The sequence below is a fragment of the Borostomias antarcticus genome (assembly GCF_949987555.1).
Source record: "Borostomias antarcticus genome assembly, chromosome: 7".
Lineage (NCBI taxonomy): Eukaryota > Metazoa > Chordata > Actinopteri > Stomiiformes > Stomiidae > Borostomias > Borostomias antarcticus.
Window position 1 is genome coordinate 11,432,666 of NC_140240.1, and position 72,089 is coordinate 11,504,754.

Genomic DNA, 72,089 nt, shown 5'->3' on the forward strand with positions numbered 1-72,089 from the left:
TTTTGATCACAAAGGTCTTAAGATGAAGCTGACCCGATATGAAGTTGATCGGATGAAATCTGTAGGAGGAGTTCGTCGAAGTACGAGGCATGGAAATGGTCAAAACAAGGACAAAATGGCACATTAAGAGCAAAATGGCGGACTTCCTGTTGCATGTTGGGTATAGCTCCAAGAGACATTTAAGTGTGGCTCGATGAAATACATATGCCCACCGAATTTCGTTAGCCTACATCAAACTGAAAGGTGGGGCTCGCCATTTTAAACTTTCCAGGGGGCGCTCTTGAGCCGTTTTGCCACGCCCATTTCCGTCACCCATGAATTATCAAATTTTTCACCGGGACTGACGTATCTGCAAAGTTTCATCCGTTTTCATCGATGTTCAGGCCGCCTAAAAGGCATTTGTTTGGAGTAAAGGAGAAGAAGGAGAATAATAATCCTTCGAGTTTCAATAGGGCCTCGCACCGCCAGTGCTCGGGCCCTAATAATCCTTCGAGTTTCAATAGGGCCTCGCACCGCCAGTGCTCGGGCCCTAATAATCCTTCGAGTTTCAATAGGGCCTCGCACCGCCAGTGCTCGGGCCCTAATTAACCAAAACTTAGGTTTTCTCAGCTTCAGGGGTCACATCCTTGGGTCCTGAGCAATACACCTCTCACATATCAATTTCATACAGGGTCCCGGTTGTGGAGTTGTGGACATGGGCGATTTTATAGGGGGGGCAAGTGCCCCCCCTGATTGGCCAGCCCAACTCTGCTCAAATTCCTTTTTTTTTTTCTTTTTTTTTTACTAATAAACACAATTATTAAATACATAATTGTGATTTGTACCAGTTTGTGTGAGGTCATCATTCATTTTTAAAGTGTATTTATTACTTAAACTAGGCTACCTTTAAAAATATATATATATATTCATAATCCACCAATGGCACAACTCGTCCGTCGACCTCAACTATTTTCTGTTTGATCTGTTACCGCAAAAAAATGAGATCTGACTGTACTGCTCAGTGCTCAACAAGCTACAACTAGCCAACCTGCTCACAAGGGCGAAAAGAGCTATAAAAACAAATGACCACTTCTTAATAAAAATAAATAAAACTGGCAATGCTAATGAAGAAGCTACCACTCGAAATGACACTGCAGCAGTTGCAATCGAATGCAGAAGTGCTCCAGAGGCTATCGAAGCTAGCACTAGCACTAGCAGCAACACCATCGGCGAGGAAGCTAGCACCAGCAGGCAGTTGCAGTTTGATGTTGGGTATGGCCTAGTAGTGCTCTGTCATAAAGTCATATTGACATGCTCGTGGTGTCTAGATTAAGTTTGATGCGTTGTGCATATTGAATTGTCATACGGATATCTTATTAGCATACTGTTCACAACTGCCATTCTTTGTAAATAGATGGGACGGGACGGTAGAACTGTTTTTTTTTCTCACGTCAAAATGTTGCCCCCCCTACTCTCAGAGGGTAAAATCGCCTATGGTTGTGGATACATTCGGGATACAGAAAGACACAGTTGACAGACGGCCAACGACCATACTGTAGTCATAGGCGTAATTTTAGGTATGGACGCTATGGACATGTCCATACCAAAGCCACGGAAACACGAATTGTACCTACCAAAAATTATACAGTGAAAACTTGTTTTTAATTACCATTCACAACTTGCGAAAGCAAAACAGTTGGGAATTAAGGCCTGGTTGACAGCTGCGTTCAGCATGCTATCCAATCAACAACGTACAGTAGCCTACTTTTCCCCCCTCCCTCCCTCCCTCGCCTCTGTGACCCAGCGAGTGCCTGCCTCGCGAGCTCAGCGCGCAGCTCACAGCCAGTGAGCCAACTAAGCCACTTCATGAGAAGCGACTAGCGACAAAACTAGCTACTTTTTCTGGTCATTTGGGGAATTATCATGTTGACAAGGAAGCAAGCTCAGCTCACGAGGCACGACGAGAGAGAACTTTTTTTGCTGCCTTCACGTCCTCTCTCCCTCGCTCGCCCACACACACACCACACACGCTGGATCCATCCCGCAACAACCAATCATATTGTCAGAAACGGCTAGTTTACCTAGATACTGGTGACGTTAGGTTTTAATTAAGCCATGTAGGCTTTATTTTTTCCGTTATTCTTTAGGTTTACAGACCTACGTTGTTTAAAAGAAAAAGGTAATGTTATACAGCAACAAAAAAACAAGTTTGTAAATAAGTCAATAGTTTGATTGTTTGTTCCATGCTCCATGTTCCATCATCATCACATGGCTGATGTAGGCTACTAGGGTTGCTACGGTGGCCGACGCGTGCAAATCACAACGGCAAATCCGGAACACAACGGCAAGTTAAAAAAACACAACTGCAAAGTTCAAACACAACAACAAAGTTAAAAAACACAACAGCAAGTCAGAAAACACAACTGCAAGTCGGAAACACAAATGCAATACAAAATACACAACAGCAAGAGAGAAAACACAATCGCAAATTGGAAACCACGATTGCAACTCCCAAAAACACAACGACAATAACCAGAAATCACATTAGAAATCAATGTCAACCGGAAAGGGATTTACTACTTGTTGAATCTGATTGGGCAGCTATAGTGTCAATAACAGTGGGACATGTGCGGGAAGCGAATACTCAAATTAATTTAAAATGATACGTTTAATGACTGGGTTTAAGAATGGAACTATTTTTCTCTCACATGCAGGAGCCTATCTTGCCTCCTGCCAGTCTGTTATCTTGCCTCCTGCCAGGCTGTTGTTATAAATAAGAAGTTCTTAACTACTTGCCTGGATAAATAAAGGTTATTGATTGCTGATGAGCTAGCTAGCTAGCTCATTGATGTCATATCAAATATTGGACATTTTTAGCTATAGCTAGTGACCTTCATTAGGAGGCTAGTGGCCTCTAAGTAGTTTGCACAAAACAGCTGATCAGACCTTACGATGCATAGCCAGGCTCTTGGTTAGTCTATGTGACACCTAGATGGCAATAATAGCGAAAATAATGAAGATATGTTTTGAGTATATCTGTGGTGGTGTTAGGATAACATTCATATACAGAGAGAGGACGAGTAGTTGTTTTGTTGTACATTATTTCAATATACAACAGAGATCATCTACAAAATAAATTACATCCTAATTCGTAGCATCATCATTCATTCATTCTTGTCCTAGTGATTTTGATGTAAGCTGGTTGGCTGGAGTAAGGGCCGACTGCTTCATGTTGAAACGCAAAATGTCGCAGCCCAGCAAACACCCCAAGGAGGTTGGTTTGGTGCAAGCAGTAGCGCCAGTTGGGTGGAGTGTGCGGTTCACTGCACCCTGGTTTTCTCTCTTGCTGTTCTGTATTCTGTATTGCATTTGTGTTTCCGACTTGCAGTTGTGTTTTCTGACTTGCTGTTGTGTTTTTTAACTTTGTTGTTGTGTTTGAACTTTGCGGTTGTGTTTTTTGAACTTGCCGTTGTGTTCCGGATTTGCCGTTGTGATTTGCACGCGTCGGCCACCGTAGGTTGCACTGTAAAAAAAAAAAAAAACTAATGATATACAATATATCCCCCCGCCATCTAGCTACTTCTAGCGACTTCTGGGACAGCCAATAGCTACTTCCCTTACTGAACAGTTGGCAACACTGCTCACAGCACATCAAGCATCTACTGTCGAACAACAGCGGGAATTTTATTAGGCGGCAAGTAAGATTGAAGTTATTGAACAATAGGGAATACAATATGTTGACCGACAATTATTTTTCTGTACAGAGTTGTATCAATGATAATAGTTTAGTTTGCGTCCTACTAAATGCCTATGTAAACTGTAATGTTAGTGCTAGCTGGTGGTGCAGCTAGTCAGAGCTAGCTACTGTAGCTATTAGCTATAGCGTTAGGTCTCATAAAGTTTGCTGAGGCAGAGATAAGGTGCTGTAATGTTGTCATAACGGTTGTCTTTAGCTAGTAATAAATCAGTTTTGGTATAACCGTTGCAAACTCCTAGGTTTGAGCAATGACTAGCTAGGTTCACTCGCCCACTGAATTGCATAGTAGGCTAAACAAACGAGACGTAGACGTCTGGTTTGTTTATGCAATTCAGTTCAATAGTCCAAGTCCTGCGTAATTATGTTAATATTTCATATGCTACACAGAATAGGCTGTAGGCTACACGGAAAAGAAGTTTGATATTGTCAATAATTTCCCTTTTATGATAGGTGGTGAGTGGAGGGCAAAATGCCACCAGAAAAAAGAAAACCAAAAAGTGGACATTAGATTTTTGGGGGGTCAAAGCAGCAGAAAGGCAGGATTAGGAGAGACAGGAGATGCATCAGGGTTACAGGTGAGATTATAGTCTGACAGATGTAGGTTTTGTGGATAAACCTTGTCATTCGTTGTCACATTGCCCAATCAGTGGCGACGGAAATTAATCTGATTCAGCCACCACCCAGATTCAATCCAGACTACGTGAAACAACAACCCAGTGTGTCCCTACCAAAGCACAAATCAAACCTACGCCCCTGACTGTAGTTAACATAAAGTTATTTTGTCACGCCACAAATCATCCTTTTTTTTTTACAAAACTAGTTCTCATCACCCGTGATGGAGAGAATACCCAAGAGTACATATGCGTGTTCACAAGAAGATGAGTTTTAAAGTGTTATACTGTATTAGCATAAGCTTCCTGCCAAAATGGTCACATTTCCAATGCCTGTAATTTCCTTAGAATCCTGGCTCTTCCTGTCCACATATCGAAGTGTCCTTGGGCAAGACATGACCCCATTGCGCCCCAAAGAGCAGGCTAGCACCTTGAAGGGCAGCTGCTGCCATCGGTGTCTGAATGTATGTGTGAATAGACAACAGAACATCACAATGGATATGTGTCACACCACATGCTTCTGATTTCAGGTTAAAAAAAAAAAAGTATGCAATGTTCAGTGTAGAGGCGTACGGGCAGCTAGCATTGAGCAATTCCCCAGCGTGCCTATTGGAGATGTAGGTATAGTGGCTCTGATTGGTATTGAGGGTTTTCGACACTGTTCTAGCTACGGTTTTCAATAGAGATGTCTCCAGACGTTCGGATGCGGAGATCTCCAAAGTTTGGCATCACAAGACAAGTATCTCCCTGATGATTTATAGTATTAGTGGTTGTGGAGTTGTGGAGATATCCCGCAATTCACACCACTAAACCCCTCCTGCAATATTCGATCTGGAAACAGCCTGATTCTTCATTCCCCAGGACTAAGCTCTGCTCTATGGAGACCCTGCTTCTTCATACCCCAGGACTAAGTCTGCTCTATGGGAGGCCCTGCTTCTTCATACCCCAGGACTAAGCTCTGCTCTATGGAGACCCTGCTTCTTCATACCCCAGGACTAAGCTCTGCTCTATGGGAGGCCCTGCTTCTTCATACCCCAGGACTAAGATCTGCTCTATGGGAGGCCCTGCTTCTTCATACCCCAGGACTAAGCTCTGCTCTATGGGAGGCCCTGCTTCTTCATACCCCAGGACTAAGCTCTGCTCTATGGGAGGCCCTGCTTCTTCATACCCCAGGACTAAGCTCTGCTCTATGGAGACCCTGCTTCTTCATACCCCAGGACTAAGCTCTGCTCTACGACAGATCCGGCCTTTTGCTCAGCTGGCCCCCGCCTTCGGAATGCCCTTCCTAACAATATGAGGGCACCACATACTCTGGGTTCTTTTGAGGCTGGTCTAAAGACCTAGTTATTTAGAAAAACTTGTATGTACTGTAATATGTATATATTAATTTGTTAATCTTAGTTGTTTGTTTTCTTAATGACTTTGTGATTGTTTCAGCACTTTTTCATTGTCTCACAATGCAAAGTACTTTATAAATTAATTATTTTACAGACAGCTGGTACAGACAAAGAGACAGACACCATCTGTCCGTCCGCCTATCCGTCTGGCCTGTCATTATATAAATTATAATTCAATTATAAATTATAGAAATGGATAAAACAGTTTCCCGAAGGAACCCATACGCAGTTGCCAGTATGAAATAGCACATGATCACGTGCTTGTCTGCAAACAAATCTGTCACACGTGGAAGAGTTACTGTAGGCAGTGATCATCCCCGTAAGAATTTTCTGAATCTGAATCGTGTCCCCCTGTCTGACAGCACACTCTGCCCCCCCCCCCTCACTGGGGTTGCCATTTCATCCAAAAACATAAAGCCTGGGCAGACACTCTAACCAGGGAACATCTCGCAGCATCTCTGTCATTCCTAGAAGGGTTATGAGCCCACAGACCTGAGAGGGAGCATTCGAATATTAGACCAGGCTGCAGCAGCACCGCCAGATAAGATATCCACCGTGGGGCCTGAGGGTAAGTCCATCATCCACCCCATCCACAGCACTAGAGACTTAGTTAGCTACTTAGTGTGAGCTATAGAGCTATGGATAGTTGGCCATAGTCTGTTTCACAAAATATGCCTGTTTACTGTGAGCAGAAGGCCGTTTGAGTCATAAATGGTACTGCTATGAAATGATACTGCCATGAAATATGCCTGCAGATCTGTCTCTTTCTCTATCAAAAGCCTACTTGAAAGTAAGGTTATTAGTGCATTCTACTGTACATCCCAGAGCGTCCTGCATAATGACAATTTTCTCTACTTCTATGTTGATATTCTGGTAATGTACATTCACGGTAAAGAATGGTGTATCTCACAAAAGGGAAATGCTTTAGAATGATGATGTGCCATTCAGTTTTGTGGTCACACACACACACACACACTTTATTTTGACTAATTATGCTACTTAAGTGTAGTTTAAATGGATTACTGCTAGGGGTGTAGTGGTGAGTAAAGAGGTAGGTATACTCTATACTCTACAAAAGAAGTGGGTATACTGTAGCAGAAATGTTAGTTTTTACATTAGTTGTGTTTAATGAAGTGGTTATACTGTGGGTCCATGGATTAAGAAGTGGGTGTACTCTGTATACTTCCGTATACCCTCCACTACACCACTCCAGCATCGTTTCATATGCTTGTGCATACTCAGTAAAGAGTTTTCATAATCTTAGCTGAGCCACTTGGACAATACAAATACCACCTGACATTGATGACAACTTTTGTTTATCCAGTGCCAAACGTGTTGGCCTCTTTTAAGGTAATATCATCTTTTAACATAATATAATCTCCGTAATAAGATCACCGCACTCATGACTATTGAAGGGGTCAGAAAACCAAATAACAGTAAAAATGTTTCTGCACACTGGTCTATGGACGTTTGTTTTAATCAAACCCTGGCAATGAAGGTCTGATGACAGAAAGCTTATATTAAAATGACAGAAAGCTTATATTAAAATAAACTTGCATGGACCTACAGTAAGTGTTTTTTTCCCAAACCTTGAAGATAATAATAATAATAATAATAATAGTATTATTATTGTTATTACTATTATTATTAGTAGTAGTAGTAGTAGTAGTAGTATTGTTATTATTATTATTATACTATATTATATATTTTATTTGTAATGCACTTTACATTTGAAACAAGTGTCAAAGTGCTACAGAGAAAAAAAAAAGACCAAGACATGATAATATAAGAGAAGCATTTAAAATTTAAAAGCATCAAAAACGTATTTCAAATCCCCAAAAATATTAAAAAGGCTTTGCTAAAAGGAAGTTCAAAGCTTTGGATTCCTAAGTACTTCCTCCAGACACTCAGTGAGAATCTTTTATAATTTGCCAAAATCACCACAGATTCTATATTAGTCATTAAAGCTAGCCAGGTTTAGCCACACCTTAGCCTTCAGCTACTTCACATGCACAGAATAACACTACAGTCTTCCCATAGCCAACGATTTTTGAAATATTCCCCTGGCATACAGTATACCCTGCATTTAATAATTTTTAATGATGGGTAGGTGACACAACATTGCAGCACGGTACTAGCCTTGAGTACTGTGCCCCCACTGGTCACACAAGCAGGTGGCTGCATGAACGTTAGCATGCAGCGCAAACCCATAAAAACAGACTCACACTGGGCTGAAGATCTCTTCACTAAGTGTCCTGACAAGAGGCTCTCAGGCACACAAACCTAAGGTGTATCCAGATAAACACTTTTTAGACGCTAACTTAGAATAGGACACTGTATAGTTTATATTCAGATTTATGGTCAGTTGTTATTGTTTTCACTTTTATCGAAGGAAAAAGCTAATGATCAGAAATGTAGGGATGAATTAATCGAAGCAGCTGTTTTGGACAGGTTTTAGTATTTAGTATTATTTTGGGCAGGCATACTCATTGTGGCAGCAGTGATTTACTACCATATCATGGCATTCTGTGATAGGATGACTGGAGTTTTACAGTATGTGGCATGTGGCCTATCATATGATGAGGCAGCATACTCCTATTCCAACGGCCTTGCTGGGGAACCTTAGAATATCATGTACGAGTGGTGTTGGATTTCCTCAGATGCAAGGCTCATTACATCAGTCTTAATATATCTTTTATTAGTTGTAGTGCTGGTGTTCAAACTCACTGGTCAAACATACAGTATCAGAAGAGGTTGACAGTCCTTACTGTACTTTTCTCAGTATGAATATTCTACAATATAAATCTGTTATTTTACCTAATGCACTAACATCAAGCTATCATGCAAATAATGTTTCCATTTCAAATAAATACATAATTATTACATTAAACCACAGGTTAACCATAACATTTTCATAGTAATGCCATTATGCTAATAGCTACCAGCTCATTCAACTATTCAAGTGATGTCCTATTATTTTTACAATAATAGAACACATTGTTTTTGTATCATAGTAATGTAACATGAATACAATTCCAGACTAAGTTGTTCATTCCTTCTACAGTGAGCCAACAGTTCAAGTTCTGGCATTTCTTGTGTGCTTCTTGTTTTCCAACCCAAGATTTAGTGGTTGTGACACAATTCAACAGTGCTGACACAACTCAAATCATGTCATCATCACATTCCAATAGTAGACACATTGCTCTCAATCAAGAGGTTGCGGCCAAAAGATGAATGGCATAGTCACAGGCTCACAGAGAGAGGAACTGTGGGATAGGGTTTCATGCAGAAAGCCACCTGGCACCACCTAGAGCCACCAAATGCTGTCGTCTCGTCACTCTGTCTCTTTCACACGTCCTCCCCCATGTCTCACATATCCTGTTACATTCTTATTATGGTTTCACAGATATTTTGACAACAAAAGAAGCTATGGTATCCCTATTGTAAGCAACACCTAAAAGAGCTTAATAAAGGAAATATGGCATATATTATCCTTACATCCAATGAACAACTACATAATCTATTTTAGTAAAGTGATATTTTCAGTCTCAGATTAAAAAACTATCTGGGCAATGACAGACGTCAGGAGCATGCTATTTCTGTGCATTGAACTTAAATAAGATTACAAAATTCTTGAAAAGCGATATTCAGGTTTAAAACTGACGATCCCAGAAGTGTACATCTGATGCCAAATCCTTCCCAGGATCTGGCACAGTTCAGTTTCGTGACACTGCTCTATGAATATATCGCTCATCTACGGTAGAGAACAGTCAGCGAACAGGAATGACTTATTGCAGCATGACACACAAGTTACAGATGGTCATGTTTCAGTCATCACATGTGGAACTAAAAAAACTTGTGCAGTTAAATCAAAGTCAGTCAGTTGCCAGGGGCCATGAGCTAAAGTCAAATGTATATTATTTTCAGATGGTTTGAATGTACTGTGTATCAAGTAGAGCACATCAAGTACCATTCTCAATCGCCTTCCTATGACTATGTTTATTTGGCCCTACTGCCACCCTATGATCCTCAATTTGCCGTCTGTTTCTTGTTGTGTTGTGTATTGCTGTGTCGTTCTATGTTGTGCTGTGCCGTGAGCTATTAGATACATATAATTTCCCCAAGGGGATTAATAAAGTATCTATCTATCTATCTATCTATCTATCTGTCTGTCTGTCTGTCTGTCTGTCTGTCTATCTATCTATCTACTGTATTTATCTATCTCTCTTTCTTCATTCATTATAGCTGAAGAAACTGAAAGTGCTGAATTCATCCAGGGAGCAAAACTTCCAAGATGTTTAAAAAATCTCGAGTGTCGGACCAGACGGCCTCTGGCCAAGGTAAGATGACATCTGGTTTTCCAGGTCCAGGCCAAGGCAATGTGAAAATACAGCAGCACCCAGAAGAGGAACTGCACTATTTACTCTCAGTTGAGGCCTCAATCTTCATCACCAGTTTTGCTGTGATCAAAATCTTTGGTTGAATTTATTCCACCAATGGGTGTATGCTCGGTTTTGAATGTATCATAGTGTCTAGTAGTTTATTGTTTTTATTAGACGTATACTTCATCTTTGTATTGCACTGTCCTCTGTCCTGTCTAGTCCCTGCACCCTGTCTACTGTAGTCTTCCCATGTTTAATGATTAACTACCTTAAAGAAACAGCTTGACAATCAGTCAGCCACACATCCTATCCTTTGGATACTGCTATCCTACTGTTAGGTTATGATTTTGGAAAAAAAGGTAATCCAATGTCCAAGGGTAGGCTACACAATATTAAAACAATCAAAAGTAAGCGAACAATAACTACAACGTAATTAAATGACAAGGAAGGGCCCAGTATGTAGTAGGCTGCCTTCCAATGTCAATGGCTTCATAGAAGAAGGTAAATACTGCCAGACATCAAACATTGAGGATGACAGCAGAACATAGAAGAGAGAGACAGAACATGTCATAGAGGAATATGAAGAACTGTTTTTTCTCCCCAAAAAAGTATAAATTTACTGGTTGACTTGTCAGTTGGGAAATGAGGCATAACACAGCAACAAATCAATAACTATTCAATCACAGTGCCACAGTATCAAGGGTTTAGAGAAAGATAGATGCTGAAATCACTCAATCAAACATGATAAAAACAACACAACCAACACAAGATCCCTGTCCATGAACCATTATAGTATTTTCAACCTGCCTCAGCGTTGCCAAGGGGTTTGAATTCCAGTTCCGAACCACCTCTGCTACTGAACATCCACCCACCTGATCCCTTCCTTTACTGAGAGAATGGCCTTGTGGCACCCTTGTACCAGCAGAATCTTCCCCAGCTGCCGTGCATGCTAAGCCCAAGCATCTACAGTAAACAAAACAACTTTTATTGTCATACAGTGGTTGCACACAACACGCCGTTATGGGGCGTCAACACCGAAACACACACGGAGTGACAGAAGTGACTGATGAAATTCTTCAACATGCAAACTCCGCACAGAAAGGCCCAGAACCTTCTTGCTGTGAGATGACTGTACTAGGTACTGAGCTACCGTGCCGCACGTGAGCAATTTGGGGGGTTCAGCGTCTTGCTCAAGGACACTTCAGCACAGTCAGGTTGGGATCGAACCGGGGACCTTGCGATCCACAGCCGGCCGCTCTACCTCCTGAGCTACGTGGCCCTGGACATGCTCACTATATCTGCATAAATAGAAATTAATCAAATTGGGCCGCATACTTTGAAGAGAGATCCTACCCATTGTTTAGTTCCAACATCGGAAAATATGTAGCAAACAATACTGATGCATGCCTGTGTTTGTCAACAATGTGCTCATCGATGAGTATATTGATGATCAGTGTCTATTGACCCTCACTGTGTCTCCATGATCTTCAGCTTCAAATGTCAAGTATAGTTTTGGTGTCAGTCTGACTTTGGGTTGTTTTTCTGCTTTTGTGTCTAAACATGTGAGTTTATGTCTGTAGGCAGCTTCCTAAAGAATACTCTGTTCATTCAGTCAATTTTGCTATTTTAACGCCCTGCTGACCCCCTGCTGTGCTGTGTGTGTGCCCCCCAAAATGTTCCTATAGCAGGTCCTGTTGCAGAGAGTTCGGATGGTAAAGGTAGGTTGAGGGGGAAGAACCAGAGAGGTCTTGAGGGTTTTTTGTGTCACCCCTGAGGCATGAAGGGTAATTGTATGCCCAGCGGGTTGTTGCATATCATAGCGTACGTTTTCACATGTGTGGAGTTGTTTTACATGCATCTGTTCACACCATTAGCTGCCCAAAGTGTCGGCATGGATGCATGTGTTAAAGCGGTCCAAGAATTAAAGCTAAGAAGTAATTCAACATGTATAAGAAATAAATCACTCAATAACATGAAACATTTTAATATATATTAGAATGATAGTATTGTGTTAATGCATGATTGATGTGATTTATTAAAATAAAGATGAAAAAGAATGCCAGCATTTTAAAACTGAATAAAATAAAAACGGTTGCTGTTTCATTCAATCATTAAGACTGTCTAACAATCTGTAATCTACTGTTACCAGTGAGAATCAAGAAGCGATCTAAAGTCCCCGGGGTTATGATCACACAGTTTGTGGAGGAAATCCCAGAGGGAAAGAGCCATCCTGACTTCACCCGCAAGCCAATCTCTTTGACTATTCAAGAAGGTAAGTTGTTTATACAGGTCTACATGTCATATTTATCAACAGTCACACACCACACTTGCTGCTGGTAACTAATGGGGCTATAGGCATCATCATTTGCCTATACTGTATTTGCAAGCAATATATTGTCTGTGGACTCGGTGCTAGCTCATGTGTACAAATCATGTCATGAATTACCTGATATTCACTTGTTTTTTTGTAATATTTTCTTTAGGGAAATTAGCTTTCTTTAAGGCCATTGTTATAGGAGAACCACAGCCAACAGTGACATGGTCCAGAAACAACGGAGACGTGTCAGACACATCAAGATACCAATCAAAATATGACCCTCTTGCTAATGAACATACATTTGAGGCAAGTCCTGAAGCACATTATCACACATTATGACCAATGTCATAGCCTACTGTATAACATGTTCTATTTAGCATGCAGTACTGTAGGCCACTGTTAGTTACTATTAATGTTCCTCTAAATGCATTTTACAATGAAAAACAGTTGCATGGCAAACTTGTGTTGACCCTCCAGAAATCACCAGTATGCCTGCCATTGTTTTATTAGATGGCAAATGTTTCACCAGACCAAGCAGATACGTACAAATGCCATGCGAGAAATGAGTTTGGAAAAGCAATTGTCACTGTCGTCCTCAATGTCATTGAAGGTAAGGAGACTAGTTACAGATGAATGCAGTAGAGCAAGTGGATATGATCATTTACGATCATTGTCCATCCACGTTACACAATTAAGCAGTATTATCTGTAACCAATTTGATAAACAAGACAGGGTTTTCAATCTGTGTCCTAAACTGTGCACATGTTGTGTATGTTTGTTTATGATCCTCTGGGAATCAATAAAGTACTACCTACCTGCCTACAGTACCTACAATATAGGCAGACAAATATCTTCCTTTGTGTTCTCAGTTGGATACAAAAAGGCCAAGGCTAAGGCAGCATCAGGCGCTGAGGGAACAGACTTCAAGACTGCATTGAAGAGAAAAAGGTATTCCAGTCTTACGTTGTTACAGTATTATTTATGTTATGTATTTGTTTTCTTAGTAGAACTTTGTGTTTCATGAATGTTGAAATAGTTTACTTTCACACCAGTAAAATCCGACCCAAATCGGAGCAACCTCAGAGAAAAGATGGAGAGATAGATCCCAAGTTCTGGGAGATCTTGCTGAGCGCAGACAAGAAAGACTATGAGCGCATCTGTCTGGAATATGGAGTCACCAACTTCCGCTGGATGCTGAAGAAACTGAATGAGATAAAGAAGGAGAGGGAGGAAGAGCAAGCAAAGGTTCATTCATTTAAATGTGATGTTTTCATAAAACGTCCCTGTAAGATATGCATGAAACTTAAATATTCCAATTCACAGCATTATGAGAAGTTTCGTATAATACACAATATAAACTTGAATATATGTATGGCAATCTAAGGGATGTACTTTCCATTCATTGTCAATTCCATTCCATTCAAATGCAACTTCTTCATCCAGTTCGTCAGAAACCGGTCTAATCTGAAGCCTATTAAGGTCAACGCAGATGGCACTGCATCCTTTGAAATCGACCTGGACCTCATTGACCCTAGCAGCAGAATCTTCATATACAAGGTTAGACTAAAGGACGTCTAACCGGTCGACTGTACAATTCGGCTGCAGCGATTAACATTCATGTTTAATGGGGCTGCATGTATCTCGGGAGATAGAGTGGCAGGCTGGGGATCATAAGGTCCCCGGTTCGATCCCAACTTCCGGAGTGTGCCGTAGTGTCCTTGAGCAAGACCCTGAACCCCAAAATCGCTCACGTGCAGCATGGTGGCACAATAGCTAGTACTGTCGCCTCACAGCAAGAAGGTCTCCGGGCCTTTCTGTGAGGAGTTTGCATGTTCTCACCGTGTTCGCAACGGTTTCCTCCTGAAAGAGCCCAATATGAAAAACATGCAGAAGAACGGTTGCTCTTCAGTCCGGTCCCCGACCAAGACCTGGACTGCCATGAACGAAGGCTGCCCACTGCTCCTGGCTGCCCCTGGAGGATGGTTTTGGATGGGATAAATGCAGATAACCCTTTCCATCGGCGACCCCTGATTGCATGTGTGTGTTGTGTTATGCGTTACTTGCTGTGTGGTGAATTAAAGACCCCTCGAGGTCCAAGGTCTCCCTCAAGCGACATTTTCATTGTGTTTTTGACCCACAGGATGGAGTGATGATCCCATACAGCAAGGATATAGGAGATACAATGAAACACAAACTCAACCAAAGCGGAAGAAAATATGTTTTTAGCATCAAGGATCTCATGCCAGATGATGCTGGACTGTACCAATTGGATGTTGAGGATGTCAATATGTTCTCCACTGACTTCAAGAGTAAGATCTCTGCCGCTATCTTACATAGAGTATTTAGCTAACATCTCATTCAGTTTGATAGGTAATGCATTAGGTAACATACTTTTCTTTCATTCTTATTTAACTCAAGAAGGAAATATGAATTATACATATTCAGGTATCATTATGCGTTGTTGAACCACATCGTTGATGATGTTTTTCAGTTCCCGTGGTGGACTTCCTTGTCAAACTCCAGGAAGTGAAGGCGTTGGAGAGAGAGGATGCTGTCTTTGAGTGTGTCCTGTCAAACCCCTTCTTTAAGATCATGTGGGTGGGCAAGAATTTGCCACTGGAGCAAGGGGACAAGTATGACATCCAGGTGTCCGAGGACAAGCTGATCCACAGGCTTGTAGTGCAAGACTGCATGGTTGTGGACAAGGGTATCTACGCAGCCGTGGCCGGAATCAAATCTTGCAACGCTTGGCTCATTGTTGAACGTAAGCCTTTTCATACTGTGCCATTCATTCAAAAAGAAAATAAGGTGATTGTGATTTTTGATCATAATAGACAGCTACATGTTGAAAAAATTCTGAGAGATATGTTTCTCTTCTGTAACTGTCTTTCTTATTAATCCTTCTGTGATCCGACACCTTGTTTCTGTCTGCTGTGTCACTCGTGTCTTTGTTCAGCTGACAAAAGTGTCCAACAGGGGAAAAAGACAGCCAGGAAGGCAACGAAGGCCGGTGGGGCTGGACTTGACCTGGAGAAGATAGCCCAGGAGCAGCAGGAGAAGCTGGTGAAGGACAGGGCGGTGCGGCTGGAGCAGGTGAAAACAGCCGAGAAAGCACCAGAGAAAGCACCAGAACCCCAGCCTGAGTCTGCAGCTGCCTCCGCTTCTCCTCCTCCTCCTCCTCCTCCTCCTCCTCCTCAAGCCCCTACTGAGGTTGAAAAACCAGAAGACGCTCCTCCTCCACCCACACCAGGTAAAATAAGAGCAGTGGTACCACCAGACAAAGTATATGTTTAGGTAGCCATTCTAGACAAATGTCTATTACTGATGGTTTCGTCAATTAGAATTAATAGAACATTCATCAATTCTGGAGTCCTGAAACTAACATATACAATTATGTGTCACATACTTGTTGCTGATTATAATAATTTAAGTTAGGACAATCTTGCATAACCCACATTGGCTTTGGTTTTTCCCTTTTCCATGCAATACAGGGTATGGACTGTATCAGTCCTATATTCAACTTATGTCCTTTCAATGTTGCTTTATCCTGATATCACATGTGGCATGATATGATGCTGCTGCATTGTTTTATATGGCAGTCACTGATTGGTTGTGATGATCAATAGGACTGTCAGATGAAGTTGTCGTTTCGTCAGTGAGTATAGAGCTGGACCCACAGGTTGTTGAAGTAATCAATAAGATGGTTGGTAAGAGACGGCAAAGGATGTGCCTATCTTCGGCATGGATACCGCGTCAAATATGGAAGCCATTTGAAATCCAATGGCTTTGACGCTGTGTGTTTACTCACCACCGAACAGACAGATTTATATATATATATATATATATATATATATCCTTACATTTTGCATACTCTGCGCTGCTTGCTTATCAGCTTTTGCCAGTCATCACTGGGCTAACCAGTCACTTCAGCATGACAAGTGATTGGTTTTGAGCTTGAGGATTCTCAATTCTCATTTTACACTTCAAACAAACTCAGTGAAGGCAACACAGGCTTTTGTAGTCTGTATTTTGTAGCATATCAGTGTGTCGTGCTTTTAGCATCTTTTGTGTTGCAATCATTTTTTGCACAACATATGCAACAACAGCAGTGCCTTTAGTACTTAAAATGTGTGACTAAAATATTGCCTTTTATAATTATCTTTAACACAGCTTCACTGTGGAAAGTGGTCCAAATTGTTCATTTCACATTTCATTAGTTTCAATATTTTATGTCAATATATACACATAAGGAAAAGAGCTAAGATGATTATGAGGACTTGCAAATTACATTATGGGAAGGAGTCCTCCTTATATGCATGAATGGCCTCTACATTAACTGTAATTGATTACTGAGCAGATAATGAGAGAGCAAGACTGGAGGTTGGGGATTCAGGGAGTGGTAAGAGATTAAAAATGCCCCATTTTCAATAACAATACTGAAATAATACTGAGTGATTTAACAAGCAGTCAATAAAACAAACTAATACATTGAACTAGTAAATCAGTTAGTTTTGAAGTGTTTATTAAGCATCGTCAACATACTGCAACTTTTAGGAATTAGTGAAGTACTTACTGTATACTGTATCTGCAAACATATCTGAATAACGTTTTACTTATTTCTAACTAAACACCCATATATAGATTTACTCAGTTTAAAACTACCTTTAATATATTTGGTATGCATATTATTCATAACCCTGATAATGTATAATTCCCTGTGGGAAAACACACGGTGTAGTATGAGCATCTAAAATTCTAGACTTCACTGCTTGATCTGATCCAAATCTGAATGCTAACTAACAATCATAAATCACTATGTTCTTGTGTTGTTGTTATGTTGTTGTTGATATATTGTGTTATAACATGACAAATGTTCAAAACACATTTGTATAGGTCTATAAATGATGTGAAATTAATCAGTGGTATAAGGTTTTAAGAATGACAGGTACTTGATTGCTGTCACTGACAGGTCAGTCCAATAATGACCAGTCCAGTACTGATGGAACTGTTGTCATTCCCCCAAGTGGAGATGGTGGTAAGACATCAAGAATCAAATAACCATGGTGTTTTAGAGAAACACTCATTAGAAATGCCTCTCACTAAACAATTGAATTAATCTAAAGAGTCTAAGTTTTTAATAAGTGTGTTGTGGCATCTTCAACATAACTTCGGAATTACTGTAGTGAAGTGATACTGTATACTGTATCTGTACATGTATCTGTATAACCTTTCACTTATTTACTGTAACTAAATATACAAACATAGATGTACTACCTTTAACATATTTGGAATGCATATTCATAACCCTGATAACATATAATTCCCTGTGAGATAATATACTGGGTAGGATGAACATCAAAAATTCTAGACTCCATTGCTTGGTCTACTGTAATTTGAATCTGAGTCCTAACTATTGGTAATAAATCACAATGTTCTTATTTTGTGTAATAACATGACACATGTTGCTTAAAACATATTTGTATACAGTAGGTCTATAAATTATGTGAAATTCATCAGTGGTATAAGGTTTTAAGAATGACAGGTACTTGATTGCTGTCACTGACAGGTCAGTCCAATAATGACCAGTCCAGTACTGATGGAACTGTTGTCATTCCCCCAAGTGGAGATGGTGGTAACACAGATGTTAAGCATCAAATAACCATGGTGTTTTAGAGAAACACTCATTTGGAATGCCTCTAACTAAACAATTGAATAAATTTAACTAATTAATCAGTTGGTTTTGATAGTAAAGAGTCTAAGTGTTTCTTAAGTGTGTTGTGGCATCGACATAAGGAATTAGTGGAATACTTACTGTATCTGTATAACTTGTGATCTAAACATCCATACCTAGATTTACTCTGTTTAAAACTACCTTTAACATATTTGGTATGAATATTATTCATAATCCTGATAATGTATAATTCCTTGTGGGAAAACACACTGTGTAGTATGAGTATCTAAAATTCTAGACTTCACTGCTTGATCTAATCCAAATCTATTATTAATACAGTAAGTAAGGGATAATAAACCACAGTGTTCTTATTGTGTCATGTGTGTAATAACATGACAAATAAAATGTTCCTTAAATTCATCAGGTATAAGGTTTTAAGAATGACAGGTATTTGGTTGTCGTCACTGACAGGTCAGTCCAATAATGACTAGTCTAGTAATGATGAAACTGTCGTAATTCCCTCAGGTGGAGATAGTGGTAAGACAGATGGTAAATATCAAATAATAAAATGACCATGGTTGCTCATTCATTTGGAATGTCTCTAACTAAATTCTGTATGAAAGGAAGAATTGTCAAACGCTTTGTATTAAACTCTCATAACAAAATAAGGCTATGTCAGTGACATGTATGTAAAAGCTGGATCTAAATATGTGTCGGCCATTCGGTGTCCATGTTGCTGAACCCTTACTGGGGAACTGTTTATCATACAACACCTCATGAACAGATATACACTGACCCGATATTTGAACCATCCTAATTATCAGATACATGATGTGTTCATCATGATTTTACAGTAAAAGAATGTCATTATGTTTAAGATAATTAAGAGTGAATTATAAAGTAAGTTTAATATGTACAGTATAAGGCACCTAATACATTTTGCTTAACATGATGTACGTAGCTACATGGAGAGCACCAACTGTACCATGCATATGCAGTCATATGCATGTGGTCATGTGAGAGTGCCAATGTGTAATATCAGAAACAAATACAAAATGTTGAGTGTGTGTACAGAACATTCACTATCTGTTATCTGTTCTCACCTATAATGAGGTGTTAACGACGTGTATTGTGCTCTGTACAGTAGGTCCTCACATCACCAGTGGGCTCTCTGATATGTATGTTATTCGGGCCCAGCCAGCTGAGCTGGTGGTTAAGATGAGCAGCGACTGTGATGGGGCCTGGTTCAAAGATGGTGGGAAGGTATATATCAGTTATAATCATACTAAGATTGATACTTTATGGAAGCATGATATATATTGACCTAGTATCATGTATTTGTTTTTCCAGTTGTCATCCAGAGATGGCTTGTCTTTAACCAAGGATGGAACCAGTCACAATCTGATCATTCAGAAGAGCAGAGACGATGATACTGGACTGTACCATTTTGAAGCAGATGGATGCAAAACATCAGCAAACGTCACTGTTGGAGGTGTGTCTCGATTTCCTTCTCAATGATCAGTTTTTGTTGTGCGGGGTTAATGGTCAGATACATAGTTTTATATGCCCAACTCCAGAGCATTCATTTAACATGTCTGTATGTTTCTCCACATCTTAGATGTGCCTGAATTTGATCCTGATGACCTCCATAAGTTTTCAAAGCCGGTAATAGTGAAAGTGGGCCAGAATGCAATGTTCAAGATGCCTTACGCGCCCCAGGATTCCCTGGAGGTGAAGTGGTTCAGGGAGGGCTCCGAGCTGAAGGACGGTGGAGGGGTGAAGATAGTGAAGGAGGCGAACCACAGCCGACTGATGTTCAGGGACTGCCTGCGAACAGACTCTGGAGAAATCACTATCCAACTCAAAAACCCATTTGGGTCAGTGGAGGCTAAATCTCGCCTTATAGTCCTTGGTAAGATGGCAATTCTGTGACATTGGTCCCCTCTTCCTCCCCATACGATCGCGATCACAATTGCATTGATTGAACTAACTTGATTGAAAGAACAGTCATTTTGTGCTATTAAATACCTGGGTTTCAGACAAGCCGGGCCCACCAGAGGGTCCAGTAGAGCTGGTGGACAGCACCTCCTCAGTCATCGAGCTGAAGTGGAACCCTCCCAAGGATGACGGTGGCTCCCCAGTGACGCACTACATTATTGAACGCCAACAAATGGGTCAGAACCTGTGGCAGAAGCTGGGGGACATCACCGCCGACAAGACCATCTACAGGGACCGGAACGTGGTTCACGGCAAGAAGTACATCTACCGGATCTACGCTGAGAACCCTGAGGGACTAAGTGACGCTCTAGAGAGAGGGGACATTATGGCTGGAGCATTGGGTAAGGTTGATCAGAGGCCATCCTCCCGTTCCTCTATGTGAAATGAAGCTTCTAGGAAACTCATCCTCTGTAAATGAATGCCTCTCATCTCCTTGCATTACATTTGTCATCATCCATTAGTATTCCCTGGTCCACCTGGTGCCCCCAAAGTGGTTAGCGTCTCCAAGACCTGCATCAAGCTGACATGGACGCCACCAACTGAAACGTTTGGGACCATAGTCATTGGCTACCAGCTGGAGAAGCAAAAGAAGGACACTAATCAGTGGATTGCCTTGAACCCAGTCAATGAGCCCATTGAAGGTTTGCACATCACACTAAATGTGAAACAGAACTTATAACAGATCGTCTCGTACATAGAACAAAGTACCATGAGATGTTAAATGTCTTGAAATGTCTACAATGTTGACATTATCCGGTTTTCGCTCATTCCACTAAACATTCCACTGAAGACTTGGCACAAAGCCTGCTTGTTGTAATTCACTTCACCTTTAGGAGAGAAGTATGCAGTAAGAGATGTCAGTGAGGGGGGTGAGTATGAATTCAGGGTGTCTGCAATCAATGAATCAGGAGCTGGAGATCCAAGTCCACCCTCTGCCATGGTGTGTGCAAAGAATCCCAACAGTAAGTCTTCATGAGAAAACTACATTCTACCTCCTGTATACTGCAACACAAATAGACTCTGATGACATTCAAGTTCTCTCTGAGGACATTAATAAAAGTCCACTCACCTAAACGTTCTCCCTACAAGGTTGTAAGGAATGTGGACAATTCCTAAAAAGTTTCCAGTCTCAATGTTATTCTTTTGTGTGGGTTATCTAGTAAAGCCTCGTTTCAAAGATCCAGAGGACTTCATGGTGATCAGAGCAGGAAATTCACTGAGAATCAAAATCAGTTATGAGGTAAAATAACATCCATCCACAGAAGTAAGCACCTACCCGATTCCCCCAATAAGGATAATCACCCACTACCTTTATGAATCCTATCTCCAGGCTGAGCCCCCACCAAGCATCACTTGGCTGAAGGACGACACACCTGTATCTCCATGGATAAACATTATTAACACTGAGGGAATGTCCCAGCTGGTCATCCCCTCAACCAAACGCTTAGACTCAGGGATCTTCACAATCAAGGCCAAGAACTCAGTTGGCGAAGCAACTTTTGACATCGAGGTCAGGGTCACAGGTGAGGATATATCCTTGGCATGTGCATTTTCCATTTTCTACCTTTTGTCCTCTCATTGCAATGTAAGAATCGGTGGAAAAATACAGCAAGCTCTCCATCAACTGTCCTCTTACAATCTCCCCCCTTACCATGTGGTGGTTAGATGAACCGAAGAGCCCAGGCCCTGTGGAGCTGGAGCAGACTGTTCATGGTAAAGTGGTTGTCTCCTGGGCCCCCTCTCCAGACGAGGAGCTGGATGACCGGCTGCACTACATGGTGGCTGAGCACAACTCCAACACCAGGATGTGGCACACGGTGGCAGACCGCCTCTTCTGCAACGTATATACAGCCAATAACATCCTGTCGGGAAGAGAGTACCACTTCCGCGTCTTCGCCAAGAACGACATGGGACTCTCCGAGCCCTCCCAGTCCCCGACCTGGGGTATCAACAGCAACAGAGGTAAGATCGGACCAGGTCCAAGGGCTCAAGTCTGTTTTATATGTATGATAGTAACATTTAAAGGACAATGCTCGTTTTTGACAACCTGGACCTTATTTACGACATATTATAAGACGTTTGACTCACCGAGATCACTTTGATGTAGTTCGGAGGCATGTAGAAGAAATTTTAAATCCAGCGCGAGCCAGTATATCCATGTAATGGCAGTGGTCGGGGCACTTAGAATGCAGTTTCTAAAAATCTATTTTCTGCCGCGAAACGGTTGTTTTCATCAATCTGTCTTGATGAATCGCTAGTTGTGCTTACATAGAGCATAGGCCTGTTGTGTTGTTTTTCACATGCCTCTGTAATATGATGTAATACTATGCTGTATGTACCACCGCCATTACATGGATATACTGGCTCGCGCTGGATTTTAAATTTATTCTACATGCCTCCGAACTACACCAAAGTGATCTCGGTGAGTCAAACATCTTATAATATGTCGTAAATAAGGTCCAGGTTGTCAAAAACGAGCATTGTCCTTTAAGAATTGTATAAAATCGGAACTTTGTCTCGACTTGACCCTAAATAAAGAAAAATAAGTGAGTTCACATAAAGCCCGAGATATCTTAGAATCCAGCGATATAATGAATCAGTAAAGAATAACTCTACAATTTTAACTTGTCTATCTACTGCAGTTGCAGTGACGACAAACCCCGTGGTGGAAGTCAACTTTGAGAGACCCCCATCCATCCTGGTTCCACTGAAGATTCACACCCCTCCGAAGGGCTATAAGCTCTACATGACCTGTGCTGTCCGGGGCTGCCCCTCGCCCAGTGTCATGTGGTACCTCAACGACACCTGCATCAACTCAGACAGCAACTACTACATCACCAACGCCTACGGCGTGTGCTCCATATACATCCTCAGGGTCAGATCCAAGGACAGTGGGGAGTACAGAGTGGTGGCTGTGAACTCCTTGGGCCAGGCAGAGTGTTCCACCAAACTTGTGGTTAAAGGTGAGACCCAACAGATATACAGTATAAATACTCTACATGGAATTGAAATTGATGTGTTTTGAGATTTTTTAAATACCTTAATGTGGCTTTATTTCACTGTCTTTCACAGATTGAAGCAGCCTGAAGGTTTGTTTTATGCACATTGGCTCCCCATTCTCATAGGTATATTTTGGAGAAAGATCTTTGACTTTAATGAAGTTGAACATGTTTTTAGTGTGTCATGGTGTACTGTATGTTGTATATGAGTAACCTACAGTACAGCACTGTATCGCTATGTAGAAATGTCATCTGTTCTATTATATTGTATAGATTTAGTTAAACCCATGCATGCATGTTTCTTAGAAAAAGTAGCACATACATTTTGAACAACTTCAATAAAATATGATCGATTGGCATTCTGGCATTGCGTCTTATATTCTGCTTTTATCGTTAAGTCTATTTGTGTATTTCTCAACATACTGGCATGACAACCTCAGAATGACTGACACACAGGCACCAGATCTTAACATTTAAGAAAATGATATTGTTATTTACAGCAGCAATATTGTTTCATATTGCAGTATCAATGGCCCCTTACTCAGCATGGGTCCAGTAATTCTGGACTCCTATAACATGAAGCATTCAAACGCACGTCATCATGAAAAGTTCAACGCTTACATTAAACCGGTACAGTATGTCAAGTGTACATTTTTACTACATTTCCAAAAATATCCACTAGCAATATCCACCACCAATAAATCATATTTGAGAGGACCATAATCCCCTGATGACCAAAAAGTGCAAATATAGAACTAGTCCACATCACATCTCGATAATAACCATATTAGGAAAACTCCATATGGTTTGCTAGGTACTGAGGTGTGCTGACATCAGTGGTTGACAGTAGGAACCATTACATACAGTACCGTACTGTGCCTGCTGAACTGAGCTACAGTCATTATATGATCCTGGAGATCTTACACTCCAAAGAGTTCACATTACTTACACTTTTATAGGGGATTACTGTCCATGTGTCAGAATTTGGTTAACCTGCTTCACGTCTCGTGCTAAAGCTTTACAGACATGTTTCCAGTACCAACAGAAGAGAGGCGCTCAGCAACTAAAGCGTCATCTTTAATCAAGTGATTGATTCACAAGCAGATAGCCATTGATTTAGAAAGAGTATAATGATACTCTCCAGTTATCCATCTACAATCTATGCATGTATTGAATCATTGGGGTTGGAGGACTGTTTTATTAATATTTCAAGTGAGCAGGTGTTTATAAAGTATGTGGTCCACAGGTTGATGGAGATAGTGTAGACTAGTGCTCTCCTAGCCTTGTCAGGTCAGAAGGTGATGTTTGTGATTGTTCTCCACGCGTGCTTTAAGATCTTCCCGCCGGTGGGTCACAGCCTTGCCATTTATGAGGGCAGAGTGGCCATTGGCGCTATTCAAGCTGTCTGGGCATGTCATGCCGGCCTGAAACTGAACCCCTCGTAGGGGCACCACCCGCTGCTAGGCCGAGAGAGCAGCATCATTTTATAAGGTCAAGCCTAGTCCATATGAGTCACCGAATGGCATCGGTCCACTTTCCCGGGGAATAATCTGTCAGTGTTGGACTTGATGCTTCTTGATGTCTCATGTTCATTTTTACAGAACAATAAAGTGCATACCAGAGCAATGGTATTACTGGAGATCCCATGTAGCAGTACGTCCAGAGCCACTGGGTAAATGCTTTGCCCACTGCACGCAGCAGGTCATTACATGGCTATTGAGCAGCCATAAATCAGAGGGACTTAGCAGTGGGGGACTGTGTATTATCTGTCATAATACTAATGGAATGCACTGATGGAACTTGCCATGTTTTTTATCATTCTGATGGAATGCCAAAGCCATTCTATATATATGTATCAAACCCACCTACTGGGTTGTTCGCAAGTCACTATCATAAACATTCGCTACATCGTCAGCTCGATCTTCACAATATTTGGGTCAGTTTGGACGTGTTGACCGAATGCTATATGTGGAGAGCGATGAAATGTATCGGAGAAAGGGTGTGACGCCCCAACCTCCCAATCGCCCACCACCCCGTCTCATCCGTGGCAATAAAAGGTTTTTATATGTGTCTGCTGATGGGCCTATGGTGGGGATTGATGCGCTACGGCGTGCTACCCTGCTGTTTTATCGCCCAACAAATAGGGGTGCAGTATTGAAGATAGTGGAGTGAGAGCTGAAGGAGAGGGCACAAGCCTAGACGTCTCGCAACAAGTGGGTGAGTCAGACTGGGCGTTCTGGAACTTCTCTTAATCCTGTTGCATTTACAGTCATTTATTTGAATATGATTAAAAGAGGGAGATGGAAAGGAACAGATTAAGATAATAAAAATAAAATATATTCAGAGGTTCAATTCAAAAGATTATTTTGTAACCTCTTTCTTTATTCAGATCCCCATTAGCGTCCACAGCAGCGGTTACATTTTGTTTGATTTTATTAAGGATCCCCATTAGCTAGTGCCATGGCAACAAACTAGTCTTCCTGGGGTCCACATAAAAATGTTAAAATGCAGACAGACATACAAACAGACATGCAAACATTGACTGTCTAGACCCTGTTAGTCTAGACAAAAATAAAATAGTTAAGAGTCAAATTAAATCTGATAATGTAAACATTGCATGTATAGAGGCTATCAAACAAATATCAATTAATAGTTTCTGTTTCAGTGATTTCTTGAATAAGTATTTGCCTCTGGTTTGTTTAATGTAGGCAATGAGTTTCTCTGGTTTGTTTGTGTAGGTAATGAGTTCCACTGGCTGGAGGCTCTCTAAAAATCTGTGGCTCTGTATGTTTTTAAGTTCATTATATTTGAAGGATATAATGAAGACTGCTCTACATATTCATATGAAAATGTGTAATGAACAAGCATGCTCAACCAACTAATTACCTGAAACTGTGAAACTAGTTCAGTCGCCTTTGAACTTGAAGTTATGTTCAACTCTCTTTCCTACAAGTAGGCCTAACAATTTACACACCAAAATATCACATTTCTCAGGAGAAGCTCTAAAATCTCAAAATGACCCTGATAATGCTTAAGTAGTTGACATCAAAACTTGGTTGTGATAGTGGCTGTGATAGTTTCATATAATGCAGAGTGGGTTGAATGGGATCCTAATATGACACCTAAAGACAATCCCATAAACGTGTTTAGTATCAGTATAGCATTACAGTAGCTGGGATGCATATAAATACAAATCTTAATATAACTTTAATAGAGTCTGGCTTGTTGAGGTCAAATATGGGACCCATAACTATAGAGTAGAACGACCTTTCTCACATCCTCACACGCACTCTTCAGAAGTTCACGTTTTTACCTCAGTTGAATTCCCTGGGGTGTTTCTAACAATCGATATTCACAAAAACTAATTTAGCTTACCTCAATTAATTGACATTCTGTAAATTGCGCTTTCTGCGCACAGATCTGGTCCACTACTGTTGGAGCTAATCAAACATGCTTTCCTGTTTATTGTGTCATATCCCTTGAGTGGGCTCTCAGGGCTTTCACAGTTGATAGCATACAACATCGGATTGGCAGACCCATAACGCTCAAAAACACGGGGCACTAAACCCTTCTCACAAGTGTGGGTCTGAAGCCATTAAAGTTCTAGCACAGCCAGCAGGCTCCAGAGGTAGTTAGAGCAAGAGACGAGTCTCAGTCATCAAGAAGGGTTTCACGTTGCTCTTTTTAAGTGCCAGGCCAGCGGCCCTCAGCTGGGCTGCCGTGCAAACCAAGGCAGATAATGCTTATAGCTCACAGTAGCCAATGAGTAACTAACATGTGTGACATAGATTCAGGCATATGAGGCGATGTGAAATGTCTCTACGGTAGAACTGTCTAAAAACCTCCAATCAAAACATTCTGAGCATATCGTTGTTGAACACCTTTGAATAACAGTGACAAAACTAATACAAACATTGTTGTCCCAGCCCCAAACAGCTGCCCAAGTCTCTGATTTGGTCAATTATCTGAGACGCCAGTATGTTGAAGACCCCTGCTGACAACCAGGCCACGCCAGGGCAGCGTAAGTGACCCGTTACACCCTCACCTCTGCTTCCGCCATGATGCTGGTAACACAGGTCTCCCAACCCCTCTATGACAAGCTGTGGCAGATGGGGAGCACTTTCAGCCACGGGCTCATCCCTCCCAGGTGCACTACGGAGCAGTTCAGGCGTTCCTTTGTGCCAGCGGCCATCAGACTGTATAACAGTGCCTAAGTGTTCCTGAGTGTTGTGGAGGTGTGCATGTATATACTGTATATTTGTGTATTACTAGACATATCTATAAAGGCTAGATGTATGTATACCGGGTATGTGTACTCCTAAACATACAGTATCTATCAGAGACTGGCTGTATGTCTGTACATATTCTATTCAATACTATACTCTACACATGCTGTACTGTACGTATGGATGCATATAGTCCTTGTTCTTCTTCTTCTTATGCTTATTGCTACTATGCATATTCTATATCTGCATTTCCAACATTTGCTGTAAGTGTAGTTTCCACTGCTGAAACACCAAATGTCCTCCTAGTGGGATCCTTATAGACTATATATATCTGTAATTTTTCCACTGCTGAAACACAAAATTCCCTAATCTAATCTATCTAATCTATCACCATGCCCAAAATACACTTTCACTGCAAAAGAGGCATGATTCTATGTGGAAGAGTTCTAAAATGTTGAAGACTTTGTTCTGCAATGTTGAAGACTCATTCACTTCAGTGAAATAACGTGCTGTTATAGTGAAGGACTTCTTTACGACTGCAGTAAATTGACATTTGAGGACATGGGCATTCTGAGTCCATTAAATACACTTTCTATACACATATCTTTGAATCATAGGGAACAGTCTTGCCCAAGCTTGACACTATGCCAGACATAACCCTCTTTTCAGGGTTAAATAGGAAGCCCATCCATCCTAGCCTCGTGAGACAATCCTGATCTAGCAAGCTCACATTCTCTTTCTCTCACAAATCAGTCTGGATACTCTCCATAGAGATCAGTTTGAGGCAGATCGGAAACGATCTAGCCAATCAGCAGTCTAAGAGGAAATACAAACCGCTATGCTGGGCGGGTTTATGCCGTGTCCATGTTCCATGAATAGAATGCCCGTTCTTGTGAATTTGAATATCAATTGAGATCCAACTCAAGGCCCTGCTGGAAGACATCAAATGGAGCCTTTTTTTCTATCAACCTAAACAGGGAAATTGCCTCTGATCTAATGTCGCAAGAGTACAATAATCAGAATGGAAAAGACCTTTTTTTGTTTCTTTTTTTTAAGATCTTGCTAAATAGCACAACCTGGTGAAAACTGAGACAGAATTGAATGGATGCGCAGCAGTCTCTCCAGTCTTTCAGGAAAAGCTTTATGACTACACAAATGTATGGAAACCTTCCCAACCTTCTCTTTTCTTTTATGGTTGCTGATGTTCAGGCTTTTTTTCTTTTATCTTTGCCAATGATCTCTCAGTTATAGTCTTGAATAGAAGCCTTTAAACCTTCCCACACCATAAATAGCTTGTGTCTGTCCACTGATTTATAGCCGGCACATGCACAGTACAGAGTACAAATAGTTCAATATACTGTTTTCTTCAAATAATGCAATATCAAATCATGTTATATGTAGGTCTTATGTATCCCACTGCAGAATGCATTTATAGATGATGTGCCTGAATGAGCATTTCCTGTCATGTTTCTGTCGGTATTTTCTCTATCTCCTGCCTCCTTTCATGTGTTTCATGTGTTTCTGTACAACCAGATGAAAGTATGGTTTATAAAGCACTGAATAGTTTAGGGCCAAAATATATTTCTGATCTGCTGCTACATTACGAACCATCCAGACCTCTCAGGTCATCTGGCACAGTCCTGCTTTCTGCTCCCCAGAGTTGGAGAAGCATGGAGAAGCAGCGTTCAGTTTTTATGCTCCACATATCTGGAACAAACTTCCAGAAAACTGCAGGTCTGCTGCAACTATCAGTTCTTTTAAATCAAGACTGAAGACTTTTCTTTTTGCCGCTGCTTTTTATTAAATATTCATGCACTGCACTGTAACTTTTATTTCTGTATTTTATTTTTCCTGCATTTAGTTTTAAATGTTTTTATATTTTTATGTGTTGCACTTTGTCTTGATGCTTTTAATGTCTCATGTAAAGCACTTTGAATTGCCTTGTTGCTGAAATGTGCTATACAAATAAACTTGCCTTGCCTTGCCTATGGTGCCCGAGGGTAAAGGTAGGGAGCAGACCATGGAGAGACTATTGAAGTGCACTTTGTGACCCACAAACGCATGTTTGCAGTGACAACTACATGTTATAATAATCACTTTGATTACAGAATCATCTCTGGATGAGGGAGGAATCCCTGATGATTGATGTACACGTAATCGGCCCTGGCTTCAGAATATGGTCTCCTCAACCTGTAGTGACCAGAATTGATATGGTCTGGAGTGAAACTGTTCATGAAATCCAAATTAAACCCAGTCCTGGAGGGCCAAATATCTTATTGTCTGAGCTGCCTTCAAAATGTTTGGTCTTTAAATTTGATAGGTGACAAGACTAATGATGCTCATCAGGGTTAATAATTCAAACCAAACAGTATGATTTCACAACATTACATCATTAAATCTACTAATGAGCCAAATGTTTACTTCACACTTGTCACCATCCATTATTATACACCAAGGTTTGGAATTTCACTTGGCGAAAGAAATATTAATTGATTCATTTTTTCAGCAGAAAGGAAATGGGGTCCTCTTGTGGAAGGTTGACTAAAATGCAATTGAAAAATACCAGAGACCAATTCCGACCCTTTGTATACCATGGATGTTGTGTGCTTTACAAAATGGTGTGACCCTGAAAACCTAATTAACAGACATAAAACATCTCTATGATGTTTTGGAGTTTGTTTCTTTTTAATTCATGGCTTGTAGTTGCTCACCTCTTTACCATAATCCCTTTTTCCACAATGTTAAGAGATTGTTTTCTTACTTAAACAGTGGCAATCAAGAAGAGATCTCGGGTTCCAGGTGTGATGATCACACAGTATGTGGAGGTGATCCCTGCAGGATCAAGCACCCCAGATTTCATCCGCAAACCCATCGCTTTGACTATTCAAGAAGGTAGGAGCCACATCTCATAGATACTCCTGACAACCAGTGACATGGAGCGTTAATTTCCCTTACTGTATGTGGTTTATCTCAGGTAAATTCGCCTTCTTCAAAGCTGTGGTCAAAGGAACACCTGATCCTACTGTAACATGGACAAGGAACAAAGGAGACCTCAACGACCAAGAGAAGTATATCTCTAGATATGATGCAAAGGCTAAAGAATACTATCTTGAGGTAAGAATGCAGCATGCCAATGAAACACAGTTAACTGTAGCCAACTGTTTTATTTAACGTTAGGCCAGATGGAATTACAATATTCTTCATTCAATTATTTCCTCAGATGCCCAATATAACATCACAACAATCAGACACCTACAAATGTTTTGCCACCAATGAATATGGACATGCTGTTTGCACTTCCATATTAAATGTGATTGGAGGTGAGAAATGTACTGATGACTCTGAAGATGATGGAGATTGTTAGTTCAAATGTCCTTTGAACGGTTAACAAATGTTTTTCATTTAAGAACACCCATCATGAAAAAAACATTGTTCTTGTTTTCAGGTGGATTCAAGAGCAAAGAGCAAGGTTGGTGAGCAAACTGAACTTGAACCTTTTCAAGCTTTAACTCTAGAAGACGAATCAAGCAATATTGTTTGTTTGTTCTCCTATAGATTCCAAAAATGATCCTGAAGACTTCAGGAAAATGCTGAAAAAGACGTAAGACTCCTTAAATGATACATATGACACATCCAGTTTGTTTATGCACAAAAGTATGATAAATGCTGTCAAAATAGTGCATAAGTCTGAATTATCTCCACTCAGCGTTGTGCGCACTAAACCACTGCCACCTAAGAAAGAGGGAGAAATCGATCCAAGGTTCTGGGAAGTTATGCTGAGTTCGCCAAAGAAGGATTATGAAAAGATCTGTGGCAACTTTGGAGTTACTGACTACCGCTGGATGCTGAAACAACTCAATAAGATAAAGAAAGAAAGGGAGAAGGAACAGGCAAAGGTGTTGGTGTTTTTTCAGCGATAATGCAAAGAACTTCATAAATAATTTAGCATAAGCTGCTGGCTACAGTATATGGGTCCACCATGGTGATATACTGATGGATAACCTCTGTATTATCAATCACCTAATGCACGATTGCCTGTCTCTCTCTCCCTGTTGTAGGTAGTGGAGAATGTGGACAATATGAAGCCTATAGAAGTGAAACCACATGGCAAAGCTGAGTTTGAGCTGGACATGAAGCTCATGGACCCTAACAGTAATGTTTTACTATACAAGGTAATATGGATTTGAGACAAACTGAGTTCCTTTCTCTCTACCGATCGTAATGATGCGTTTAAATGTGAAATAAACAATGGCTAATTTTCACTTTTAATTCTCCAAAGGATGGTTTCATGATTGATTATGGTGTTAATGGCAAATCAAAGCACACCCTTGAAAAAAATGGAAACAAGTATAAGTTCAGCATCAAAGATCTCAATCCAGATGATGCTGGATTATACCAGGTGGATGTGGAAAACATCAATATATTTTCCACAGACTTTAAGAGTAAGGCCATCATCTCTCCTCCTTTATGGTTTTGGATAAAACAAACAAAATCCACTGTCTACACTAAATAATATGTTTGCATGTTCTTCATCGTCTTTCATCTATTGCACTCTGTCTTTCCCTCACTAGTCGTACCGGTGGAGTTTGCTGCAAAGATCCAAGCGGTCAAAGCCAAAGAAAGAGAGGACGCCATCTTTGAGTGTGCCTTGTCTGTGCCCTACCCTGAGATTGTCTGGGTGGGGAATAACGTTAATCTCGAAAAGAGCGACAAGTATGACATCACCGTCTCCGAGGACAAACTCGTTCATAGCTTACGAGTGAAGGACTGCGCACTGACGGACAAGGGGGTCTACGTGGCCATCGCTGGCATCGCTTCCTGCAGCGCTGATCTGGAGGTTGAAGGTTGGACAACTCTAATACAGCTTCTTGACATCAATATAACAGAACGGTTCGCTTTTCATCAAATATGACAAAACTTGCCGTAAACCGATAAGATGACATGAACTTCATCACATCTTTGCCAGTGGCCGTTACACAACTGCTATCTTCCCTCTCTGCTTTGCATGCTCCGCCCTGGTGATGAAGCTGGCGATGACAAAGACGGTGGGAGACAGACAGCCCGGCAGGCCACCACAGCTGGTAGTGGAGGGGCAGACCTGGATAAGATGGCCCAGGAGCAGCAGGCCAGACTGCAGAAGGAGAAGGACGACCTGGAGGCAGCCAGGCGCGCTCAAGCGGAGAAGGGGGCGGCAACAGCAGGGGGCGGAGGTGGCGGAGACGGCTGTGATGGTGGAAAGGTTGGAACAGGGGATGGAGATGGAGAAGGCGGTGATGGTGGGAAGATTGGAATAGGGGATGGAGGAGATGGAGGGGATGGTGGGAAGTTTGGAACAGGGGATGGGGATGGTGCAGAAGGAGGGGAGGGGAAGGATGGAGCAGGAGATGGAGGAGACGGCGGCGATGGACACGATAAGGATAAGAAGCGGATGAGAACCGGACCCTTGGTCACGGACACTGTCATAGGTAAGGCTCTCCTGCTCAATGGATTGCTTGAAGGAACATTTGTAATAGCAAGGTGTGTTTGCTATTCGTTGCTCTTGTTGTTGTCTTTCTGCTATTGTAAATGTGGTCAGCCTACCTGATCATTGTCCATGTACAGTAGTTGTTATAAATGTGTCTGATTATTGATATGTACATTGTTGATGATGATGATGATGATGTTGAACTGGGAGAAAGAGGATGAAGGTCAGGAGTGGGGTAACATGCCAGGGCTCTGCTGCACTGGCCGGTTCTCTGGACCGGATGTGTTGAGACAAGGTTCATTAAAACATGTAGGATGGTTTAATATGTATAATCACTGATAAAATAAATAAATAAAGGGTTTGTTAGTTGTAGTGACTTGAAGAAGTGTGTTAGCCATGAGTATCAATATAACCTCATGTAATATAGGATACGATGATGAAACTTCATTTAATGTTTAAACAGTCTGGAATTTCATCATTATTTCAGCCTTTCATATATTGTCATCATATAGGCCTACTACTCAATGTCAACATAAAAAATGTTGTCATAAAAAATGTATAACAAAAACACTTTTATCAACATGAATTGATTAGATGACACATAAAACAATAGTTAAGTGTGTAAAGGCATGCCCTTGCAAAGTCATATTGATCTAAAGAGTAGGATTAATCAATTCTATTTTGAAATCTTTAAAATAAGCTGTCATCTTGACATGTTTTGACAAGGTTTTTTCTTCTTTTTTTACCTGCTGACAGTCTATTTAAGATGATTGAAGATGTATTTAAATTCATTAAGGTAAATGCTTCATAAATTCAGAGGCAGCAGTGTTGCAGTACAGACTGCACTAGAGGGAGATAACAACAGTTAGATTATTCATGTATGTCTCAAGCGCCTCTTGCACTCAAACAAACATGGCTCATATGCTTTGCTGGGTCCAAAATGCTTGCGTTCTGTTATGCATGCTTCATGCTTCTTGCTCATATTATACATTTGTGTAATATAACAATGTGGACTATAGATCAGTATTCATGACGTTTTACCCACCCCAAGCTGCAGAAGGACTTCCTTCACTAACCTGCCTGATTCACAGGTCCTGGTGTTCAGTTCATCAGCGGCCTGTCAGATACGGCAGCGAGCCTGGGAACAACAGCAGAGCTGGCCTGCAAGCTGAGCAGCGAGGACTGTGAGGGGCTGTGGAGCAAAGATGGGAAACCGGTGAGGGAAATATTTCAGATAGTAGGGGGGGAGGGAGAGAGAGAGAGAGAGAGAGAGAGAGTAGGGAGAAAGAGAGAGAGAGAGTAGGGGGAGAGAGAGAGAGAGATTGTGAGAAAGAGTAAGAGAGAGCGAGTTTGTGTGTGTGTGAGAAAGAGTAAGAGAGAGCGAATTTGTGTGTGTGTGTGTGTGTGTGTTTGAGAGAGAGAGAGAGAGAGAGAGAGAGACAGAGACAGAGAATGGGAAAACCACTGCCATCAAAGTGAAAATAACAAGCAATTAGCAATTTGAATCAACTGTTTTACATACAGTACAAACTCCACAATGCTTCACTTGAATTAAGCATAAATATGACTTTTTTTATTTATTCCACTCTTTCTTTTGGTGTGATCAGCTCACATCTAGTGACGGAGTGAAAATAATCAAAGATGGAGCTTTGCATAAACTGATAATCGAGAGTTGCAGATTGGACGACGCTGCGGTGTACCGCTTTGAGGCCGGCGGTCGTAAATCTGAGGCGACATTATGTGTTCAGGGTAAGGATGCACACGGATAGAGAGCGGGATTCCTTTGCCTTTCTTAGCTATAAACATACAGAATTCTACTGATAATTTATTTTGATGATAATGATGAACGCTCTGAATGTCTCAAACACATTAACTTGTCGCCCTGTATTCAAGATCCACCGACCTTTGACCTGGAGGCCCTGGCTAAGTTCTCTGAGCCGGTCATAGTGAGAGTGGGCGAAACAGCTGAGTGGAAGTTGCCCTTCTCTGGTGGACAACCCATGAAAACACAGTGGTTCAAGGACGACGACGAGCTCCAGAGTGGCCTCAACGTCAAGATAGACACGTCCTCCGCGAAGAGCCAGCTGCGCCTCACTAAGTGTCAAAGGAAAGACTGCGGAGTCGTCAAAATCAAAATCAAAAACAAATTTGCGTGCGTTGAGGCCACCTCCGAACTCATTGTCCTCGGTATGCCAGAATAAAACACGTTGTCCGTGAGACAATATCAAAATATCTTCACTCTAAATATATTCACCTCATATGAATGGAGGGAGATTGTTAAAATAAATGTGATGGAAATTCATTCAGATTGTGTCCTGAGACCATGTCAGCGTTTTTACACAGTTGTCTTTGAACAGACAAGCCGACCCCGCCGCAAGGACCAATAGACATCCTGGAAAGTGGAGTGACCTCTGTTGAGTTCAAGTGGAAACCTCCGAAGGATACCGGCGGCTGTCCGTTGACCAACTATCTGATGGAGCGTCAGCAGGTGGGCCGTAATAAATGGTACGATCTGGGGATGATCCCCGGAGACCCCCCGAGTTATAAAGACAACGATGTGGATCCTGGGAGGAGATACTGCTACCGCATCAAAGCTAAAAACGCAGAGGGTGTCAGCGATGCTCTGGAGACCGGTGATGTCCAGGCTGGTGTACTGTGTAGGTCAACACCCCTCAAAGTTGGGCTATATGATCAGAAGGAGCTGTTACAAAGATGTGTTCTCTATATGTGAAGTACATACACAGGGTGTTGCATTGTACACAGTGAGCAATCCTATTCTAATTCTCCTAGCGTATCCCGGAGCCCCTTCTGCACCCAAGGTGATCAGTGCGTTCAAGGATTGCATCAACCTGGCTTGGTCTGCTCCTGCCAACCCTGGGGGAACCAAAATTCTGGGATACAACATGGAGAAACGCAAGAAGGGCAGCAGCTCTTGGAGCCCTGTTAACATAGGCGAGCCAATCAAAGGTGAGTTTAGTTCAAGAATTTTTTTATTTTTTTTTCTTCAAAGCCTTAAGTGCAAATTAAATGCGTTGTAGTTCTAATGCAGACTTGACCTCATCCTCCTCATCCTCTTCCTGCAGAAACAAAGTATGGCGTGAAAGATGTGATTGCAGGAGCGGCATACGAGTTTCGAGTGGCAGCTATCAACCTCTCGGGGGCTGGAGAGCCTAGTCCTCCTTCTGAAATTGTATTTGCAAGAGATCCACAAAGTGAGTCAGACACTCTAAGCTCTTTGGTTGTAAACTGCCAGTCATATCAACATATTCACTCTGTTCAAATACTGACTAATTTATATTCATTGACATATTCTGAGTACTCAACCAACCATAGCCACCACAGTTCAGTGTTTCAGCTACAATGATAATCATCACATTGCTTTAATTCCAGAACTCCCTGGTAAAATCATAGACCTAAAGATAACATCCTCAAATTACACTACGTTTTCTCTGGCTTGGACTAAACCGAAGGAGGTCAAAGGAGTGGAGGATGAGGCCAAGGGCTACTTTGTGGAGATCAGACCGATAGAAAGCCCAGACTGGATTCGCTGTAACACCAACATGATTACCCATACCTCCTTCACTGTGATTGGTCTGAAGGCCATGGCCATGTACTGGGTGAGGGTGATCGCCACCAATGATGGAGGAGAAGGAGAGCCCCATGGCTTTGATGATTACATCATTGCAATGCCTCCTCCTGGTAATACTTGTTCATCTACTGTTTTATTCAAATGTACTGTTGTTTGTCATTTTTATTTAGCACTTTTTTTTTTTAAGAAATTGTATCTCAGAGAAAGTGAGCGAAGCGCATGTGGTAAGAGTGGAGGTTCTGGTCTTCAAATGCATCACAAATATTGAAATGTGTTGTCACTCAGTAAGTCAGTGGGGATAAAAGAAAACATTGTAGGGCAATACAAATCTGACTGAATTATTCATATCTTTACCCTTCAAGTGAGGCCTAGGTTTACAGACAGCAATATGAAGAGCTTCATGGTTGTGAGAGCTGGGAATACTGCTCGTATTCACATCAAATTTGAGGTAAAGCTACAACAATAAACATAAAAAAGATGTGCTCACTCATTTCAGACGTATCACACCCTGTCATCGTCTCGAGGCAGCCCATCCATGTCGTTCATCTAGTTTGTGTCGCCTTTATGGTCAACAGGCCTCTCCTCTGCCAGACATCATCTGGCTGAAGGATGGTGTTCCTGTGGCAAAACATGTGACGGTCAGCAACTCGGACAGAGGCTCGCAGCTCCTGATCCCGACATCACAACGCTCTGATACCGGCATCTACACCATTATAGTCAAGAACCTCGTCGGTCAGGAGACCTTCAACGTCGAGATCAGGGTCACAGGTAGATGACCCTTCACACTCCGTTACTAGCTGAGTATTCAAACGGCCATGAACGCAGAGGCAATTTAGGGTTAAAGTTAGGGTTAAGGTTAGAGCAGGGGCAGAGCCAATGGTTCATTGCAGAGGGGGCGGGGACCTCATAGTGGGCCCCTATAGGTTGTATGGAGATGCAAGATGGATCCAAGGTGAAAGTTACATAGACTGAATGGAAAGAAATGCAGATAACAATTAGGTGTTCTAATTCAGCACCATGGACAGTGCCGTGGATTTATCAATAAATGGTGGCCTGCTAATATTATATATTATATAATATTATATTATATAATATTAATATAAGCAACACAACTGCTGATAGGCTTTTTCAGCACCATGGTCGGACTCGACACCATGGATTTTACACATAATTTGCTCAAACCTCAGTCAGATAAAAGATGAAAAATACAGCAGACTAAACTAGTGGGCAACCAAGGATAGCAGGCATATACACAGTTTAATATCCAATGTTGTTGGGTGTCCAGCCACACAGCATAGCCTACACAATCAAGCCACAACTACACACAACAAGTGTTCAAGCAATGTGTCACAATAATAACAATAATCAAGAAGACACAGCGGTCTACAACACAAGCAGCAACATTTTTGAAAAAGGTAGCCAGATAGCCAGCATCTACTGTATGACAAGATTCAGGGGAGTTGCTAGCTGCCGCGTTCTCCTCGCTAACATCCCTTGCTTCGGTTGCTTGGCTAATGCTAGCAGCAGTCTTGGAGGGTTAAGTAGTGGAAAATAAATTTGTCAGGGGAACACATGAAGCCACCAGATGTTTCCTCTGCCTTTCCTCTTTACGCTTCAGTGCGCCTGACTTGTACTTTTTGCTTTTCAACATTTTATTCACGGAATAGGGCTACTACTAAGCTACTACAGCAACAGCAACAAGTCTAACCGATCATGCAGCACTGCACATCAAGTGGTTACTGCTCACGAGCAGATAGGCGGGGACTCTATTAAGTAGGTATGCTACTACGGCGGTGTCAACGACAAAACAAACATTTTTATTTATTTGACTTTTTTTTTTGCCACAATCAACATTACACTAAACAAACTTTATTAAAAATATTCAACTATACAACAAAAATGCATGTTCAGTCTTAGGCCCAAGGTGGGCCCCTTAGGACTGCGGGGCAGGCGCCCCTTTGGCCCCCCCACTCCCTCCGCTACTGGGTTAGTTAGGTTTAGGGTTAGGTTTAAGGTTGGGGTTAGGGTTTGGCCGGTCTCTGCATTGGTGGGAACTAGCCACTGCTGTTTTCAATTATAAAGTATGTGGAGTAATTGACAATTGATGAACAATTGAACAAATGAAGCTGAATATTAAGTGGCTCCATCTCTAACCTGCTCCCAGATGACCCCAAGCCTCCAGGTCCAGTGGAGCTGGACCAGAACGTCCCCGGAACCGTGACCGTGTCCTGGGCTCCCTCTCCAGACGAGAAGAGAGACGACAGGCTGCACTACACGGTCTCCAAGCGCGACTCCTTCAAGCGTACCTGGAGGACGGTGGCAGATCACCTGTTCAACAACAAGTTCACCGTCGTCAACATCCTGCCAGGCCGAGAGTATTACTTCCGGGTGTTTGCTAAGAACGACATGTGTCGCTCTGAGCCCTCTGAATCTCCGACATGGGGAACCAAAAAGAGAAGAGGTTTGTGATTTTGTGGTGAAAGGGAATTAGCCTAGCAAAGTCAATGGGGTGTTCATATTCTATTTACACAGTAGACCACAAAATGACTAGCTCGCATCTTATAAAAGGCCGTCACACCTTGACAAAAGGCCAATTTAGTATGATACTACCCGTAAAAAGTCTTACGAGAAACTTGAAAGGGAGTTAAAGGGGGTCCCATACTCACCACCCAACACTCCCTCTGGGAGAGCCCCCCTCTGTCTCTGTCTGGGTCAGTAGACCGAAGAGCAGTGACCAGGGCTCTCAACCCAGACGGGCTCCACTTTACTCTTCAGAGACAGGGATAAGGGGGTGGAGGGTGGTGATTCATCTTTTCATCTCATAGTGGGGTCATCTTCCTCTCATAGTGGGTTCATCTTCCTCTCATAGTGGGGTCATCTTCCTCTCCTTCCTCAGAGAAGTTCATCCTGGACCTGCCGGAGTCAGAGGCCTTAGACCTCCGGGCCCCGCCCTCCTTCTCGGTCCCCCTGAAGCAGCACGCGTCCCCGCAGGGCTACGAGTGCCACATGAGCTGCGCCGTGAGGGGCGACCCCAAGCCCCGCGTGACCTGGTACAGGAACAACATCAGCCTCAACACCAACACCAACTACTACATCACCAACGTGTGTGGGGTGTGCTCCATGCTGGTCCTGAGGGTCGGGCCCAAAGACACAGGGGAGTACACAGTCGTGGCAGAGAGCCCCTTGGGAAGGGTGGAGTGTTCAACCAAACTCACCGTTAAAGGTAAAGTCATATGAGATAAATAATATCACCAAATAATATGAATAACTAAAACATGTTTTTGTTCTTCCCCAAGGAGTTAAATCTTGTAATTAATATGTGTGTGTATGTGCTGTGCTCATTCACTTCCCGTGTGCTAGTTTGATAACCTGCTTTTGTTTTCCAGAGTGGAAAGTGGAAACCAGTGACTGAAGGGCTACAAGAACTGAAACATGTCCTTAAATATGGTCCTTAAATAGGCTCTAAATTTGATGTTCATTGCATTAAAAAGAAAGTGTTATTAATTGCTGTTATTGTGCGGTGTATTGTGTTGTTGTTTTTACATTATAAACTGTATAAATGGTTTCAGGAAACACATTCAAAGTGAACCCTTTACTAACAGAGAGAGAGAGAGAGAGAGAGAGAGAGAGAGAGAGAGAGAGAGAGAGAGAGAGAGAGAGAGAGAGAGAGAGAGAGAGAGAGATTACTTGAGTGATCAGACAAACTTCTACCTTTAATGCATTCACTGACACTTCAGGGATGGAGTTGAGCATTTGTTATTGATTAGCAGTAGCCTAGACAGACACGCCCACCCCAACCATCAACCACATCAACCGTGTTATTTATATAACACGCATACAATACTACAGCCAATTACACTGCTATACAGTGTGAAGCATGACTTGGAAAATGTTTAATGGAAAATGTACATTATTAACTGTTCACATGGTACGACCTGAACGGGTGGGGGTACTGGTGGAAGTGCCAGGAGGCGGAGACCTGCTTGTAAGACCATGGATGTATTGGACGGGACGGTCGTGCTTCCTGCTCTGTCTCTTGCCTCGTGTGTCTAGTCCAGAGAGCAGTCATGTGCGCAATAAAGCCCAGTAGGAAAGTTCGACTGTTATCCTACTACGTTTACTCTTTCTTTTACTTTTTTTTACTACATTGTATAAAAGTTTAACATCAGCATTATTCCTTACCATGCCTGAACTAGCAAACCAAGAACCATGCCACACGTGACAAGTTATGCACGAGTTGGATCACATGGCGCACGCACTGCTGGAGGCGGGGTGCCACGCCCCCCCCCCCCCCCCCCCCCCGCTCACACAGGAGCGCACGATCGGTGTCCAATGAAAGAACAGGGCATTTCCGGAAGAAAAAAAAAAGAACACGCTGTACGGATAAACATTCGAGCATCATTCTCCTTGGTGACCGACCGTCTTCACCGTCCGTGCGTCTCTTTCACCTGACTTCAGAACGCCAGCAAAATGACCAAGCGAACCAAATCAAAGAGTGGACACAAGCAGCAGGAGGACACGTCTTTCTTACTTGAATCGCCGATGCCACAAACGCGTGGAATCGGCGAATATGTGCTTCCAGGCTTATTGTTCTTAATTGTCGTACTTGGGGGATCCACCGTGTGCTGGTGCACTCTCCAACAGCAATCCAGCATCGACCAACTAACACAATCCTACTCAGCGATGCAAATGAGAATTACGAAGTTTCAGCAAGTGATGGGGATGAGAGACGCACAGGTAATGTTAACACCTCGATCTTCGTTCAGACAAACTAGTCTGCTAGTGCTAGGGCTTTGTGTTATTATATGATGTTAACTGTCGACAGAGGTGTATTGTGGTTGGCTTATTTTAGGACCAAGCCCAATGTTAATGTTGGAGCACATGGAAGAACTGACACGAAAATGTCACGACTTGGTACTATTTTTAGTGCATCCAGTGTGTAAGTTAGTGACCATGTTTCCCAAACGCATGATGGCAGAAGCAGCAATAACATTTAACAAACAGCAACTTAAAGTTATATACAGTATATGTATATAGGCAGGACAGGCCAATTTGTCAATTACAGATACCAGAGTACAATTAAGTAATGAATTTCAGCTTAGCAAACTAGACCTGGTCCAGGGTTGTATACTAGCCCCGAATAGCATACCGCCCTGGACCAGCTCTAGTAGCAAACCACCATAAACAATAGAAAAGGCAAGCTGCTCATGTAGCTAAGTGATCTCCGTCATTCCCCCTGTCCAGGCGAGCCAAGGCAGCCTGATCGAGGAGAGGATCCTGGCTCTGGAGGAGACCCAGCGGCAGGCGCAGAGCAAGGTGGAGGTGGCCCTGGAGACCACGCAGCTCTTGAAGAACTCAGACCTCTCCTCGCAGGTGTGGTCCCTCCACGCCGAGATGGACGCCTGGCAGGCGGAGGTGGAGCAGGTGGCGGTCTCCGCGGCGGCGCTGAGGGCCGCCGTCATGAACAAGAGCGAGGAGATCGAGGCGGTGAAGCGGAGTGTGGCGGACATTCTGAGCGCCAACTCCGCCCTGGCCGTGAGTGTGGCCGGGGTGACCGGCGCGGTGGCCGGCGTCGAGGCCAAGCTGGACAACCAGGTCGACGAAGTGGCCAGCTTCACCGCAGGGCTGGAGGGACAGGCTAGCGAGCTCGGAGAGCTGACAGTTACTATGGATCTTCACAAAGTGGCACTGGAGGCCAACAACCAGCAGGTCGCTGAAATCAAGTGAGTTCAGAGCACTGTTCACCCTATTGTACACTCCGTGCATGGTCACCTTGATGGGGTGGGAGGCCCAGTGGTTTAGAGGGTCTGACCACTGACCGGACAGTCCCTGGCTCCAGACCGGTGCGGGCCACTTGACAGTCTGGACAGTCATTGCTTACCGTTGTGCTCCCCTCCCTGGACCCCAACACTAGCTCAACACATTGTAAATCGCTATGGATAGAAGCATCTGCTAAATGACCAAATTGTAAATTGATGAAGCTTGATTATTCAACAGTGTGAATGCCCTTCTTATGCTCTCACGCTCTCTCTCTCACTCTCTCTTTCTCTCTCTCTCTCTCTCTCTCGCTGTCTCTCGCTCTCTCCCCCCCTCTCTCTCTCTCTCTCTCACTCACTCTCACTCACTCACTCATTCTCTCTCTCTCACTCTCTCCCTCACTCTCTCTCGCTCTCTCTCTCTCACTCACTCACTCACTCACTCACTCATTCTCTCTCACTCTCACTCACTCACTCACTCATTCTCTCTCTCTCTCTCAGGGAGATGCTGGTGGCTGAGCAGACGAGGAGGGCCCTGGCCCTGGAGGAGCAGCTCCAGTCCGTGAAGCAGACCCTGGATGAGCAGCTCTCCAGCTCTCAGAACCTCCACTCCAACCTGAAGGCCCAGCTGGAGGCTGTTCACAGCCAGGTAGACCAAGACAACACAAGCACAGACCAGGCGTTACACTCACACACCACGTTACCCCCAATACAGTGTAACAAAGTGTAACAGATATCATAATGGGTTTCTGATATAAAAAGATACACATGCAGATATACTGTATTTTCTCACCACATAAAAAAATGTTTTTTTTGTTGGTTTTTTAATCTATATTTGACCAATGTTTATGATATAGATATTGCGTGATGTCTCAGTAATAATGGAGGCCCAGAATGTGAAGTAACTTAGTGAAGTATATTGTAATGTCTATAGGTCTATAGTCTATAGGTTGAGTTTCTCAATAGGTTGTTAAAACATCAAACCTGCCTGGTCAAAGAAAGAGAAGAGAAGGACGGTATACTGTCAAGCAAGCATACAGAACAAATATTAATAACTAATATTGGAGAAGAACATTGTTAATGGATAACTGTTTCAGCCCTGTTGAATGTCCCTGTCCCAGATTACAAATGGTGTCCAACCCGGCTCTGATCCAGAGGAAATTGAACCTCTAACTGAGGAGGCCCTTCCCATCACTGAGGAGGAGGAGGAGGAGGCGGCGGCGGCGGAGTCTTCCAGCCTGGGAGAGGAGCAGGAGGCCACAGAGAAGCAAGACAAAGAAACGGTAGAAGAAGAATTAGTGGAACTGGCAACAGTGGATGAAGGTACGAGGCAGGAACAGGAAGTGGAGGACGTCACAGAAGAACCAGCGGAACAGGAAGTGGAGGACGTCACAGAAGAACCAGCGGAACTGGAAGTGGAGGACGTCACAGAAGAACCAGTGGAACAGGAAGTGGAGGACGTCACAGAAGAACCAGCAGAACAGGAAGAAACCGAGGAGTCGTCAAAATCCGAGGTTACAGGAGAGGTGGTGGAGCAGGACATCGAGGAGGTGATAGAGGAGGAGCCGTTGATAGAGGAGCAGGGAGACGAGGAGACGTCGGAAGAGGAGGTGATCGAGGAGGAGCAGGCCATTGTTGAGGAGGAGCCAGTTGAGCTCCCAGGGACCATGTCTACCCAGGAGGAGCAGTTGGCGTAAACACACCTGACTAGCTCTGGTGTGGCTTGATCAGTCATTGTGGTGTTCTACTGATTATGTTGCCAAATATGAAACAAATTTCACATTTGACGAAACAAAAAAGAGGAAGTGAGGGTTTGACCCCTTCAGAGCTACTGACAATGCTAGTACAGTGTACAGTCTAATAGGAGATCAACAAGCGAGTCTAACACCATGCCAAAAGGCCTGAACCTGGTGTTTCTGTACAGTTCTTCCTGTTGGTAAGCTTTGTGGGGATGGTTAAAACCACAGGCTTCTTAGTTGGCATGCTATCAGCAGGTCAAAAGAGAAACCTATGGACTTGGAAGATGATGTGATACTTGATCATGACTCAAACTGAACACAATGTCCAGGAAGGAAGATTGAAAAGAGTTGTCTTAATGGCCAGGTACTGCACATGCGTTAACTTATGATGATTTTATGATTGAGAAGTTCCTCTGCTTCGCAGCAGGCAATATGTGTGGATTAAACTTTTTTTTTTTTTTAATTACATTCTCAGTGTTTCTGTTCTCTGTGATATTGTGAGCCATGTTTAATGTCCAACTTAATATTCTTCATTCAGCAGCAGTGAGCAGCTGAATTGCTGAAAGAAAATAAGGTTGAAATTTCAGACTGTAACAGAACACCTACCATGACCGTTGCCCTCCCTCTAAAAGTTATTTATGGCGCTGGCTGAGCCTATAGCCCCTAAGGTGGCATATGACTGAACATGCTGCACATGTGAGCGCAGAGTTGGTACATGCTGTTGGTACATGCCGTTCTGTTCCTCTGCCTGGCAGCCTCTGGTCAAACCTTGACAATGCCTTCCTCATACCACCAGGGGGCGTGAGTGACTACCTACAGCAATTTCAATTCTTAATATTTAGGACTATTTAGTACCATTCAAGCTCTCTCTCCCTGGGGATAAATAAAGTACTATCTTTCCTATACCCATATCTAAATTAAATATTTTCACTGCTTTCAGCAAGCACATATTTTCTTCTGAACATTTACTTTTTGTAGTTAATGATAATATTAAGTGCCCATGATTCTATTAAGCATTGGTATGGGTGTATACTGAGCACGATAAGCAGAATAAACAACAGTATCGCCATGGCACACAATGTCCTGCATGTCTGAACATGTGATTTAAAAAAAAAATAATAATCTTGCCAGGAGGTGGCGTTAGAGTGTACAGACAGTGTCTGCAGGAGTGCGGATTAGAAGGAATTGAAACACTTGTTGGCGCGTCTTGTGATGAGAGCCATCATTAATGCACTCCGAACCATCATCGTACACCACAGCCAAACTGATACTGTTGATATCATGTTCCTCCCCGATCTCCACCGGTAGAAAACGTTTGTCTGACCGTTGAGGAGGAGAGAAGGATCCTGTGGTCCTGCAGCGCCCTCAGCTGGCCGGCCGCTGCTTCACACGTCAAATCATTGATACAATAACGCTTATCATTTTGTGTCACTGCCTGAACACCACAAGATACCAACATTAGACCAGTAGGCCTCATAAGCATAGTATAATGTTGTTGAACAGCCTAACCGACCCGTTTTCTAAAGAAGTAAGAATCACAGTGAATCAAGTAATTTCACCATGTTAAAGTATGAGTTTTTACTCTGGAATATGGTGACCAACCTGCATAACACAGCCCAAACCAGAAGGCTGGTTTGACAGAGAGAGAGAGAGATAATGAAGAGAGGGAGTGAGCAGGGAGTGGCAGAGAGAGTTCCATGCTTTGATGTTTTTCATTTTTGTTGAATGACCACGGTCCATAGAGAGCTCTCTTTCTCCCTCTCTCTCTCTCTCTCTCTGTTTCTCATGAACAACAACGCTGCTTGTCATATCCTTGTGTCCACACAGCACAGCAACGCCCACTTTCTACTCCCTACAGAGATCTCATCTGTGGATCAGACTGGTGCTGCTTTCTCTCTCTCTCTCACGCTCACTCTCACACTCCCTCACTCACCAGTATCTTCAGCAGAGCTTTCCTCTCTCCCCCAGACTCACCCGTGTCTGAAGATCTCATCTCTGTCAGTCAGCCTTACCTAAGGATACAGTGCTATCAGAATCACCTACTCTGCTCCTGCACCCTCCTCTCAGGGTGGTCCGTCTCTGTAAGCAGGGCGCTTCGTGCTGAAGTCTTGTCTTTCTGGAGACATGTTGGACTGCAGTTGAGCTCCACGTGGTGGTGGGCAGGATGTCCTCACTCTTCTCCCACAGCAAGGACCAGCCTCGGCCGAGGAGGACCCCCGCTGACCCTCCTCCGTCTCCCACCACCCCGGCCACCAAGAGCCCGAGAGTAAGGACACTTTCATTGTCTCTGCCATGTGGGATCACAGGAAATGCAGTTCTGTACTGTAGGTAAACCCTGACACATTGTTTATTGTGTATACTGTAATGTCATTCTAAATACTTCTGGAGGGGGGGGTTGTTTGTCTACTGAAGTGTTTTCATTCCAGTGTTATGGCCTAGTAAGTGATATTCTTTATTCTTTATTAGAGCTTTACTCTAACTCTAGTGGAGTCGTCGTTCGTTTACTGTCCTGGCATTTGTCTTCCACAACTGGTCATGTTTCCATGACATCATCACCTCCACACTGAGTTCCCATCAGGCTGGTTTTGAGCGAGAGGAGTTTGTGAACCAGTTATACAAACTGTCAGGAGGACTGACAGTCTGTATGGTTGACAGGGGACAACAGGAAACTTTAGATATGTCCCATGGCTCTCTCATTCTCACCGAGCTCCCGGGCCACCTCATGTCCGTTTCACACGCAACCCCCAATACTTCTGCACATTGTTGAACACGCGCCAGAGGAAGCCCAACAGGTAAATGAAGGACGAGCTCGTAATGAACAGTTAATCTTAACTGTTTGCTCAAGCAGATGGGAATCCACAGGACCCGTGATCTTTAAAATGAGAGGGAGGGAATGAGAGAGAGAGAGAGAATGGGAGAGTGAGGGATTATATTGAGGCAGGGAGAGGGAGGGATTTTGGAGATAGGTGCTGGAAAATACAATGAGAACAGAGAAAGAATGAGAGATAGAGGCACGAAGGAATAAACGTAGAGAAGGAGAGAGAAAATAGTGAAACAGTCAACAAAGGGAGAAGGTTGGAGAGAGGCAAGCAGGAAGTGTGGGCCTGGTATGGGAACCCAAAGCTAGTATTTATGGATGTTTACCCCTACGCGGGTCCTGCCGGTCCTCTGGGGGCCGAGGATAGTGGGACACGCTCACATTTTCCACTTGGAAAGCGCTGCCCAGGAGACAGGAAGACTCCCCGGGGAGCCTGTAGGGGGCAGGAGAGAAGGGGGGGTTCAAAGGAAAGTTCAGACGCCGAACCCCCCTCTGTTCACGCTCACAGTGGATCCTGTCCGTCACAGCGCACCCAGGGCCTCTCCCCTCGTACGTACGCAGAGTATGACCCACGATGCTGCCCAGGACGAGGTCCGTTCAAGGTTGTTAACGAGGGATTTGACGTGAGGCTCAGAACACACAACAGGGAGCGAGTCTATTAACGGCAGACTCTTTGTCGTTGGCACAGAAGCCGCGCAGGGGAACTCTGAGAGTCTGTTGATGTCTGACTGGAACTGTTTTCTGTGTGTTTATCCTTGGGGGCACCGGGGATGAGGACAGCGATCCCTGCTCTCAGTCCGTTCTCCAGGGTGATTTATATCCACCCAAGGAGGGACTGGCTACGACGGGCGCCGCTGCAGCTTAGCGCCTTACTTGGTTCGCAGCGGAGGCCTTGTTCTTGGACTGCAGCCAGCAGGTGGTCTTGTAGAATTAAAGAGGAAGGAGTTGGGTTCCTCAGTTACACAGTATGGGTTCTCAGTTCTGCGCACGGCAGTTCACTCAGAGCTCCCCGATATTCATCACCAACTAGCTACATATGACACTGTCATCCTTTGATATCACGCCTCTTTAAAAGCACAGCGTGATGTCCTCTCCCCTTGCATGCCATGGCAATAGATGCATCAATATTTGCCAGTTTGGGGGCTGAGATCTAATGGGCTGAATGGATTGAAAATCCGCCTGGATTTTGTCACTCTTCCCTGACCACATGGAACATTGGCAGGGTTTGAAGATGGAACGGGGCACTCCAGCCATTGAGAGAAGCAGCATGGCTGGGGGGGGGGTGGGGTGAAGGGTTTGGGTGGTGGAGGGGGGGGGGGGGGGGGGGGGGTGAAGGGTTTGGGGGGGGGGGGGGAGGGTTTGGGTGGAAGGGAACCGCTGTCCCAGTTATGGGGGTCAGTCAGGATAAATGGAGGGAGGACTCCATGGAGGTGTGGTCTTGATATGGAACCACCAGCATCTGTTAAAAGTGGAATTTCCCTTCACCTACGACAGTACTCGATAAACCACATTTAATACTCAATAGTCTCCACAGCATTAGCCAAAGCACTGGAGGCTTCTCATGCGGTGTCTTTGCTTGTAGCTAAAGCCAGAAAGCCATTCACCATAGCTGAAGACTTATTACTTCCAGCCGCTGTTGTATTGGCTGAGACTTTGCTGGACAAAAATGCAGCAGATAAATTAAAAACGGCCTTTGTCAAATGTTAAATTGCAAACATTGAAAATGTAGCAGCAATGTCTTTTTCAGTCATAGGTTGTTGTTTAAATCAGACACTGATTGCGCTGTATTGTACCTCTGTAAGCTTTCTTTTCCTACAGTACCATCAATGTTTTGCACTGGTCAGGGGTGCTTGGCTGAATTTGTATGTCAAAGGGGCTACATTATTGAAAAAAGTCTGAGAACCACTGTCCTAGGCTAAATGTACATTTGAGTGTTCTTTACATAATATCTCTCTTTGAACACGCTGTTGTTTTGGTGGGAAAGAACAGCTCCTCACAGCTTTCCTTAAGTTGATCAGACGAGTCTTGAAGAGCAGCCTCAACAACAGCAGGACAGTAAGAGTCCAACTCCCTGGCCGCTGCCAAAGTCATTACCTTTTTTGGTTGTGTTTAGTTATCTCTGGGCCTCAGTTTATTCTGGGGCTATTTCCTCTGTCCCTTTTTAACTTGGCAAGATGCTCTGTGCTGATATTAACGTTTGTCTGGGGGAGGGCAAGAAGCCTGGGATCTCCAATGATCATTAAGCATACTAGGCAGAGTTACAGTTTTGTGTAGAACTATCATGGCTAAAAAAGTTTAATATATGTTTTGCTGATGTACAGTATACCTATAAGGACAATGAAGGGCCTTCATACGGGTCACATTCCAACAATACTGCTGCATACTGTACCGCTCTGGTCATGCGTTGTTGTGCGAGCCCTCTGTTTAAAAGTAGCTAGGTCGTTTAGGTCATGACTGAGTCTCTGTCAAACAATCGATGATGGAAAGCAAACAGAGTTGAATCTACAGTGCATGATGTCATTATTATGTGTGGTTAGAGTACACCCTGACATGCCTGTTTTATGTCATGTTCGTGAAATAAAAACGTGAATCGTGTGAATTGTTATATATATATATATTATTATTTTATTTTTTTAATTGTTTTCACTCACTGACATGTTATACAGTGTTGATTCAGTGTTGTTGAGCCCAGGATAGAGTTATGTTAACATGTACTTTCTGTTTGTTTTCAGCATGAAAGAGTTTCCCGGTAAGCTCCTTACTAACTTTTTAAGTTAGATATAGGGAGAAGACCACACCTGTCATTAACACTAACCAGCTGCACCTGTCACACCCAGCCAATCAGCTCAACTGGACGCCCATCCCCCCCCCCCCCCCCCCCCCCCCCCGCCTACACGCTCCCTTCCTACAAACAAACAACAGCTCCTAATCTGGCTCTTCCCTCTACTGCCTCTGCTTTTGCATCCCACCCCCTCACTTTCTCCTCCTCTACTATTGAGTTCCTCTATCTGCTGTCCAGGTAGCGTACAGGTAGCGGTCTGCTGAGCTCTGGGAAGCCAGGCACCCAAGGCTGACACCCAGAGTCTCCTGCCCGGATACGATACCTCAGCTCGTTCATTCATTCATTTAATCAACCATTCATTCTGTTCATCATTCCAGTAAACCTTCTAAACGCATTTAGTTGTCGGTGTGGTCTTTGAGCTTGTGAACGTTTCGTAGGATCGCAAGATACACTGTGTGATCATCGATTCAATCAGCGAGTAGTCAGAACAGCTGATGTCTCCCTGTCCTCAGACTGAACTCCGGAGTCTCTGACGGGGTGAGGGACAGACCTGTTGGACAGACCTCTGACGGGGTGAAGGACAGACCTGTGGGACAGACCTCTGACGGGGTGAGGGACAGACCTGTTGGACAGACCTCTGACGGGGTGAAGGACAGACCTGTGGGACAGACCTCTGACGGAGTGAGGGACAGACCTGTTGGACAGATGACCAGCGAGTCCTATGCCATGCGCAGGGAGAATAGGCTGGCGGCACGTAGGGCGGAGCAGGAGGCTGCTGGAACCAGCGACTACAAGAAGGTAACAAAAGATGTGCCCTGCCATTGTCTCTGGTATAAGGCAACCGTAATGAACATTAAGTCATATTGCGCTGTATGTATAAAATATGGGGTACGTAACCTGAAGCACCAGATGGTTTGCTGGATGAACTCTCGCTGTCGTCACACCTAAACCCACCCAGCGTAGCTGTTTGTATTTAAAATTCCCCAGAACCAACATTGTTTGGCAAGATCGCTTTCTGATCTGGCACAAACCGATCTCTATGGAGAGTATCCAGGCTGATTTGTGAGAGAAACTGAATGTGAGCTCGTGAAATCAGGATGGTCTCACAAGGCTATGAGGTACCTGGGTCATTTAGAAAAATAAAGTACCTTCCTAACATTTTAAGAAAAAAATTCTGAATCGCATACTTCTCCTTTTTACTTTGTACATACTACAGCTGCCCCTAGAAAGTACGTACTTTGCACGCATCCAGTTGGGACTACCTTGTCATAACATTGTGCCTTGAAATTTGACCACATCCGTCGCTGCCCATAAAGCGACGCGACTCGCACATGTGACATAAGTGTGCTGGCTTGCATACTGCAAAATACGACCGGATGTAGTAAGACATCCTGGTATTTTTGCCATACTGCATGTGGCATACTATGTGTTGGGACATACTACATCAACTTTTGGCATACTATATAAATTAGTGTGGAAGTACACGATTCGGAATGCAGTAAGTGTTTGTTGTTGTTGTTTGTTGTTTTGCAGATGTATGAGGAGGCCCTGGCGACCAATGAGAGACTGAAGACTCGTCTGGAGGGCAGTAAACAGGAACTGGTCGCAGTGCAGACCCAACTGGAGAGAGTCAATCAGGTCCTCATCACAGGCCCATATCCATCCACACTCACACAAAATAGTTGCACCATTGTTAGACCACAACATCCAATGAAACTGGAGGAGAGTGTAAACAAACGCTGTTGAAGTCTGATGTCCCTGTGAAATATTAGGACATTTTGCTGCTGTGTTGCTCCTGTGTGAGAGCATGTACCAGGCGGTATGCTACTTTATAGGCCTCTGGTTATGACCATTGTGACCGTCCACATTTGTATTGCAGAGGAAAGGAAGAGCAGCTGACTCCTGTAGATCCAACGTCCAGCTTGAGACGGAGAAAAAGGTATGGTTCCCCTTTTAGAACCTTTGAATATCAGTCTAATTTCAGGCAGTGAACAACATCCTGCAAACACACAGTCCTTCAGAAATACCTTTGCCTCTCTGCAGGAAAGACACGTTCTGGAGAAGAAGATATCGGACATGGAGGAAGAGCTGAAGGTACTGTAGACTTGCCTTGGATAAGTTCAATGCTGAACTTATAATGTAAAACATGAGTTGTCCTAGGGCTCCATGAAGTTACTAGTTTCTAAAGTAACCCATGTTAAAGAATGACAACACTAGTAGTCGAATAAATACTACATGTTCATCTCCTGACTCTTAAGAGATGAGCACTGAAACAATTCAGACGTTACTTTCCCCGATAACTTAGATTCACAATTCACTCACTATCCTATTGAATGTGGGTCTTGGTACAGTACCACTGTGTCAGTCGCAAGTGGACCGAGATGTCTGTGCCGACGTCATTTGTCACTATCATGCGCCATTGGGCCATGGAGTGTGTGAGCGCTTTGACACCCATGGAGTGAGTAAACCACTGGTACTCATATGTCCACAATCGTCCACTGTGTTCAACCCAGGGGGGCTTTGACAACAACCTCTTGTTTTCTGTGAATGGGAGTTCTCGATAAACACGGACCGCTGAGCTGAAAATAGACATCTGGTGAACCCTCTGACTCATTCAGATGCTTAGAACGAGGCGATGCGTGACATGAACGACTAAGCCCTTTGACTATGCAACAAGAAATGCAAAGGGCCCCCTGAGCTCTTGGGCCCCTGGGCCTGGGCCCTGTAGGCCTGTTCGGTAATATGTCTTTGAGCTGAGGCTGTGCAAGCATCTACCATGATTGGTTGAACTGTGCTGTAGAAGCACATGGGTCATGTGACAGGAAATGTCCCGGGACATTAGTGCCAGCACCTGTTTCTGGATGAGGCAGTGAAGTGCCAAAGTGTTCAATGTAAATGCAAACACATCTCCCGACTGTTTTCTTCTACGTGCTTCAAGGTGCAGACAGACCTAAAGATGGAGAACCAGAGGCTGAAAGACGAGAACGGGGCCTTGATCCGAGTCATCAGCAAACTGTCCAAGTGACAAGAGGACGAGGAGAAGGAGAAGGATGAGAAAGAGTTAAATTAGGCAAAGAAGAAAGAAGAGGAAAAGAGATTAGAATCAGGAGAAGGAAGAAAACGGAGGGATGCTACAAGCCTGAGCCTATTTCTTTACTCTCATCTACCACCACAGTTCTATATTTGGCGTCTGACGCCCTCTACTGGCAAGTCAGTGACTAGCCATTCTCACACAACCCTTCTGTCTTCTCCTTAGTTTCGATATAGCGCTTTGAACTTTGGGGGGATCTTCTACAAACACCTTTTTTGTTGTGAACCTGCTACTGAAAGAGCTCCCTCCTCGACCTCTGGACGTTTCCGAGACTGACTGAGAATCAGGTTTATCTATAGGCCTATAGCCTACTGTACTTCACACCTCTCTTTCACTCCTCACTACGACGATCAGCTTGGTTATAAACTGTATCTTGACTAAGATCTTGATCTTGACGGTTGTACTGTGCACAGAAAATAGCTCTCACCCCCGGCAAGCGTGTTTGCACATCTACTTTAAATGATGTATAAGTGGTATGCATGAGAACATCACAACACACAAGGATATGAACGAACTTTAATCTGTATACTGACAATCTGCTTGATTGTTTCACTGGAAGGTGTATGGATTTATAATGATAATTTATATTGACCTTTTGTCTACATTAAAAGATCTAATGCAGACAATGTTACGAGCATGGGTTTGGATTTTAATGTCATAGCAGCAATGTGATGGCACATTGTCTTCTCTTGTGACTTATATGTAGATGTGCAATTCTACGTACTGTACTATATATAATTAACTAAAACGAATTGCCTGTTATGCATAGAGTACAGTGCCGAAACAGTCTCTGAGTACAACAACCTACTGTATAATGCAGTCTCTTGTGTACAGTGCCCTCAACTTTCCGCATGTGGTACAGCACCTTATAGTCAGTCAATCAATTGTATTCATCACATATTCAATTCAAGTATGATGTGCAGTGAAATGTTGTGTGGCTTATAGGTAGAGTAACAAAGTAAGTTAAATAGTGATATAGTAAATAGTAAACCACATGAAGAATCAGGGGCTGATACTCTATATGAAATCAACCACACTTATTGACAAATCACATGAGACAAGCATACATAAAAGTCCTTTATTTCCTTTTACTTGTTGATAACATATAGATATGTCTGTCAGACATCCCATAATTTGGTTCTCTTGAGGTTTTTAGTACACTGATATGAGTACAAGAGCTGAGGAGTCAAGAGTCCTTCTCGCTGGACATGTCCCTTAAGTAAGGAAATAGATCATGCATTTCACAAAAGGTACAACTACTGAGACTACACCTCTACAACGAGACAAACACAAGAATCAAGTTCAAGCATATCCCTTGTCCATGTGATTAGGTATGTGAAGGGTGTGTGTGTGTGTGAGGGGTTGAGGGGTGTGGGATGGGTGGTGCAGTTTTTTTGGAAGTCGTGTATGGTGGCCATGGAGGTCCAAGGGGTGTGGATAAGAGAAACCATTTTGTCAAGCAGCAAGGTCGGCAGTGTTGCATTGCGAATGTACTGTGGCAGCGCTGCTCTGTCATTGTCCACCCCGTGCTCAAAAAACGGTCTCAGAAGCCCAGGAAGACGGGGATTTTGTTGCCTGCATCGCAGTAGTACGCAAGAAACCCATTGAGGCTCTCTAGAAGTTCACAAAGTGAAACATTAACACAGGTACTATTGGTCCTATTGTAAATACAGTTAAAAAGCATGTTTAGCAAACAGAGTGGTTCATGGGTGCTGTTTATAACCCAAGCAACAATACTGCAAGACACAGGATCAGTGACAAAACTGCTATTACACTGATATTACACGAAGCACGGAGAGAGGTTGTTGTGAAAACTATGAGGAGATAGAAACTGTACACATTCACCATCATAATTCAATCAGGGGGATAGAGATGCAATGAAAGTCTCAATGTTCTCGTCAGACTGTAGGGAATAGGACATGGGCCTACAGAGTCTGTATTGAGAAATGACAAACCAATGACATGCTACTGTATAACAGATTTACATGATGTAACAAATAATCCAACATGTACATCTATCATATTCTTTTTTTGTGCATATGCAAAGAGGCTATTTTCACTACTGAAGTTGTGTTCTATGAAAATAATTATTCATCACAAAGAGCCAAGCTTTTCATTTTTAAAAGATGCCTGATGCATGTTTTGTTTACATAAAAAAAATCTAATCAAAAGTTTGCTGTGGTAATCTTACCATCATTTATTTCTAAGCAAAATGACCAGCTGAGTCCACATTCATCAAATTCACAGATTGATATTCATCTTGTTTTTCTCTATAGACAATGAGATAGACTTTGCCTCCTTTATTGGAAGGTGGTGATATGACTATGGCTCATCAGGATACTGCATGAATCTAAACTTGATCTATTTGCATGGGATGAACTCTAGTTTCTCTTTGCTAAAGGTATACAGCTTTACTTCTTACTTTATTTGGATCAACACACTCCAACATGGCCAGCCCCCTGTGAATTGACCTGCACATTTGTATGAATATTAAAGTGTAGCCAAGAGGAATTTTAACAACCATGTTTAAAAGTATTGAGCACAGGGCTACAAGTCCATACTCTAAGTCATCTATAATATCTACATATATCATAAATTGGGTCTAGGCAGCATATCTAGTGCCATTCTCGCTCCCTGGATCTCCACCAGTCACTCTCTCATGCAACTCTGGCAGGGTAAAAGCATGGGAACACTTAAGGAACACTTAGATTAGAAAACAAACGAGTTAGTAAATGATCTCCCTTAGAAATATACACTGGCCATAGAAGACCACAAACACAACACTGAACAAGTGCAAGCAAGGAAATGTTAATGGCATGACCTGAAGTCTAGGAATAGTGATGTATTTAGGGTTGACAACACTAGACACTACATTACAGTGAAGGACTGACATCGTGAGACGAACATGCCTTATTATCATGAAATTCTGAAGTGAATTTTCACACAGTAAAAAGCGACACTGAAATCGCAGGCGCGAAAGAGCCTGTTTGATCAACCTTGACTATTCAGACACACTGTGAATATAGATTATTCAGACATACTATCAACGTGGATTATTCAAACGTACTATGAACATAGATTATTCAGACATACTATCAACGTAGATTATTCAAACATACTATCAATCAATGTACTGTAGATTATTCAGACAGTGTCAACACAGATTATTCAGACATACTACAGTGGCAATGTACTGTAGATTATTCAAACATACTATCATACACATTCAGGGGTAAATACATGAACTGTGCAGTCAGTGCAATCTTTTTTTTCTCTCCATTTTATTAACAAAATGACATAGGACACAAACACACAAACACAATATAATTATGGTTCCTCTTTAAAACATGCTGCTATTTACAACATTTTATAGATGCATGCTGTATTAACAAGTCTGCATCGATGCATAATGTTTTACAGTAGGACGAGAGAGATGGAGGCCAAACTACATGTCAGAAGTTAGTCTGTTGCCTTTCACCTTCCTTCTGCTTAGTCATTCCCAGCACTAGTGACAACAATAATCCATAACCCCTGAACATCAAACTAATAGTATATGTGAGAAGTCAAGGCGATTGTGAGCAACACCACTATGTTTCAGTACTTTGGCATCCGGGTTTAAGCAGCATGTTGCTAGTGAGCGCATGGTGAAGACATCCAAACAATACGCAGTACATGAAGCATAACTGTACATGCCTTGTTTTGATGGTCCTTTAGTTTCGAGTTCGATGTTGACTGTGTTTGGATCTACTGTATGTTTGATGATAGACATGTCGTTATTAGAGTCCACATTCAATAATGAATATATTATTCACAGTAAAGCCGCCGACAAGGCCTGCATCTATACCACCACTCTCACAAGCCCCTCCAGTACAGATAAAGCCAAATCAGTCATATCAAATCAGTCAAATATAGCACATTGCTTTATAATTATATGTAAAATATCCTTTCTTTGAAATTCTTAAACAGAAATTCTCAACATTTTGTTTCTTCAAGGAATGACAAAACAACTAATCAAATATTATGTATAATGTGTTTTGAACGCATTGATGGTTACATGATAAAATCTTTCCATTGGACATAAAAAAGAGAAGTATCTAATCACCACAAAAGCACAGTTACCATGTTAACTGAATGACAGTAATTTTTCCTCAGTCAGTCTTACTTTGGACATAGATAAATAATTCGTTTTACATCCAAGTGGTCAAACAAAGCAAACAAAGCATAGGACAGAGTTCAAATGGTCCATCCGCAGTGTCCCTGACCGTTCCTGTGTGAGACTGGACTTCTTTAGTTTGAGATTTGATGGACAGGTAGAGAGTTCCTCTCGACGTACACCGGATTGAAAGCCTATTGTATTTTACAAAGTGTTTTATAAGAGAAGGCACCTTCTTACTCCATTAATTCTGAAAAGCACTGGAATCAGTGTTTCCCCAAAACCAGAGATAGAACACAACAAGAACCCGTGTTTCTCCTAACCACAGAGATAGAACACAACCAGAACCTGTGTTTCTCCTAACCACATAGAACACAACCAGAACCTGTGTTTCTCCTAACCACATAGAACACAACCAGAACCTGTGTTTCTCCTAACCACATAGAACACAACCAGAACCTGTGTTTCTCCTAACCACATAGAACACAACAAGAACCTGTGTTTCTCCTAACCACATAGAACACAACCAGAACCTGTGTTTCTCCTAACCACATAGAACACAACCAGAACCTCTGTTTCTCCTAACCACAGAGATAGAAGACAACATTAAGTGTGATGATGTAATATCCCTGACTTGATATCCTTGATGTCCTCTCTTACATTAATAGGCCTACAATGGGATGAATCAAATTAAAACAATATTGTGAATTTCCTTTAAAACACAATAAATAAAACAGAATTGCTGCATTATTATTATTTTTTAAACGTAATTCATTCCCAACTATGCCCTTTGCATTAGTAGACTTTAGTAGACCTTAAACCGATTCTATGTGAGAGATATTGCCCAATACTACATTCTATGGCAAGTTATGGCACACTTACATTCATAATGATTTCAGAGCAAGATACGACTGAGCACGGCATGGAAGCAGCAGGGCGATATCAGTAAAACATGCACATTGCTCTATGAACTAAACAAATCTATTAGCACCTACATAGGTTCCACTGAGACCTCCATTGAGTCTGCAGCCTTATAATCTTTTTCTAAAAGCATGTTAAAATGAAACCCACACTCAATCGATTAAACTAATTGCTCAATCACTTGATCTCTCTCTCTCTTTTTCAAAATACGCTATTATGTGAAATGCTAATGGTGTGCGGAAAAGGTGTAATTTAGGTTCTTATAAGCTGCGATTCTTGATGTCTTTTTTTCTGTTGTTCAGAGTTGGGTGGAGGCAGTCAGCCTACGCCATGTGTAAGTCATGAGTTTCATGCAGTGTGGGGTTGGGAGGGTGGGGAGTGGGGTAGGGGGGTTCTGAGTTAGTCGGTTAGTCAAGTAAAGGTTACTTCTTTGCATTCAGAGCGGCCAGGGACGCGTCTATGTCCTCCTCCTGCTGTAGTGGATGCCACTGGGCGATGGGGCGCCGGGGGTTGGACAGCATGTCGGACCAGTGCTTCAGGCCCAGCCCGGACGCCTTGCTTCCCACAAAGATCTTCCCGATGGCGTCGTTCTTGCCGATCTTGTCATAGTCGAACACTGTCACCACCACTAATATTTTCTAAAGAGTGAAGAGGGAACACAATTCAATGTACATCCATCACGTCAGCAAGTGTGCACTTCCTGGTCGATGGATCTCAAGTAACGTGAATCCTGACGGATAGATTATTGGTCATCGTTGAAATCTTTCAGAAATACGACTGATACATTTATCAAAATACACGATCACAAATATAAGTGTATGTGGGCCCTATACATCATCCAATCTGTTTCATTTGGTAAATGGACTGCATTTTGTATAGCGCTTTACAATAGCCTCTCATTCACCCATCCACACACCAATTGCGGCAAATGCCATGCAAGGTGCTAGCTCATTGGGAGCAATTTGGGGTTCAGTGTCTTGCCCAAGGACACTTCGACAATGGACAGGAGGAGGTGGGATTAGAACCACCAACCCTACGATAATTGGACGACCCGCTCTACCACTGAGCCACAGCTGCCCAGCTCTCTGCCCAGCACCTTGGCAACAAGTGAGGTGCATGTGACTACAAAACAAACACAAAGAGAGGTGACCACATAAATAAACAAGATTCATAAAACAGAGACCCAGACATGGTGTGTATTGGCGTGTACCTGCATCTGCTCCAGGGGGATCTCGAAGCTGAAGGACTCGTTGTAGTACGGGTTCAGAGTGTTCTTCTTCACCGTGGTCTTCTTCTTCTTCAGTCGCTTACCGCCCTGAAGTAGCTGGATCTTCACATAGGGATCTGCAGATAAGAACAACACCAACGCTCAGGATATTACATTTAATGTGCACAATAATCCTTTTAAATGCTCTGTCAGAGTGAGACGTTCCTCAGAAAGGTCCCTGGAACTCAAACAGTACATGGCCGGTAAAATCAGAGGGAATAGACAAGAGATTCAAAGGAATACAAATCTTGTCAAAATACTCAAATGTTCAGTTGACAGTGGAATGTATGGTTGAAGCTCTGTTGTCTCCCTACCAGACAGTCCACCCACGTCCATCTTCTTGAGGTTCTTGGCCTCCAGGATGCAGACGGTGAGCTTGCCAGCGGTGGGTACGTAACGGAGGGAGATGCAGATATCGCCCAGCTTCTCAGGCTGAGACGTGGATCAGGGTACAGGGGGAACGAAAGACAGCTCAAAGCACATTGAGAAGATTCTCCACTTCAAGAACCCATAGTCAGTGGACTCAAGCAGCAATGATAAGTGAATGTCACTTGAGATACGGAAACATTTTACAACTCGTTCGTGTAGTTTGATAGACAGATGAACAAAACTTGTATTGTACCTCCTCTTTCTCTGCGCTCTCTAGGTCCCTCCATTCTTCAATGGGCTGGCCAAGGTCAATGGAATTCATGGGCAGCTTCACCTCCCCGATGATGTCGTGCTTGGAGAATCGATCGTAGTCGTAGACGGACATCACCAAGGTCTTTCCTCCCAGCTCCTCATAGGGGATCTGAGCAATAACAGCACAGTGGTTAATATACTGCCAACAATCCATGGATGCAGCCGGTTCTTGGAGTCTTTAAATGCCTACCTATGGATGAGCTAAATGGCAAGGAAGATAGGGAAGGCTTGCAAGGATGCAACACACAATGCCTAACACGACCGGCCGAAACCAGTATCCAGAGGTTATATATGCAGTTATATTTTTGGGCTGTCACATCGTCTCAGAGGTGAATTTTTCAGCTATGCGGCACCAAAGCATAATTCCTCAGCTGTCACTGTCTTTCTTTAGCTAGTAGGTTTCCTAGCTGGCAACCCCTGGTGTCTCCAGCAGTGTCCGACCGGCCTCGTTCTTCTGGATGCTATTTTCTCACTCACTCACTCTTTGTAACCCGCCCATACAGATGCTTGTTGGTAACATGCTCATTCTGGTTGATGTTTGGTACTGCACGTAGCATTCTGGTGTAGCGTGTCCGGGGACTTCTGCAGGGTGGGCTTCAAGGTCCAGCATTCACAGCACGTATAGGAGAACAGACTCCAGAGTCGCATGGCAGACGCTGAGCTTGATTGGTCTGTTGATCTGACCCGAGCAGGGTGAATGTCTTTGGTTCAACTTTGCTCTCACACTGACCCAGAGAGAAGCTTCTGGAGTCTCCCAGGACCTCATTAGAGAGGACAGGAAGCCACGATCTGAATGTGGGCTGGACTCGCAGGCTCAAAGCCTCCAGGCAGCCAGACCTGGGCAGACCCGGCCAGAAACAGCAAGAGCTGCCCGGACGAAGGGAGTTCATGATGAGAGCCGATCGTGCGCAATGAACAGCATCTCTGGAGCTTTCTGCATGATGTTCATTTAATGTTTCTAGCAAAACAGTTAGACAAGGCGTTACATTACATCTCTGGCACAGTGTAATATCATTGAGTATGTGCATAGAGAAGCCTGCTACAGCCCTTACTTTGAAGACGAAGGTCTCGTTGAAGACGGGGTTGAGGGTTTTCTTGTGGACTTTAGTGTCAAATTTCTTCTTCTTGTCAGGCAGTATGAAGACCTTCACGTAGGGGTCAGAGGTCCCGCCTGAATCCATGGAGATAAGATCTGCAGCTTGGAGGATGCCGACTGTGAGCTGTGAGGGAAGAGCACACACACACACACACACACACACACACACACATACGCACACACGCACAGACCAAACACACACGCACGTGCGCACACACACACACACACACACACACACACACACACACACACACACACACACACACACACACACACACACACACACAGGGATTGAGAAAACATTAACTTTATCAGCTGAGAAGCAATCATCACCTCCTTCACTGCTGCAGTCCATGATGCAGACTGGTGCTATGTAATGTTTCTTCCTTTTTCTTTTTTTCTGCGTCACAACCCAAGCAACAACAACAAACAACACGATCAATCGGTAGCAGCCTTTTATGCGACCAAGATAAGGTGTCACAGCTTCACACAGAGGAGATAGCCTACCTACCAAACACAAGGAATTTGCTGCAATGTCATCCAAATGTCAAACCTTCTAGATGGCAGTTAACCAGGAAATATGATATCTGTGTGGAGATGTGTATTCTAAATTACAGGTAGGGCTGTCGGATTGTTGACGATTGCTGTCACAATCTAAGGTAAACAAGTTTCTGTTTTAGAGTTCTACATTTTTCATTCCAGCTCAGATCCTGCGTCAGTGAATCACTTTAATGACTCAGCACTCGTCCAGTTTAGTGTTGTACCATCACTGTAACTGCCCCCCCTCCCCACTACCACCACCACCAGGGCCTGTAACACTGTATACAATTACCTTATCACTCGCAGGACTCACTCTAATTGTCATTTGCTTGTCATTTTGCACTGCACTATATTTTGTGTCAACAACCGTGATACTAGTCAGTGCTGTTCTGTAGGATTGTTTTTTTATTTTACACAGCAGCAATTTTGATAGAGCACTGTTGGAAAGAAGAGATACCACTGAATCAAAGTGACAGCCTAGCCTCGACAATCAAATGATGACTTGGTTAAATGGCTCTCTTATAAATGGCAGGACGGAATTTAATCAGATTTAGACAGATGATTGACATCTGAAAATCTCAATCATCAACATTTTTCAGATGATTGAGATTTTCAGATGTCAATCATCTGAAAATGTAGGGTTCGTTTCCAGGACAGAGGACAAGCGTTCTTTGACTAAGGCTGACAGGAATTAATCCTCAGTCTGCCAAAAAACAACTGCTTCTTTTTGTCATTGTTATAAGATAAACTTGCAATGTAATGAAACATTACTGTTTTCTTTTTTAATAAACAACTTAAAGAGGGGTGAAACATCATGCTTTTGGGCTCCACACACCTTGTTGTCCTGGAAGTCATAGTCCAGAGAATACTGCAGCTTTCCCAGCTTCTCCTCCTCCTTCTCCTCCTCCTCCTTCTCCTCCTCCGTCAGGCCCGTCTCTCCCTCATCATCATCGTCGTCCTGGTGTTTCTGCAGCATCAGGATCACACGACAGAGGCCATGGCTTAATGTCAGGGGTCAACAGGAAGTGTCCGGGAAGGGGGGGGGGGGGTGCCCCATCACAGCATGCCACAGACTCTGGCTCTCCAGGGGCCGTAAGGTCACAGAGCACCGGGGCCCGTACGACGCGGCGCCCGCCGCCATACGGCAACATCCTGTCCAGATGCATTCTGGGATTGAGAATCAGCAATGATATCTATCTACTGATAAAATGGATCTAGGATATGCCCTGTGGTGACAGCACCCGGCTTTCACGGCTCACTCACGGCCAACTCTCTCCCCGTATTCACTGTGGTCTATCATTAGAGAGACTATTTACATGCTGGTAATGGCGAGAGGATGCACGAGTCAGTGGAGGTATTGCATGCTAGTTCCATTAAGAAGGACAAGAAACCCTTGTCTAAAAAAACAAACAATTGTGTATTCGTGATGCACCAGATTGGACGACTGATAATGATGAGAGGCCTTAGGGAATTAGCCAACAACAGCCAATGCCAATGCATATACAATGCTAGATATTAAAGGCATACATGACTTTCCAATGACCCTTGCCTGCCTCTTTTTAATTGTTGTACATTCGTGTATATGACTCTTTCATTTACTTAATTTACCATTGTCACTGGAAGTCCAGGATTAAGTGTCACTATGGTGGCCTTGGACACACTCATGTTGTGGTTTCTTTATTTACACTGTGTGCCTCCAAGAAATCTCCAAGTCAGGTCACAATGAATACAATAACTGGCGTCGGATTAAAGGGCAGAGCCAGCTATTTTTTATTCATGGAAATACGCTGTGTTCAGTTAGAGAATAGCCCATCGCCTCGGGAACACCCGTCTCTGTATTGGTTTCTCAAGTTTCTGTACAGTAGATACAGCTCAGGCCATAAATGCTTTATTCTTGGCAACTTGTCTTTTGTGGTGCATATCAAACTTAAAGTTGCAAGATCGTCGCTCATGCAATTACCATCATCGTTGCCATATTCCTCAAACAACCAACCAACCATGCCCTTTCCATCACATGCAGATATTAATAGTGTTAATTGTGGCTTGCATCTTATTCTATCATCCAACACGTTCCATATTAGTGTGAGTTTACGCATTAAATCGTCACATGAACAATGAGTCACATCGTCAAAGTACAGTTTCCTCTCCGGGGTTTATGGAGGACTTCATAGCTTTCCATCGTTTCATTCTCAAGCCGCCATGACATATAAAAAGAAAAAAATCAAGTAGGGAGAAAAAGCGAGGAAGCTAGGACTTGATCATTCCATGAAACCCCGCGCCATGAAACCCCTGTGGCCAGAGCGTCAGCGCGTGCCTTCCACCTACCGTAGAGCAGGGGGTCCATCACAGTCAAGAAACACGGGGCACACACAAGACAACATGACGAGAAGGAGGAGAGCAGAGAGAGGAAGAGGTTTCAACTCACAAGACACCAGGAAGGAACACACACTAGTAGAGAGAGGCGGTCAACAACAACACCACCACTGGGAACAAGCGCTCGGTGAAAAATGACGAGTCGTTTCCCGCCTGGGAAATCTCCCGTCCCGCTGTCAAAGTGATTTGTCAGACGGCGAGGGCGATTAATCGGTTTGTTTTAATGAGCTGTCATCGGCGAGAGGCAGCGGGATTTCTCGGTAATGACGTCGAGGGATACTTTCCGGCTGGAATTAAACAAAACAGCATCAACTTGCTGATGGATTATGCTCTCCAGAATCCGACCCTGGGTTTGTGGTGGGGAAATGAACACCCAGCTACGGTAGGACTCTCAATCACAGGGCCCAGTTAACCCGGAAAGTCACACTCTGACCAGAGGACACCCCGGTTAATCCAGGCCATCACATTCAGACCTTCACTCAGCGCTCCACCGTTTACTGTGACCTTTATCCCCTCGGCGCAGCTCAAAACACTGCGTCATTTTTCACCACACATCACAATCACATAAGGCACACGTCACAACTGTAAACAACAACAACCACAAGGACAACACTGAAAAGACAGAGAGGGGAATGGTAAGCTCTCCTTGTATCTTCCAGACCCTGGGTTAAGAGCTGCTGCTGAAAGATCAGAAGTGGTTACAGACATTGTGAGACGAACAGTCACTAATCTGACTGGTACATCTGTAGAAACACAGATCTACATGTAGCCTACTGTAATACTGACTTCCTTGATAACAGCATGGTACAAACATCGAACAAACAGGTACATTTATAGACAAAGATACATACACAGTAGGTATCTAAAAATACCTACCTATCTAAAAATGTGTCATACATTTTGTATTATAGAGAAAACAGTTATGGATGTGTAGGGGAATAACTTATTCTTTTTATTAATTTTATTGATAAGAGTTCTGCTGAAGTAGAGTGCCAGAATTTTGTTTGTTCATATACCCCAGAAGCGTAACTACGTGTGTTTCCCTGTCAACTTAAGTGTGTTTCCCTGAGAGCTTAAGGCCTGATTCATAGTCGACTTAAACAACGCAAGCTACGTTGTGAACGCAAGCTCCAACATGACTCGAGAGCTTGCGTTCTGTGTTTTGTTTTGTGGAAACACAAGGAATTGCACTATTGCTTGCGTCAAGTGACAAATTTCGGCATGACACACGCAAGGACGCAACGAGATCTTGCATGGCCTTGCGAAGCTTGCGCTTATGTACTTTGCGTCGACTATGAATCCGGCCTAAGTGTGTTTCCCTGAGAGCCTCAGTGTGTTTCCCTGTGATTGGCTCAGTGGCGTTTTGTTTGGAGTGAACGTGACGCCCGGGCCGTCGTACCTCGTCCCCTTTCATGTTCTTCATGTTGAAGCCCCCCTTGTCCTTCTTGCCTTTCTTGTTCTTCTTCTTCTTGCAGCAGCACTTCTTGATGATGCAGAAGCAGCAGGTCAGGATGAGCAGCGCCGCCACGACCGCGATGGCGATCAGGGCCCACGGAGGCACTGCAGGGGGCACACACACACACACACACACACACACACACCACACACACACACACACACACACACACCACACACACACACACACACACACACGGTCAGACGCACGCACACACACACACACACACACACACCACACACACACACACACACACACACCACACACACACGGTCAGACGCACGCACACACACACACACACACACACACACACCACACACACACACACACACACACACACACGGTCAGACGCACGCACACACACACACACACACACACACCACACACACACACGGTCAGATGCACGCACACACACACACACACACACACACACACACGGTCAGACGCACGCACACACACACACACACGGACAGACACACATACACACACACACATACACACAGACGCACGCGCACACACACACACACACACGGACAGACACACACACACACACACACATACACACAGACGCACGCGCACACACACACACACACACACACACACATACACACAGACAGACGCGCGCGCACACACACACACACACACGGACAAACACACACACACACGGACAGACGCACACACACACACACACGGACAGACGCACGCACACACACACACATACACACACGGACAGACGCACGCACACACACACACACAGACACGCACACACAGACACACACGCACACACGCCCCCCACACACACATGATGCAACCACCCACCCATCCACACACACACACACACACGCACACACACACACACACACACCCCTTAGTATTCCATTCAGAGAGGGGATGTTAATCTCCAAATCTCTATCAGCTTCTCACTGCTATTAGGAGGGGAAGCTTACGTGGAATCTTGTCGATCTCGTTCAGGAACTTGCTCTTGATCTCCTCAAACATGTCGTTCTTGCTTCCGCCCTCGGTGTTGTTGCCAGAGGCCGCGGTGTCCGCCACCGTGGAGATGATGGCGGTGGCCGGGGTCATGGTCGCCGTGCTGGTCCCCGTGGGCTCCGCCGCTACCATGGCCTCGGGCTTCTTCTTGAACAAGTGAAACTTCATCCTGGACGACTAGGCCACACACACCGTCCCTGAGGGGGAAGGGAGAGAGGAGAGAGAGAGGGGAGAGAGAGAGGGAGAGAGAGGAAAGAGAGAGAGACAGAGAGAGAGAGGGAGAGGAAAGAGAGAGAGAGGGAGAGAGAGGAAAGAGAGAGAGACAGAGAGAGAGGGAGAGAGAGGAAAGAGAGAGAGACAGAGAGAGAGGGAGAGAGAGGAAAGAGAGAGAGACAGAGAGAGAGAGGGAGAGAGGAAAGAGAGAGACAGAGAGAGAGAGAGAGGGAGAGAGGAAAGAGAGAGAGAAACGGAGAGACAGAGTGAGACGGAGAGAGAGAGAGAGAGAGAGAGAGAGAAAAGAGAGAGAGAAATGGAGAGACACACAGAGAGAGTGAAATGGAGAGAGAGAGAGAGATCAGATGAGAAAGAGATATCATCTGGTCAGCAAAGACGGTGTGAAATGTAAAGTGGGCAAATGCTATTCATGACAACCTTAGTGGCCACGACATCTATTTGGACAGTCTAATGGAAAAACAGACTCCTTTTTATTCGTTTCGCTCCAGAATGGAATGTAAAGTTTGCAAATGCTAGACTTTTATTATTTTTGCTCTAGAATGAGAATGAGATCAAATGAGAATGAAATCAAATGAGAATGAAAAATCACATCAAATGAGAATGAAATCAAAGGAAATACTGTACATCATGTATCGTACATTATTGGATTCTTTTTAGAATCAGGGTTGGAAGCCCAGCCTGGCCTCAGTTACTGTAGACTCCCTGTGAGAGCTTGCCAAGCCATACGTCTTGTCTTGGCTCACCAGTGGACATAACTCATTAGATGAGTAATGGATCACTGCACACTACGAAACAAAATGGACGCTCTCCTCCCAGATGACTAAGCATTGCAGGCCGTGTCTCTCCCTCAGTGCTGTGTCTGTCTGGACTATCGTACCCCGACCGGGTCTGAAGGGAGGAAGGTCCGAAGGGACGAAGGCATAAACGACCCCGGATCCCATTAGAAACATTGATGACGATGTTTTTGTGTCCCGAAAACTTTTCCGAATGCACTCAGCGAACTCGGTAATATAAAACGAGAATCTAATTTGTTTTGAGGAATGAGGCACGATATCATGGTACATCAATGCTGATGAGATCTAATTCCATTAATGAGATGCTCAGTATCCCGAGAGAGACATAACTCGGCATGGAACATCCTGTAGGCGATTCAAGAATTAATCAATGAATAAATATACATTCATCTTGGAGGTATAAAGTCTATCCCCCATCCCTCAATAAAATAATAGAATATTGTAGTTATGGCGGGAACAAAAAACATAAAACTGAGAAAAATGAGATTGCCTCTCTTTTCGAGCCATTATCTCCTGTCTTGAAATGAGGCAGTGGTGACTTAACTGGTGTTATTATCTGAATTCTAATAGGATTAGCCTATCAGGGAGGCGGGTTAGTAATGATCTACCCTTGGTGGGCTGGGTGGGCAGACTTGTCTCCAACATTTGCATACATATCACTCAGCCTGAGCTATTGGCAAATGTCCTGAGAGTTGCCAGTCTCGGAATGACTGATGATTCATGATTTACCAGGAAATGTTCTGGTGGAAGACATTTGAACACCATTTCCTGTTATAGAAGTCACAAAACTTCAAGTGATGGGATTTCAAACAGGAAAGAAGTAACAACAAGATAAATACATAGAATTATATACATCGTATCATTTCTCTCTATTCAATCATCAAGATGGATGCTGTGGTGACAAGCATCACGTAGCTCGGGAAGTAGACCGGCCAACTGGGGATCACAAGGTCCCCGGTCCAATCCCAGTTCCCAGCAGTGTGCCGAAGTGTCCTTGAGCAAGACATTGAACCCCCAAATCGCTCATGTGTGGCACGGTGGCGCAATTCTTTCTCCCAGGCCTTTCTGTGCGGAGTTTTCATGTTCTCCCTGTGTTCGCAAGGGTTTCCTCCCAAAGAACCCAATACAAAAAACATGCAGAAGAACAAATGCACTTCAGTCCGGTCCCTGACCAGGACTTGGACTGAGCATTTGGACTTGGTTCCCGGGCGCCACTGACAAATGTATTATCTGAAATGTGTTAGCCAGCAATAACAATTGTTTCGCTTTTGGAGTCCCACTATTACCGTCATTTTCCGCTAAGGTTTGGTGCCGACTGATTTTCCCAGAAGGCCACAGGACGAGGTGCACCTGGTATCCATGCTGCGGAACTCCCATATGTATTCACAGGGTGCCGTTTAAAATGAGATCCGGGTCATTAATATCTCTCTCAGTCAGCCTGTGCTCCATCATGGCTGGTGCCAGCATGTTAGCAGTGATGCTCAGAACCGAACTACCGCCGAGTGGGTTGGAACCGTGTGCTCAGCACACAGGCTGGGTTTGAGGTTTAATTAGGTTTTAAGTGCCAAATACAACCAAGGCCCTCACTGTGGGGTTATATCCATGTCCTCACAGTTATTTGGCTGAGAGAGAAATTTAGACTGTCTGTTGCCGGCCATCTGTCAGTCAATAAACAGCCAAACAGTCAATAAACAGAATCCTTCTTTGATACAACAAAAAGGCGACCAAGGCACTCTTGTAGTGGAAAAAAAGATAAAAAGCCTTTATTACACGATGAATGCAGTGTGACTCACCCCGATTAAGGCCTGTGTGCATTTTTTAAATATTTGCTTTGCATAAGCCATGTACTAAAGGCTTTTTTTTCTTTTCCACTACAAGAGTGCCTTAGTCACTTTTTTGTTGTATCCGAGTCATCACCCTTGGACCAAAGAGCACTTTGTTTGGATTTTGACCTACTCCACCAGAGACGCTCTCCACGCCCTCTCTCTCTCTCTCCCTCTCTCTCTCTCCCTCTCTCTCTTCTACGCAGAATGCTTTGTTGCTGGTGCAGAGCAATGAGCAAACACGGCCGCTCGCCAACACAAGCACAAGTGTGACCGCGGGGACCGTGTTGTCATGTAAGACTCACCTTTAACCCCCTACCTACCCACTCAGTAGTGCCGCATCAGGGATAGTGGTCAACCTGCTCGCCTGGGGTCAGTGACTGGCTTTGTGTCTCCATTTTTAAGCCCTTTACTCCCACGCCAGGTTTAAGTGAGATCAGATTGACAGCAGAGTGCTTGTCTATACAAGACATACAGAATGGGTTATAGATAGATTAATTGCGCACATAATCAATAGCAGTAGAAGCTGGGGATAATCTACTGATATGCTTGACACAGTAGACGACCCCATCGATCTCACTGGAAATACAGCTGATGCTAAATATCGAAATTGCATGGAGTACTATAAAAACAAGACTATTGGATGTGTATCAAAACAATCCACTAAACAAATTGTGTGTGTTTGTGTGCGTGTGTTGCATGTGCGTCTGTGTGTGTGTGTGCCTGCGTGCATGTGTGTGTGTGTGCGTGCATTTGTGTGTATGTGTGTGTGTGTGTGTGTGTGTGTGCATGTGTGTGTGCGTGTGCCTCTCAAATGCAGCTGAAAATTAAACAATGAAAAGATGTTTCATATTCTTCTTAAATCTCCAGTAAAGAAACTACCTTTCTCAGTTTACTCGACAGGCAATTTCTAGGCACCACTAGAATGAGAAAGCAAGACAATTGGATACAATGCTGGGCTTCAGGGCGCACAGTTGAACCTGGTTTACATGTGTCTGCAGGAGGCAGAGGCTGGCAGAGTACAGCTTCACCAGCTGTAGAGCCAAACTCAGATCATGCACTCAATGTTTATATAAATAGAGTACTGTACACTAAGAACACTTAACCGGATCAAATCAAGTGTTTAATTTGATCAGTTTCTGCCCCATAGTCCAATGGTTTCCAAAGTGGGTGTCAGACTACCCGGAGGGTTGTGAGATTGGGGGGGGGGGGGGTTGCAAAATTATGATGGGGGAGGGGTTGGGCACAGGGCACGAGATCATAAACACAATTCAAAATAGCCAAAATTTCCATGTGTAAAATACAATTAAAGAACAATTAAAAAATAGCCTATTTTAACCATAATTGTTACGAAATGTAGAACAATTGTATTTAAATTCAAAATAATACAATTGTGTTCTTTTGTTGTTGTTATGCTCATATTTTAATAGCCTACGTCTATTAGTGTGCGCAGACGTTTGCATGCTTCATCCACCTCTGGGTACACTCGGGGTCTCGAGTGTCTGGAGCGCCGTTATCTCGGGGGTCAGGGACTGAAAAGTTTGGGGATCCACTTACAATTTTTTTTTTTTTTCGAAATACGCAGCCTATAAAGTGAGAATTTGACAAAAGCATCAGAGTGAAACTGAGGAGAGCTGTGGTCGCTCTGTCGTAGCTGTGGCCGTTCTCCCCAACACAGGTCAGCAGAAACTACATTCTGCAGCTCTCTCCCTGTCTGCTTGTCTCTCTGCTAGATGCCATATAAGCAGCCATAATGAATCCATCTTCATTCGCCCAGGACAAACAGATCAATACACTCTGCATACCAGACTTGCCATTTGCAAAGTGATCTCAAAGGGACAGTCCCATAGATTAGGCATCGTGCTTGTCAACCAGGAAGTAGCCGATGTGAAGACATTTAAAGCTGCACACGTCTTTCGTAAATGCGTGTGTGAATGAAAGTGATCATTCTACATCAGGAAGAAGAAACTGTTTAGATATAAACAGAGCCCCTTGTAACAATACAGTAGAATTCTGTGAAAAAGGTTCCAGATGGAACTTTAGGGTCAAGATAGAACACTCCCAGGGCCTAAGGTGATGATTGGAACCCTAAATGCTTCTTTGTGACCTTAAAAAAGAGTAATCTTGAACATTACAGACATAAACAGGATCTATCTGGAGCCTTTTGTCAGGAAGTTCTACACAGCATCCTCTTTTAGAGCATAGTTGCGCCAAGCAAACAATATTGCTTCTGTTAGAATCTCTCCCAGCCTGCCTGGATGGATGGAGTCTAAGATCTAGCTAATCAAATGGCTAAATGGCCTGAGGCCAGTTCCAAGTCACATACAGTAGTGAGATATTAGTATGGGCGTACAGTAGATGCCTGCTCTGCTCTGAGTCGGAATATCTGGATGAGTTTGGGGTTTACCCCCGGCTCTGCTGGTTCTCAGCCCTCACCCGGCTCTAGTTTTCAGCTGTTTCAGCACCGGACAGCTTCGATTAATCACGAACATAACAACACGCCCGCAGGACACACCGGAATCAAATCATCCAATCATCTGCACCAAGTCCCACTTAAAAAAACAACAACAGTAATTTGCCTTCTCTTTCAATAACGAGAATGACGGTGGAATTTGTATGGCAGTTGTGAAACAAAAACCCTACTGTCCAGTAATAGCCCTATCATCCAACAGCATGTCCTGGTTACGGTCACATGCAGGAATGATACAGGAGTACACACACAGACTTACTAGTGAGATATGATGTCCCCCCCGGCTGGTCTGGCCCATCCAATACAAGGGATATGGTTTCAGTTCCGAGGTAACATACCCTATCTCCCCATGAACAGACTGACTGCAGTCTCCAGTCCCCCCTCACTTCTCATTCCACTCCACTGCAGCAGCACTCCGCCCCTCCCCCCCCCCCCCCCCCCCCCGTACAAACAGTCTCCCCCCTTTCCCACTGTCCTTCAATCACACACCTCTCCCTCTTTCTCTCCAACTCTCCCTCACCCATGCTCTCTCTACCTCCCTCGTGCTCTCTCTCTCCCCCTCGTGCTCTCTCACTCTTTCTCTCCCTCTCTCCCTCCCTCATGTTCTCTCCCTCTCTTTCTCTCTCTCCCCTTTCTTTCTCTTTTTTTCTCTCCCTCTCTCCCTACCTCATGCTCTCTCTCTCTCTCTCTCTCCCTCATGCTCTCTCCCTCTCTC

General features: G+C 43.5%; 3 protein-coding genes across 3 annotated transcripts; 2 read left to right on the plus strand and 1 right to left on the minus strand.

The window, feature by feature from the left end:
• Nucleotides 1–10,038: 10,038 nt before the first annotated feature.
• LOC311311585 (immunoglobulin-like and fibronectin type III domain-containing protein 1) lies at nt 10,039–23,189 on the plus strand (the record flags this gene model as incomplete). The annotated part of the gene is made up of 21 exons (XM_084441335.1): nt 10,039–10,084; nt 12,276–12,398; nt 12,610–12,749; nt 12,954–13,053; nt 13,313–13,391; nt 13,496–13,688; nt 13,887–14,000; nt 14,584–14,752; nt 14,935–15,207; nt 15,400–15,693; nt 19,262–19,377; nt 19,465–19,606; nt 19,733–20,026; nt 20,154–20,453; nt 20,574–20,753; nt 20,946–21,074; nt 21,273–21,352; nt 21,443–21,635; nt 21,778–22,074; nt 22,755–23,075; nt 23,185–23,189. The coding sequence occupies 21 exons, from the start codon at nt 10,039–10,041 to the stop codon at nt 23,187–23,189; spliced, it is 3,588 nt and encodes a 1,195-aa protein (XP_084297461.1).
• A 3,900-nt stretch (nt 23,190–27,089) lies between these two features.
• LOC311311586 (immunoglobulin-like and fibronectin type III domain-containing protein 1) lies at nt 27,090–39,627 on the plus strand (the record flags this gene model as incomplete). The annotated part of the gene is made up of 22 exons (XM_084441336.1): nt 27,090–27,132; nt 30,107–30,229; nt 30,312–30,451; nt 30,558–30,657; nt 30,783–30,806; nt 30,893–30,938; nt 31,044–31,233; nt 31,396–31,509; nt 31,617–31,779; nt 31,909–32,181; nt 32,365–32,802; nt 33,893–34,017; nt 34,409–34,550; nt 34,695–34,988; nt 35,159–35,458; nt 35,592–35,768; nt 35,885–36,013; nt 36,192–36,500; nt 36,753–36,838; nt 36,966–37,158; nt 38,555–38,851; nt 39,287–39,627. 22 exons carry the CDS (start codon nt 27,090–27,092, stop codon nt 39,625–39,627), a joined length of 4,047 nt encoding a protein of 1,348 aa, XP_084297462.1.
• A 16,287-nt stretch (nt 39,628–55,914) lies between these two features.
• Nucleotides 55,915–66,224, minus strand: syt2b (synaptotagmin IIb). Its single transcript, XM_084440511.1, has 8 exons — nt 66,011–66,224; nt 65,007–65,167; nt 62,070–62,201; nt 60,651–60,818; nt 59,540–59,707; nt 59,232–59,349; nt 58,861–58,994; nt 55,915–58,288 (listed from the first exon to the last, which is right to left on the minus strand). Exons 1-8 carry the CDS (start codon nt 66,219–66,221, stop codon nt 58,073–58,075), a joined length of 1,308 nt encoding a protein of 435 aa, XP_084296637.1. The 5' UTR covers nt 66,222–66,224; the 3' UTR covers nt 55,915–58,072.
• Nucleotides 66,225–72,089: the final 5,865 nt, after the last annotated feature.

Coding starts and splice junctions, on each gene's coding strand:
- syt2b (XM_084440511.1), bottom strand. CDS start 66,221: ATGAAGTTTCACTTGTTCAAGAAGAAGCCCGAGGCCATGGTAGCGGCG. Junction 59,350..59,539: donor AGAGCGCAGAGAAAGAGGAG/GTACAATACAAG, acceptor TCCACGTCTCAG/CCTGAGAAGCTGGGCGATAT. Junction 58,289..58,860: donor TCCCCCTGGAGCAGATGCAG/GTACACGCCAAT, acceptor TTCACTCTTTAG/AAAATATTAGTGGTGGTGAC.